Here is a 72,089-nt window from a genome sequence, read left to right as displayed (position 1 = left end):
AATTCAACGTCTAAGTGATCAATTGATCGTAACATTACAATTCTCTCCCAGAGGATATATATATTAGCACACAAACACGTAGATACATACACATACTAGTAGACCTAAGTAGAGGTTAGTAGTGCCAAAGGTCAACTGCACTTCTTTAGATATCGTCACAGTCTCAACCGTGGTAAAACCAAAGGTGCATTGTGGTAATCCATGCATGAGTGGATCAATGATCACAACGCCACGATTAGAAAATGACTATACCCAAGAGGAAGCGTCTAACCTTTGGATGCTATGCTCCCGTACTTAGTGCCTACATACATGCATAAACAGATATATATGTACACACATATATATGTTAAAGTTGTAAATGTGCCATCGTTTTGTGGTGGCTGCACCTAAATTCAACATCTAAGTGATCAATTGATCGTAACATTACAATTCTAATGTAATGCAATAAGTAATTCGATTTCTCTCACTGAGTGTCTCTCTCTCTCCATCCCAGAGTCATGTCTGCGCCTCCATGTAAAGCAAGCACTCTCAGAGATGAGAGGCCAAACATGGACGATATCTTCTGCCAAGGTATGGAGGTCTCGACTAAGGTCATGGTGGCTTTCGACTTGGGGACCACTTTTTCGGGCTTCGAGTACGTCCACAAGAGCGACCCCAGGGACAACCACCATGTCCTAGAATGGCCTCATAAACCGAGGCATCCGCTTCATCCCACTATTGCAAAACATAGATAAGTATGTTTTACAAGTGGAACCCATTGTCTTCTACCTACACTTTCCAAGCTTGGGGATGGGCTGCCCTTCGATTTCTCTCTCTTTCTTTCTCTACCTCTTTCCCTCTATCTCTCTCTTTCTCTATCTCTCTTTCCTTCTCTCCCTCTCTTTCCCTATCCCTATTTCCCTCTATCTTTCTCTTTCTCTCCCTCTTTCCCTCTCTCACTCTATCTCTCCCTCTTTCCCTCTCTCCCTCTATCTCTTTCTTTCTCTACCTCTCTTTCTCTCCCTCTTTCCCTCTCTCACTCTCTCTCTCTCTCTCTCTCTCCCTCTCCCTCTTTCCCTCTATCTCTCTCCTTTCCTCTCCCTCTCTATCTACTCTCTCTCTTTCTCTCTATCTCCCTCTTTCTCTCTCTCTTTCCCTATCCCTATTTCCCTCTATCTACTCTCTCTTTCCCTCTCTCCCTCTCTCTTTTTCCCTCTCTACCTACTCTCTCTCTTTCCCTATCCCTATCTCCCTCTTTCTATCTCTCTTTTCCTATCCCTATTTCCCTCGAGTCTCTCTCTTTCTCTCCCTCTATCTACTCTCTCTCTCTCTTTCCCTCTCTATCTACATCTCTCTTTCTCTCCCTCTTTCCCTATCACTCTCTCCCTCTATCCCTATCCCTATCTCTTTCCCTCTCTCTCTCTCTCTCTCTCTCTCTCTCTCTCTCTCTCTCTCTCTCTTTTATCCCTATTTTCCTCTATCTCCCTCTTTTTCTCTCTCTTTCCCTATCCCTATTTCCCTCTATCTACTCTCTCTCCCTCTCTATCTACCTCTCTCTTTCTCTCCCTCTTTCCCTATCACTCTCTCCCTTTGTCCCTATCCCCACCTCTTTCCCTCTCTCTCTCTCTCTCTCTCTCTCTCTCTCTCTCTCTATTTCTATCTCTCTTTTTCTCTCCCTATCTCTCTCCCTCTTTCTATGTCTCCCTCTTTCCCTAACATGGACTCCCTCTATCCCTATCCATATCTCTTTCCCTCTCTCTCTCTCTCTCTCTCTCTCTCTCTCTCTCTCTCTCTCTCTATATATATATATATATATATATATCCCTCTTTCTCTCTCACTCTCTCCCTCTCTCTCTCTCTCTCTCTCTCTCTTTATCTAATATTTCTCTCCCTCTCTTTAAATCTCTCTCTCTCTCTCTCTCATTAATTCTCTCTCTCTATTTATCTACCTCTATCCCTTTCTCTCTCTCTCTCTCTCTCTCTCTCTCTCTCTCTAACATTTACCTCTCTTTATCTAACATTTCTCTCCCTCTCTCACTCTCTTTATCTATTTCTCTCCCTCTCTTTAAGTCTCTCTCTCTCTCTCTCTCTCTCTCTCTCTCTCTCTCTCTCTCTCTTCTAACACTATCCAAACAATCATTTCCAAAACATGCGTGACAAATCAATATTTCCAAACGTGCGTAGCAAAGCAACCATTGTCAAACGTGCTTAGCAAAGCAATCATTTCAAACAAGCCGTGCGAAACAACCATTTCCTAATCAATGAGGTATGTTATAATGGATTCTCTATTTTTTTATTTTTGTGTGTGTGTGTGTAGTAGAAAACAAAAGGGGAATAGGGAGGATGTGCTTTTGTGTTTGCCTCTTCTTTGTAGCGCGGTTGAGCTTCGAATAGGTTGAGCATCCAAAGAAGATGGCGGAATACCCCCTTGCCGAAACTTGGACGAAATCCTCTTCGACGAAACTTGACAAACTTGGAGAAGGAGAGAGAGGGCAGGGAGATGGGAGGAGGGGTAGGGGAGGGGGGCGAAGCTTGGGAGCGATGGCAGAGAGCAAGAACGTAGGGTATGCTGCAAAAACACGGTATACTATGCCTTCTTTCCTTTTTAGGTGCCAGTTATTACCGCACCTATTACCGCCCATATTACCACGGCCAGTCATTTCAAACGGATACATGCGAATCTGAGGTTGCAGGGGGGGGGGTTACAAACCACCCCCCCCCCTACCCTTAGCTATACATTATTTCATTTTTTAGCCTTTTAAGTTTTTTGATGAAGATTTTTAATTTTTAATTTTGTAGTACTTTTAAATGTTTATTAAATCTCTTTAGTTAAAAAATAATTTTAACACTCATTGTCATTTATTCCCTTTGACTTAACTATATGTAATTTTTCTAATGGAATTAAGTGTGTTTCTAATTATTTATTTTTTAGGACACATGACTAAGTAAACAACCTTTCGCGTGTGCAGGACATCGATTGGGATGATCGTGGTCCTCCTGGAGGTCCAGAGCGAGATCGTTGGCTCAAAGAAAAACTACCTTGTCCTTGCGCCAAGTGCAAAAGGGCAATTCCTCGCTTGACGCGCATTTCTTTGGAGCACATGCAGAACGAAGGGTTTTGGCATCCTCAGAAAAGCGCTGGGAGAGATGATAGCACAACTCACCCGTCACTTGAGGAGGTGCCCCATTGGTCTGTGTTCGGTGGTGGTGCACCGGCGCGCAAGAGCGACTGGGCGATTTGGGTGCACCGCATGGTGATCCTGTCGTTGGCTCTACGTCAATAGCTCCTACGACGTCTTTATCACACTTTGAGGTAGAGGATGAGTACATGTTCGACATGTGTGATTACTAGCTCATGAACGCGATGTGTGCGAAGAGGATTGTCAACCCTGCACTAAACGGGCTGCCAAAACGGAGGATAGATTGATGACGAGTGTCCGAACACCTCTTTACGACGGTGCACGGTACTCGGTGCTTCGAGCATCGTTGAAAGGACTCAAATTGCAAGCAAAATTCGGTTGAAGTAATGCAGGTGTCGATGCACTACTTCTATAAGTATGGAATGTGGCTTTTATATACTCTCTCCCTCTCTTTTTACGGTGTCGTCTTCTAGGGATTATACTAATACGCATGTTTGTTGTAGTTTGATGGGAAAAATGTTGCCAGTTGATCACCATATGCCAGTTTCCCAGATCTCATTAGTGCAGAGTGGATTCATGAGAGAATGGCCGAGGCAAAAGCGCGCGGAGAAGACATCACCAACAAAGAATGGGAGTATGCCCGAGGCTGCATACCAAAGGTAGAGTACTCATATACCTAAACCATATTGTCTCGCTATTTCTTGAAATGATCTTTAATATGTATTTGATAAATTAATATTTTTCTATTTTGTAGTGCCTTTCCTTTAACTCTATATGGTCAAAGGGTCGTCACTTTCGTACGCACCACATTGACGAGAGTAGAACCACCATGGATTGTGCCATCATGGGCAACTTTGACACAGATGGTGATGAAGCTAGGTACTGCGGAACTATTGAAAGGATACTAAAGGTTAATTTTAGAACCTTTCATAGCTTCATCTTCGAGAGCAATTGGTTTGCAAATGTGTCTAGACGACATGAGAATGGACTCTACATGGTGGACTCTAGTGTGCATCACACAGGGAGGTATGACAATTTAGTTTTACCGGCATTGTGAGCAGGTGAGTTGTGCATGTGTTGCCACTACTACTAGCTTGCTCTGTTGTACTTGAATCCTCGGCTCGATTTAAGTCCGTGCTGACTTAATCTACAAAAATTGTCTCCTAGCAGATTTTTTAGTGTTGATTAGCAGAATTTCTACTGCTCATACTAGCCTAATCTGCAATCACATGTGAGTTTTGTCCTTGTTCATTCAACTGGAAGCTAATTTTCAATGCAATCACTTGCACTTGCCCGTTTTCGGTTTGCAAAATGACTTCTTGTCCCTGACGTTCTTTGCCTGAACTGTGGGAGAACTGTTCAAAATTGGGCTAAAATAGTAATGTTCTTGGTCCAAAAGATTGAGTCCAGTTCCAAGGATTTTCCCAAAATCTAGCTCAAAATTTTGAGCCTCGATGATTTTTACAATTTTGATTTGTCGATTTTCGGCTTGATTTTGACAAATTTAGAAATTTGTTTGTCGTACACGGCTTTGATTTGGTCGTTATTAGCTGTTCTTCAGCTGATTTGGTTAGCTTTTCCACGGTTTGCTCGATTTTTCCTAGCTGCTTTTTTTTACTTGCTCGCTTTTGTGTTGTTTGATCGGTGTGTGATTCTCCCGGTGGTGTGTTTTTTTTACTTTTTGCCTTTTTGTGGCTCTTTTGACAACTCCCTTTTTATTTTTATTAAATTTTTGTGAAATTTTTTATTTTTTATTTTTTATAGTATTTTTATGATTTTCTAGAAAAGTTTTGGTTTTTTTTTTGGTGAATTTTGTACTTTTTATGGTTTTTTTGAAGGTTTTATGAAATTTCTATTATTTTTATAGATTTTTTTGGGCAATTTTTGGTTTTTTATTATTTTTTGTGCTTTTGTGGATTTTCTACAATTTTTAGGGATTTATCTGTGAATCTTTTTAAAAAACTTTATGAGTTTTTTTTTTAATAAAATTTTAGTGAGTGTTTCTTTTTCTCTGTGATTTTCTAGACCCTAATTTGATTTTTTATTGGAGTTTTTGAAAAACATTTATTGTTTTTATGGTTTTTTTATTTTTAATTTTTGTGTATTTTATTTGTTTGTTTTCTTTTGTGAATTTTAAGAACCTTTTTTCAATTAAAAAATTTTTAATGGATTTTTTGATGCAAAATTATAAAAGATAATAAATATATATATATATATATATATATATATATATATATATATATTACCTGCTTACCTGTGGCGGGCATTGACGTCCGAAAATTCTTCCGCGCTGATGGTAGGGATTGACCTGCGATTTGAAGGCGCGCAGCAGGGCGAGATGAGTCACGAGAGAGACAAGAGGATACGGGTGCTGACGTAGCACCTGTCAATGTTGTTGACAGCGGCAGCGTGGGATGTTGTGGGCCAGCACGCTGTACATGCACGTGGCGGGCAGTAGAGAGACAGTACCGGGAGTACCCATTGGAGAGAAGACGAGGAGAGCATGTGGCGGTGTGGCGCGCATTGGAGAAGAGAGAGAGTGTGGATCATGGGGCGGCCGACGTGGTGGCATTGACTGCGCAGCCATGAGCGAGAAAGTCAGAGGGTTTGGCAGAGTCGGGATCCTAGCCAAGCGCGCACTAAGAGAAGAGAGAGAAGTGAGAGGGCAAGAGGGAGGTATAAGACAGTCCAGTGGGTTTGTGTGTGTGTGTGTGTGTGTGTGAGTAGGATAAAGAGAGAAGAGAGTTAGAGAAGAGTGAGGGGAAGAGAGAGAGAGAGAAAATGAGCGTTTGTGGTGGGGGGAAAAAGTGAGAGTGGGAGTGTGTGATGGGGTGGGTTCACACGAAGAGAGAAGAAGAAGAAGAGTATTTTAATGTCGACGAAAACAATCCCAACAGACCGTAAAGATCTATCCAACGAGAAAAGTTTATGCGTCGCAAGGCAAGGGTGTCGAAAACTTTTTTTAATCATTAATTATTTTCAAACGTCCAAAAATGCCAAAATTAAATCAAAAATCACCCGAGGACACCGAAAATCCCAAAAATCGCCACAAAAATTCAAACAATTCCTAAAAAATTCTAGAAATCTCTAAAAATTATCGGCAGTCACAATCAAACACTTCCAACATGCATAAGCACATCAAAAATAGAATTTTTACCGAAAAAGCCAAATTCGACAAAATCATCAATCTGACCCTCAAAAATAGCAAAACGATCAAAATTTGACAAATAAAAGCCCAAATGAGCTCAAAATCAAGCCATAACACACATTCAAAATAGCTCGTAAAGATCACATGATATGATTTTTTTACGGAATTAAGAAAAATTTAATGCAAAAATTTGTAAAACATTTACAAAAATTATCCAAAAAATACCCAAAAAAATTCTGAAATTTCTCCACACATAGGGGATTAGTAAAGCCAAATAAAATCACACAAAGCACATCAATTCAATTGCCAAATAATTTGATCAATAAAATCCAAAGTAGGCAATTAAATCGACAAAATTAGCGGCAAAATTAGACTCATTTGGAGTGTGTAAATCCATGTTTTGAGCTCAAAAATGCAGAAATTAACCATTACACACACCAAACATACAATCAAAACATTGGATTAATCATGCACATTAAGCACTTTTTAGGCGCACACACACACACACACACACACACACACACTAATAATTGACAGTTTTTACCAATTTTTAGGTGCGCACACAAAAGGCTTAACCTTGTCGAAATTGCAATGCGATTTCGCAAGTCTCTAGTTGGCCATGACCACAACACAAATCAATCATTACGCTTGGAAAATCATTAAGCACACATTGATTTTTAGGTGCACAATCAAGGGCAAAATAGTGCGCACACACTTAAAATTAGGCACACACACTTGGAATTGACCATTCAAGCATGCAATTAGATCAATTAGGCACACAATTAGCAATGCACATTCACCAATTAGTAATTGAAAATTGTCAATTTCATACGCCACCAAATCTGGAAAATTTCGACATTACGACAGCACGAAAACGAACAAGTAAAAAATTTCATAGCATCATAGCATCAGCATTGCAGTGCATCAACATGGCATTGACATTACATTGCATCATTGTGGAGTCTCTACACAATTCTACACATGTGTAGATTCTAGGGAGGTTGAGAATACCACCTTGATTACCTTACCAATGAAGATCGATTGAACGACTGAAAGCTCCGCTCCTTGGTAGCAAATTAGTGTGTAAGTTAGCAAAAACTAGTGAAATTAGCATGGGTTTAGTGTGAAACTAGAGTGTGCAAACACACAATTGGCGATACGGTGACAAATTAGGGAATAATGAACACATTGCTTTATGCACACACGTCCAAAATCCGCAAAACCATAAACACACAAGTGAAATTAATGAGGAAACACATTTGATTATGCCACATTATACTAGCGTAGGCCATCGTCCCCGACAGCGGCACCAAATGTTGGGGGTTCCATTGTTGCATAGCTCCAATGACCAACAAAATTATCAATCCGGAGGGATGAGCTACCTGGCTAGGGCATGGAACACTCACACGATTAGTGAGCTAATCATGGAAACACGAATGGTGACTCTATCAGGTGAGCTTCTCGGCCTATGGAAAAGCTAAGCTACAATGGTTGGCCATCTCCACATCCACTTCGCTTCACCTCCAATCAACCCAATCACACACACTAACGATTGCAAAACGCACACAACACTAATCCTATCATGCAATACACTAATCGCAAGCACACACACATAGATCTATCGAGCACCACACTCCAATCAAACGTGCATGAACACACAAGAAAAAGAGGACAATCACACAAGATTAGAGAGGAATTAACCACTAATTAGTTAAGATCTAGCTAATCAAAGCATCATAGGCAATCACAAGAAGCATAAGAGATGCATAGTGAAAGAGAATTAAGCATTGATTAGTGTTAATCAAGTCACATGAGCAAGGAGAAGCGCAAGGACTCCATAGCTACACACCTCAAGAGCTCTCATCAAAGAGTGCTCTTAAAAAATGAGCTTGAGAACCCTAATTTCTTTTAGACACTGCCTTATATACCTAGGATAAAAATATGCAATGTCCGAGCGTCCAAGGCGTTTAGGGCTCCACCACTTACTGAATTTGAAACCTAGGCACACTACTGACCTGTTCTTTACAGCTTGGAACTCTCATTGAGCCCGTACTACGTTAAATTATTACAATGGCTTGAAATAAATCGGGAATTTATACTACGTGACCATTTTGAAAAAAACGTCAAAAATGTGTAACTCCAATCTTTAATACTTCTTTGTATTCATATTCGATGTGCATCCGTACGTCTTCGATCTTTAGCAGCTTCTGTCAACTGACGTTGATGCAGTTGACAATACATCAGAGTTATGAAGTGTTTGCATAGGGGAGGGCATGAGTCTACATCCACAGACACCTTACGACTAGTGTTACCCTCTGAATGGGTGATATGAATGAAAGCGTACTCAAGAAAAAACAACATTGTGGAGGGTGAATATAAGTGTACACCGCATTTGGAGAAGAGAGAGAGAGAGAGAGAGAGAGAGAGAGAGAGAGAGAATAGTGAAGGGTGAAATAGAGTGCACAGAGACACATGATAATGACAAAAGAGAATCTTTAAATGCCCCATTTAAATGAAACAAACAACCATGTATTAATGCTATAACAAAATTTGGTTATACCATAACATCAAAAATATAAAAATGACTAGTAGAGCATCGAACTCTGTGAAGGGATTTATCGGTCCACCCATCCGCTTCCACTCTACTATGAACATAGAGAATTTCACTTTGCCTGGAGTGAGCCAGAACACCTCTAACCTACCTGAGCAGACATAGACTGAGGTTGCTTTGCCTCCCTCCATGAACCCGAGCTCTGAAAGGATCCCAAATATCAACAAGTGGTAGGGTATCAACACCAACCATACTAGTTTAGGCGCCATGTCTCTTTGATGCCCAACATCGGGTGTTTAGGCAAAGCCTAGGCAATATCCCCAACGCGTCAACCACGTAGGTTCTTCAACCCCCAATGCACTAACCGTGTAGACGAGCCTAACAAAAAAGAAGACCTTGGCAACACCCATAATCTAGCAAAGCCCTAGGTCAAAGACCCTTTTGTCTAAAGCTAAGCGATATAGGTGATCCTAGTCTTGTAGCGACGCTACCATGAGAAATGAGTCCGATCACAATAGCATCTTCCATATGCACAAACAATCTTTTCCAAGCAGTCAGACTGTGGAGAGTCTCTACCCCTACACGTCCACCATAAACCATCAAAATCACTTCATGATCTAATCCAACCCATAAACCATAATCCAATCACATCACATGGGTGATCACTCTACCCAACTTAGGGTGATGCACATCCAATCCTACATGACCATTTTATCACATAACATGGCTGCAAAAATTTTGACAGCATAATCATATCCAAAAAAAATTATCCAAGAGCCACAGCGGCTTCCACAATCAAAATCACAACCATAATCCATTAGGGATCTCAGCCCTTAACCATAAACCATGTTCCATAGTGAACCAACTTCCACAATTGGAGTTTGACATATCCACTGCACTCAAATTGAGCCCACATGCATGGCCCTTAAGATGTGACCCTTTTATGCATAAAATAAGTCCAACCAGCTATTAAACATGATATCAAAATCCAATTTTGACAATACTCAACCATGCATAAGTGATGCACTATGGTTGTACCTCATCCCCCTAGCACATAGAGCTAGTTTTGACCTAAAAAGGTTGGAAAGCAACATACACATGTACCTGAGGTATCCACATCCATACATGAGGTTCCATATATGACATCAACATAAACATGATGCAAAACAGCTCCGACACTTTTATCAACCATAAACCATAACTTCACATATATGCAAAAAACAATTTTTTGCCATTTTTGGCTACATGCATAACATGCAAAAGAAAGTGTTTGACCTCAACCCAATGCATCAAGCTCAGTTTTCATAATATATACTAACACCTTATCACATCCTTTGCCCATATAATACTCATGCAACAAATGGTAATACGAAAAGAATCTACTTTATTCATATCTGCACGTACTGTTCGAAGTGACTAACCATTTACCCTCATATAAGTTTATGGACATCTAACACTTGAAATCAACTTCAAATGACACCATAAATCATATATAAAAAACTCGGTCAACTCACGATGTCATATGGTACTCCCCCTTGGTAGCACCCCTACACGCGTAGGTAAACCCGGTTATGGAATATTTAATAACTGCCATTCACAAAGTGATATCAGAGACCTAAGTACATTTATCATCTAGTTTAATCAAGTTTTTTAGTAAGCTAAGTGGGTTTTCTCATCTGATGAATCTATATAGTGGTTCTCTAAGTCCTGGGATCCAAAAATTGTGGAAAGCAAGTTGTCTTTTGATCATAACTCTTAGCTAGTGCAAAATTTTCACATGATACCCAAGAGATAAAATGTTCTAAATGATGTGTTTTATCTCTGGTTCAAAGGGTTCGGCCTGATTCATAACGGTTTGTGAGTTATGACCAAAACACGGTTCCTATCGCCTACGTGACGTGAAACAAAAAGCGCTTTTTATGTACGCACATGACCATAAACACATCGTGTGCATAAATTAAGATGCTAAACAAGATGAAATAATCATGGAGAAACTTCATACAAAATCTGCAAGTCTGTACATGCACTTGTATACAAAAAAGCAACCACCGAGAGGGTAGCTCCTCAGGAAAGCTCCTCAGGAAAATGACATAGGGAGAGAGAGATGATGGCTATGGAGGATAGAGCTTCTCATCGTGCTTTAAGATTGGTTTGGGGATGTCAAAAGGCTTCTTGATTTTCCACAAGAGAGCAGTGATGAGAGCTATGTAGAGATTTTCACCACAAAAGCCGTTGGAGAGCGTATACACCGTGAAAAGAGAGAGGAGATAGCAAGCAAGTAGAGAGAGAGTATTCTTCTTCTTCTTCTTCCCACAAACTAGAGAGAAGAACTTATTGAGATGGTTATAGAACGATTGCACCACTCCATATAATAGGTATGTATTTTCGTGCAGTAGTAGACACAACTGTCGGCACTGAAAACTAAGGCTTGTAGGTGAATTTATAGGCTCCGCAAGAAGCTAGAGTGTGCCCTAAGCAGAAAACTAGCGCTACCTCTTTAGCTATGCTTAGCTACAAGCTTTTTGGGACTTTGCTAAAAATATGGCTTAGCTGTTGACAGTGACCTCTCCCAATTTTCCTTTTATTTTTATAGTAAAATTGACTAACCGACCAGTATCTCTACAACTAATGAAACCATGACTAGCCTATTTCGCACCATGATGTCTTGACATAATCATGACTTTCTCGTACTGCCCGGCGTATTTACGGTGCCCTTTTTTATAAAAATAATTTCCGTAAAAATCTTGTTTTTTCTCTGGGTGGTCATCTTTAAATCCGACAGAGACTAAAAATAATATTTTATGTTTAGGTCATCTTAAAAAGCATGTTTCATTTCAAAAAAGTCAAAAATCACAAAAAGCTAAAAATAGCGTATAAAGAAAAAAAAAATCTAAAATGTTAAGTATGGAGCCTGATTTACCCTTGTAATTTTCTGTGGTAAAAGCGCACATTTGTAAGGCCCCCATTATGAGGAGAAGCCATCGTGCGTGAAGGAAAATCACTCACCGGAAACCAAAATTTTCACGGACAAGAATCAGGGGCAACTTTAGAGGCCTCGGGGGCGGAGGCCCCCGAGACTTTTTTTCGCCGGAATATTATGGCCGAACGGCGGCCGGAAAGTGGTCGGAAAACAACCGGTCGGTTGGCCGGTGGCCGGTAGTCAATGGCCGATGGCCGGTGGTCAGAAGTCAATGGCCGGTGGCCTGTGGTCGAAAGTCAATGGCTGGTGGCCGAATTCAATGGCCGGTGGCCGAATTCAAAAGCGGACTTGTCTTCTCAAGGACGGCCACACATGGGCGGATTGGAGGGTCCGATTTGGACTTATTCGCACAAGGGCGGCTACACATGGCTGTCTCTCATTAGAGAGGGCAGCCCTTTTGGCCTATAAAAGGAGGCCATTTCTACACACATTTCATAGTGTGAAGTTGATGCAACAAGGTGAGTGTGAGGTGGTGAGAGTGAAGCAAGGCGGGAGCTCCATTAAGGGTATAATCCCTTTGTAAACTACTTCTTGTTTTGAAGTACTAAAGCCATTGAGTGGCTGCTTTCCCGTGGACGTAGCCCACATTGGGTGAACCACGTATATCGTGTGTACTCTCTCTCTCTCTCTACTCTATAATCTCGTGTATATAAATCTGTCTCTCTCCATTAAGTAATCTACTCAATTATCTATTTAGCTACGTTTTATTTCCTAACAACTGGTATCAGAGCAAGGTTTGCTCGTAGCTAAATTATCTCAAGGAAAGGATTCCTTGAATTGAGTGGGAGTTATGGCGGAGGAAGGGAAGCTCAAGATTGAGAAGTTCAACGGCAAAAACTACCAACATTGGAAGATGCAGATTGAAGACTATCTCTACCAGAAGGACCTCTATTTGCCACTAGGCGGTCTTGCGAAGAAGCCCGCAACAATGCCAGATGAAGCATGGATTGTCCTTGATCGAAAGGCACTGGGAACAATCCGGTTAAGCTTGGCGTCAACGGTGGCCTTCAATGTTTCGGAGATGAAGACCACGGAGGACTTGATGAAGTCACTTGACGACTTCTACGAGAAACCATCGGCATCCATTAAGGTATTTCTTATGAAGCGCTTGTTCAATCTAAAGATGGCAGAGAATGGTTCAGTTGCAGAACACCTAAATGACTTTAACACAAACATAAGTCAACTTCGATCAGTGAAAATCAATTTCGATGACGAAGTGCAAGCTCTCCTTATACTATCATCTCTACCGGATAGTTGGGACAGCCTTATGATGGCTGTAAGTAATTCTATCTCTGGCACAAATACTCTTAAGTTTGATGATGTTGTGGGTGTTCTCCTAAGCTAGGAAATGCGAAAGATAAGCACAGGAGAATCATCAAGTGTTGCACTATCAGTGGAAACAAGAGGAAGGCTTAAGGAGAGGTTCAAAAACCAAAAGGGTCGTGATCGCTCAAGGCGGAGCAAGTCACGCACAAAGTCAGTTCTTGAATGTTGGAACTGCGGCAAGAAGGGCCACGTCAAGAAGGATTGCTGGTCCAAGAAGAAGAAGGAGACAGAGTCTCAAGACAACAAGCCAACATCGGAGGTCAATGTGGCAGGTAAAGTAGAGCAAGATGCTCTAATTCTCTCATTAGACAATGTGTCTAATTCCTGGATAGTAGATTCCCGGGCTTCATTCCATGCGACAACACACAAGAAAAATTGCCAAGACTACACCAAAGGTAATTTTGGATATGTATACTTGGGAGATGATGAAGCTTGTGAGATTGTCGGCAAAGGTACAGTTTCTGTCAAAACTACTAACGGAAATGAATGGAAGCTTAAAGATGTTAGGCATGTTCCTTCTCTTCGCAAAAATTTGATCTCTACAGGACAATTGGACGATGAAGGTCACAACATTGCATTCGGAAACAAACAGTGGAAGATCTCAAAGGGATCTTTGGTGGTTGCCAAGGGTGAAAAAGTCGGTACACTTTACTTGTGTACTGTTAGCACGCAACCTTCAGCTTGTGTAGCAACTACAGAAGTTGACAGTGCGGTGTGGCACTACCGACTTGGGCATATGAGTGCCAAAGGAATGAAAATCCTTCAAACAAAGAAGCTTCTACCAGGTTTGAAAGAAGTGGACTTAGAGTTCTGTGAAGATTGTGTTTATGGTAAACAAAAGAGGGTAAAATTTCGAAAATCAAAAAATAAAAGAAAAATTAAAAAACTTGAGTTGGTTCATTCGGATGTTTGGGGTGCTGCAAGTACACCATCACTTGGTGGCTCATTGTACTATGTAACATTCATAGATGATGCGACTAGAAAAACATGGGTTTATGTCATGAAGAATAAATCCGATGTATTTTCCATATTTCAAAGGTGGAAAGCCTTTGTGGAGAATGAAACAGGTACCAAGGTTAAATGCCTGAGATCCGACAATGGAGGCGAATATTGCAGCCAAGCTTTTGAAAGCTTTTGTGCTAGCAATGGCATTCGGAGGCAAAGGACAACCCCAAGGACACCTCAAAAAAATGGGATTTCGGAAAGGATGAACAGGACAATCATGGAACGAGCACGAAGCATGCGGCTACATGCAGGCCTACCGCTTGAGCTTTGGGCGGAAGCTGTAAGTACGTCTGTGTACTAAATCAATCGGTCACCCTCAACGGCATTGGATGGGGGAGTTCCAGAAGAGGCATGGACAGGTAAACCGGTGAATTATGCATTTCTCAAAGTGTTTGGGTGTGAGGCTTTCATGCACATAGATAGAAGCCTAAGATCAAAGCTAGATGCAAAGTCCAAAAAGTGTTTCTTCATTGGCTATGGAGAAGGAGACTTTGGGTATCGCCTATGGAATCCTGAAGATGGTAAAATCTTAAGGAGTAGGGATGTAATTTTTAACGAACAAAATATGTACAAAGATTACTTGGAAAGAAAACAAACAAAAGAAACAGATGATGAGTACATGGAGCTTGAGGACGGTGAAGACTCAAGGACTGCAAACGGTGACAATGTGCAACAACGTCAACCAAATGAGGAGCCTCAACCTATTCCCCGAAGATCTACAAGAGCAAGTAGACCTCCAGAAAGGTTTGTTCCTTCCTTCAACCATCTCTTGATCTCAGATTCTGGAGAGCCGGAATCATATGAAGAAGCTATGCAACATGAATCCAAAGAAGAATGGACGAAGAGCATGCAAGTGGAGATGGACTCACTACATCGCAACCAAACATGGGAGTTGGTTGAGTTGCCTAAAGGTAAGCGGGCACTTCAAAACAAATGGGTGTACAAGCTAAAGGAAGAAGAAGGTGGGAAGAAAAGGTAGAAGTCTAGGCTTGTGGTAAAAGGTTTTTCTCAAAAGAAAGGTATTGACTTCAATGAAATATTTTCTCTTGTTGTAAAAATGAACTCAATTAGGCTTGTCTTAAGCCTTGTGGCTGCTCATGATCTAAATCTCGAGCAAATGGATGTAAATACGGCATTCCCTCACGGTGACTTAGAGGAGGAAATCTACATGCTTCAACCAAAGGGGTATGAAGTAAAAGGTAAGGAGAAAATGGTTTGCAGATTAAAGAAGATCTTGTATGGTTTAAAGCAAGCATCAAGACAATGGTACCTGAAGTTTGATCGATGGATGTTGGATCATGGATTCACAAGATGCAACTCGGATCACTGCGTCTACACGGAGAATTTGGGAGATGGGAAATTCATAATCCTAATGTTGTATGTTGATGACATGTTGATTGCAAGTGCTAACATGCAGGACATCAAAGACCTAAAAGAGGAGCTGTCCAAATATTTTTCAATGAAAGATTTAGGTGCTACAAAGAGGATACTTGGTATGAAAATATCAAGGGACGGGACGAAGAAGACAATAAAGCTATCTCAAGAAGATTACATCAAGAAGGTACTAGAAAGGTTTGCAATGCAAAATGCAAAACCAGTTTCTACACCTTTGGCTGGTCATTTTAAACTAACGAAGGATATGTGTCCAAAGACACAAGAGGAGATAGCCTATATGTCTAAAGTTCCATATGCTGCAGCGGTAGGTTCTCTAATGTATGCTATGGTCTGGACAAGGCCAGACATTTCACATGCAGTGGGAGTTGTGAGTAGGTTCATGGACAACCCAGGTAAAGAGCATTGGCAAGTTGTGAAGTGGATACTTAGGTATCTAAAAGGGAAAACAACAAATGCTTTGTATTTTGGAGGAACTGATATTTTTCTAGAAGGGTATGCTGATGCAGATATGGCAGGTGACAAAGATACTCGAAGGAGCACTACTTGCTATGTGTTCACGGTTGGAGGCACAGCAGTTATCTGGGCTTCAAAGCTACAGAAAGTGGTTTCACTTTCTACCACGGAAGCAGAGTATGTAGCAATGACGGAGGCAAGCAAAGAAATTATGTGGCTTCACAGATTCTTAGAAGAGCTTGGATTCAAACAAGACAATTGTGTCTTGTACAGTGATAGCCAAATCGCTATCCATCTTGCGAAGAACTCAGCCTTTCATTCAAGGACAAAGCACATTGAGGTGAGATATCACTTCATACGCACTCTTTTGGAAGAGGGACAGCTAAAGCTAGGAAAGGTGCATACAAGTGAAAATCCTGCAGACATGTTTACAAAGGTGGTCAACAAGGAGAAGTTGAGCTTTTGCTCATCTTCAATCGGCATTCAAGGATAAGAAGCCAGAATGGAAAGCAGTCACAGGTTTGGTTTGGAGATCAGTCTCCAAGTGGGAGATTGTTAAGTATGGAGCCTGATTTACCCTTGTAATTTTCTGTGATAAAAGCGCACATTTGTAAGGCCCCCATTATGAGGAGAAGCCATCGTGCACGAAGGAAAATCACTCACCGGAAACCAAAATTTTCATGGACAAGAATCAGGGGCAACTTTAGAGGCCTCGGGGGCGGAGGCCCCCGAGACTTTTTTTCGTCGGAATATTATGGCCGGACGGCGGCCGAAAAGTGGTCGGAAAACAACCAGTCGGTTGGCCGGTGGCCGGTAGTCAATGGCCGATGGCCGGTGGTCGGAAGTCAATGGCCAGTGGCCTGTGGTCGGAAGTCAATGGCCGGTGGCCGAATTCAAAAGCGGACTTGTCTTCTCAAGGGCGGCCACACATGGGCGGATTGGAGGGTCCGATTTGGACTTATTCGCACAAGGGCGGCTACACATGGCTGTCTCTCATTAGAGAGGGCAGCCCTTTTGGCCTATAAAAGGAGGCCATTTCTACACACATTTCATAGTGTGAAGTTGATGCAACAAGGTGAGTGTGAGGTGGTGAGAGTGAAGCAAGGCGGGAGCTCCATTAAGGGTATAATCCCTTTGTAAACTACTTCTTGTTTTGAAGTACTAAAGCCATTGAGTGGCTGCTTTCCCGTGGACGTAGCCCACATTGGGTGAACCACGTATATCGTGTGTACTCTCTCTCTCTCTCTCTCTCTACTCTATAATCTCGTGTATATAAATCTGTCTCTCTCCATTAAGTAATCTACTCAATTATCTATTTAGCTACGTCTTATTTCCTAACATAAAAATGAACACGGGTTTCCCTTGTCCACTGGAATAAGAAAGCGGACTTGCTTTTCACTAAAAAGCACTAAAAATCATGAAAAGCTAAAAATACTGTGAAAAGCATTTGAAAATTAGAACTTTACAAAACTAAACCATAGCTTCCTCGGGACTCGTAGATTAATGATCTGGCCCTGCTTTTTGCAAAAAAAACACCAAAAAGCATGAAAATGCTAAAAAGGCGGATTTTTTCAAATAAAAATCAGACGTCTGATTGACCTGCTAGAACATGGAAACGACCTTGCTTTTCAATTTAGAACCTTACAACACTACCAAATAAGCATTCTAAACCAAAATTCTACGGAACACGCATCAGAATCTGTTTTTCTTATTTTCAAAAGAGACCCAATTTTTGGGGATCTTACAATCTGAGGAAAATATTCTCCCCATTCATCTTCATCAATATCCTTGAGTTCCATGTATTGCTCAAATGCTTGAATGTGGACATCTCCATCCTTCTTGTCTCCTTAGAAAATTGGAAAGGAAATTTTCAGATTAGTGGAATGCTCAGTGTCATTGGCTTTGGTTTTATGAACTGGTTGATGAAATTCAGAGGGACAATGAAGCACTTAACCCTGATCCCCTCAAAACCACGAGTTACCAATAAAACCCTTGTACCTCTAGTCAGCCCTGCAAAAAAGATAGGGGATTGTCTTCTAACTTTGATGACTCACAAGAAGGGAAACACTATGACATTGCAACTCAAATTAATTCCCCACCTTCAAATCTAGAGGGACACATACACATAGTTTTGCAGGTGATGACTTCATTAAGGAGCTACAAGAGCATGACAAAGAGGAAGTAAATAAATTTTCTCAGTCACCTCTAGACTCAATGGACATCCTTATGACACAAGAAGAAGAAGAAACTCTCCTCCTTCAAGTTATCAAAGCAAAGAGGAACAAGGAGAAGTCTACTAATCCTAACAGAGCTTCAATTTCATTAGTGAAGCCCTCCAAAAATTCTAAAAAATGAATAATTCAATTTTAGGTCTTTCTCTTAATTCAAAGGTCTTACATAACGAATAAGGGATATACCCATTAAAAATTGGCTGACTAATCTACAAGCACATCTTGACTTTATCTACCTGTAGGGAGTTAAAGTCAAAGGGTTGATTCTTGAATTCAGCCTCAAAAGGATTAGTATAACTCATAAGTGGTCTTTCTCTAGCCATACTACTAGAAAGGGGGGAGCTATCTTGGGAATTTTCCTCAAACATGAACAATTGACCACTAAGATTTAGTACGATCAAAAGGGTCACTAGGTTGTTGCAACTTTTAAAGAGCCTTTCAACTATACATTGGTTTGCATTTATGCATTTAACTCTATTTCCAAAAGAACTACCACTTGTTCAAAAATGTGTGATCTTCCTAACCCTCTTATGATCATAGGGGCTTTTAACATGGTCGCCTCTATAAATGACAGATGGAAGGCTCTAGGTCAAGTCATTCAAGGGAAGGAAAAAGACAATTAAGACGAGATAGTTTTGGGATCAAAAATTTGATAAGCCTAATTCACATATGTTCTCTCTATTAAAGAAGAAAAAAATGTAGAGACTTCATACCTTTTTTGCTCAATAAGGATGGATGTCGAGCTAAAACCCGTAAGGAAAATGTTGACACTACCATGATATTTTTTTCCAATATTTTCTCTTCTCTCCCCTTGAGAATTAGGGAAATAAAAAATTCCAAAGCAAAGATTGATGCTTTCGAAAAGAAAACAATGCCTCATCATGCGGCTAAGCTGTTAGATCTACCCCTAATAGAAGGGGAGATAAGAGAAACTACTAGAAAACTAAAACCTAGCAAAAACCCTGGTCTAGATGGTGTCCCTAATGAATTCTTCTATCTTTAACAAGACTTTCAAACACCTTTCTTTATGTTGATCTAGCAAGAAGCCCTCGTTCTTGGAGCTCTCTCCCCTTAAATTAATGCTTAGCTCGAGGGAGCTACTTAATAATTATGAGACTATCACGAGAGTGTGGCAGAAGGGATTATTAAATTTCTTTTCTTCTCACATTTTCACATATAGAAGGGTACCCTAAAATGGAAATGGTGGAACAATTTACAGATTGAATGTGTGTTTTATTTGTTGAAAATTCACATATAAGGAGTTTTGAAAATAGTCCTTGAGTGCATGTGATATACACAATTTATATATGGTGACCCCTTCGAGATGCTTAGGTGGTCAAATTAATACACAAGAAAGAATCAAGGGAGGATTTGTCCAAGTGGAGGCATATAACATGCCTGCCTTTTGTATATAAGATCTTTCACCTATCCTTGGCTAGAAGGCTCATGGATCAGTTCATACTCAAAGAGAGAAAAAGGGTTCATTAAGGATAGATTCATTTTAGATGCTATCTTTCACCTATCCTTGGCTAGAAGGCTCATGGATCAGTTCATACTCAAAGAGAGAAAAAGGGTTCATTAAGGATAGATTCATTTTAGATGCTATCATCTCCCCTTGGGAAGAAATGAGGTATATGGAAGAAACAGATCAAGACTATGTTTTCTTTAGAATTGATTTTGACAAAGCATATGATACAATAGAATGGGATTTCATTCTTCATAATCTACACGACATGGTTTTGGGCCTGGGGGATTCACCATGGAAAACTCACCGCACCACGTAAGAAGTGCAAGGGGGGTTTTTCTACAAGATACATAAGCGTATAAGTTAGGGGAAATCCCCAAATAATTTATCTCCCAAGATTAAAAATAAGGGAGGGAGGGGGGGACCTGACCAGGGTTGATTACTTCTACGACTGGGCACCGGTGTGCACTAGAACTTAGATGAATTTAGGGGAAGTTTTTTATCAGGTCAGACATCAAATTTTGCATCAAGCCGGTCATAGATAAGGGTTGATTTGGAGCAGGTCAAGGGTTGATTTACACCAGATTTGGATGGGTCAGAATTGGACGAGTAGCCAGAGTGGAGGCTGATCGGGCACATACTTTAAAAATCAAACTAATACACATTGAGGGTACATCTGGCTATCAACATAAGTGGTTCCTTAGTACATTGCCAATCACTTTGCTACACACTCTTTGACTAGTTTTACTTAGTTAGATCATGTGAGACCTAAATTTTATATGTAAGATAGGGGTATGATAGTTTTCTTCATTGATTTTCGTATAAGCGTAGAAAGGGGTGTCACAATCCCTAATAATAGGTGTATATAGGGGTTTTATCAAAGTTGTCTGCTCGCAGGTGGCGTCCCATTTTGTATATATAGTGAATCCCCCGAGGTTTTGGGTAGAAGCTCATAAGATTTGTGCAGTTGTTTGGGAATGCTTCTACTAGGATATATATTCATGGCACTTTGACTAGTGCAATTCCCCTACACAAGTCCATAAACAAGTGTGTCATTTTCCTTATTTTCTTTATGCCATATCATCTGATTCCATATGCTGACTGGTCAAGGATTTACTCCATCAAGGAAAAATGGAGGCTTTTAGTTTTAAAGGATCTATAGATTAGCTTTGTCTTCAATAGTTTTCCGATGACACTAATGCTTTGGTTATAAATGATGCTTAAATATTTCATGTTTGGCAAGCAAAGCTTGTGATCGATCATACAAAAAAAAGCTTCAAAGTGTCTAAAGGTAACTGCCCAACATTGTCTGTCATTAAATGTTTGGCAAGCAAAGTTTGTGATCGATCATACAAAAACAAGCTTCAAAGTGTCTAAAGGTAACTGCCCAACATTGTCTGTCATTAAATATCTAATACCTAACCAACCCAAATGATTTTCTCATATTAAATTGATCATTTAATATGGGATAATAAACGGGAACAAGGGTTAGAATATAGACATGTGCTTACGGATCTATCTCAACACGGGGCCAATGGTAAAGGGGTCCAAATGAGAGACGGTCTGTCAAAGAGCAAGGTTAACTAATGAAGCTTAAAAGACCTTAGGGTTAGCTTCATTAAAGACCTCCAATGGTTACTGTTAAAAGTCCTTTGACTTTAAGCAAGCTAGGGTTGTGCTTGAGGTGGGAACCTTAAGCAAGCTAAGGTTGTGCTTGAGGTGGGAACCCGACCTAAACTTAAGCAAGCTAGGGTTATGCTTGAGGTGGGAACCCGACCTAAACTTAAGCAAGTTATGGCTGTGCTTGAGGTTGGAACTCCACCTAAGGTGCTTGTCATGCTTGATGACTAAGGTACTTGAGGTACTTGTCACATTTAATGAGGAAGTTGCTTGAGAAGCTTCCTATGCATAGGGGGTAAGATGCTTGAGTCAAAAAGAGAACCTACACACTTAATGAGGAAGTTGCTTGAGAAACTTCGTATGCATAAAAATCTCAAAGTTAGGGGAATTCTAAAAGAGCACATGGGACACATGTCAAACTCTCAATAAGCTTAACCACATGGTGTGCTTGAATGCTATTGGTTGGGCTAAAGAGGGGTCCAATGAGATTCTACTTCCATGTAACAAATATCTAGATATTTTCAAGCTCTCTCTCTCTAAGGGGTAAGGAGGAAACTTGTCAAAAGACTACCCATGTACTTGACTGCATGCTGCATGTGATTCGCTAGGGAGAGAGGGGTCCAATGAGCTTGCAACATGCAGAAAGGTCACCACTCACCCAAAGCAAGGAGGGGGGGTGCTAGGGGGATATACTCCACACACACACACACACTCATTTGCAAAGCCATTCTCACTTGGTGAAAGTTGAGGAACACCACCTCCTTCTCCAAGCTTGTGAGAGTGAAAGCCTACACCAACACTCGTGGCTATGGAATGCAAATCCAATCAAGAGTCATGCTTCAACACTTAAGCTTGCCATCTTCTCCATCTTCATTACTATGCTATTTATTATGTATGCTAGCAAGAAGAGTAATGATAAGTGAGGAACTATTTCTTTTTCCTATGGAATGTTTCATCTTCCTCTTCCCTATCCTCATTCCCCACTAGCTCTCTCCACCTTCGAAGGTGTTTGAGGCCTTGGGACTGAGGCTTGGGATAGTTAATGATTTCTTCAGTTTATGTTATGCTTGTGATGCATGAAGCTTTCCATATTCATTGCATCACCTAGGTTACAAGGAACACAGAGATTGTATTGTACCAAGTCTCTCTTGATGCGAGAAACTATAATACAAATGCCTATTGGAGGGGGGACCGGCTCCATGTGAATCCAATCTATCAACTATTGTCATGTTCTCTAAACTCTCTCTCTTGCAAAAGTATTGTTCATGACAAGTTAACTAAGTACCATGTTTCTATTACTACCATCAATTAAGTTCAACCGCTATGCTCACAAAGAATCTCTCAGAAGTTCTTCACCTAATTTCCTAATTCCGCTACTCTCAAAGTTCATAGGCAATTTCCATTACATTGGTATCAGAGCATTTCATTTCTCTTTTCTTGCTTAAGAAGAGAGGTCCTTAAGTAGCCTATTGATGGTTGTTTTTGTTAATTATATTAGGGTAAGTGGGTCTGGGATCTATTATTGGTTTTGTTGAGCCCACTATGTGGGATATGGTGCACACCTCGGGAGCTTTGGTCTTAATAATGGAGTCTTTTTACACTTGCCTACGACTTTAGCATTATTGAGCCATAAAATTCTGAAAGGAGCTATCCATCGACAACTTCACTATGTTAAACTCACTCCACTTGTCATAATAATCAATATCTAATTCTCCTAAATGATTTTCTCATGTTAAACTGATCATTTAATATGGGGAAGTGCCAGGGGAGAAAAGGCTAGAATATTGGTTAAGCTAGCAGACCGACCACAGTAGGGATCCAAAGGAGGGAAAATAGGCTTAAAAGACCCTAAGGTTCAGCCCATTAAGACTTCCAAAATGCTAAGGTTCCAAAATTCAAAGGTTGTGTCCAAAGGTCAAACATTGGGGGACTTGGATGCTTTGTGTGTGTCACAAAAGTCTTTGTCAATCCCTACCTAGGAGGGGGCGAGCCTAAGAAGTAGGGGATGAGAGAGAAACTCATACACACACACACACACACACACACACACACACAAGCTCCCTTTGTACACAAGGGGAAAGAGGGACACATGTCAGCTCCCTAGCCCAGATGCCCACAAGGTGTACTCAAATCCTATTGGATGGCCTTGGAGGTGGGCCAATGAGAATTAGGCTAGAGTAAATCTAGTTTAATTAATTTAAAAAACCCTTAATAAAAGAACCAATAAGAATTAAGCTCTCTAGAAGACTATTTGACAGTCTCCCACGGGGACCAATGAGCATTTAGGAGCCCAATGGCTTGCGTGATTCCTATTGGCCAGAAGGCAAAGGGGTCCAATGAGAGTTTAGTTGAATTATTAAATTACCTAAAGCTTTCACAAAAGGGGAAAGGGGGACACATGTCAGAAGGCTATTACTTATGCTACTTAATTGTCATTGGCTAAGCCTGGTGAGGTCCAATAGGATGCTAGCATGAGTAATTAGCAAGGGGGGTCGACCAAGAGAGAGAGGGGATGATTTTTACAAGGCATTATTGACACACACACTCACACTATCTCATGTGTGAAGTAAAGAGGACTCTCTCTCCTTCTTAAGCTTTAATGGAAAGCTTATCACCTACTCCAAGCTTGTGAGAAGGAAGGCCTACACAAACAACTCTTGGCTTTGTGATGCAAATCCAACCAAGAGCCAAGCTTCAATGCATGCTCATCTCCTTTACCATGCTAACTATTAAGCTAAGCTATGCTAACATGAGTGATTATGTGAGGAGATGTACATCTTTCTCGTAAGAATACTTCTTCCTCTCAATCTACTCTCATACCCCGCTAGCTCTCACCATCTTCGAAGGTGTGTGAGGTCTTGGGTCTGAGACCGTGAGGGAATTGATGTTGTGTTTGATAAGTGTTTTGCTTAGTGCATGAAGTTTCCATCTTCATTGCACTAGCTAGTATTGAAGGAACACAAGAAATTGTGTTGTAAAATGTCTCTCTTGATGGGAGAAACCATTATACAAAGCCTTTTGGAGGGGGGACCGGCTCCATGAAAATCCGGTCCTCAATTATTGTCAATTGCTTAATTTCTCTCTCTTTTGAAGTATTATTCATGCTATCTAACTAGGTGTTATGCTTTTTGTTGCTTTCTCCACCCAAGCACTCTTGTTAATCTCATTAGGAATCTATTCTAATGAAATGCTCACTATGTTCATACTATTTTCCGCTACACACAAGTTACTAGGCCATTAAATGTTACATTGGTATCAGAGCACAAGGTTTCTCTTTTCTTGCTCAAGAAGGGAGGTCCTCAAGCTAGCTATAAATGGTTGGTACTATTAATTGCATGTGAGTAAGTAGAATAGGGATTTTTCAGCCTTGCAGTGCGCCTGCCTTTGTGCAGTTAACGGGGCATCACCGTCGAGAGCTATGGTCTTAATAGTGGAGTCCTATGGGGCTTGCCTACCGCTTAACCACTATTGAGCTATTAGAAGCTTGACAGGAGCCAGTGTTGTTTTGTTGTTGAATAACCCTCTCTTCTATTTCTTGCAATTAATGGTATTCGGGCCACGGGTACAGTAGCTTGAGTGCTTTTTCTAAAGGGGTAAAGAGGAGTAACAACTAGGGCTTGAAGTGCCAAAGTACACCTAAAAGTTGTTAGAATGGCTGACAATAGTAAAGAGAGTGAAATTAATGTTGATAACTTTGATTTTGATAATGAGCAAGCTACTAATGATGCCGCGATGCTTGTTAACTATCTTGTTTCTAGGCTTCAACAAGCCATGGGCAATCCATCCCTCCAAAGTGAAGTGCAACGGCAGCTTCGTGCTCATGGGATTCTCCAAGCTCACCACCATGATGAGAGAACACCTAGGAAGCCTCCTTGCGAGACTTCCAAAAGAGGTCTCTCTTCGATTCGGAAAGAAGAAGAGGATCCCTATGAAGGGCTCAAAAATTTGCTCCTTGATGATGCATCTCCTTCTCAAAGGACAATTCAAGAGCCTCCACCGAAGGAACAAGAAAGAAGTGAGTCTCCGCCACCTCGGCGGAGATGGATCCACGAAGACGGTGGGCTAAACTCTCTCCATCACCTCCAAAATGGAGAAGACCATCGCATACTTCTCCACACCATACTTCAAAGAGGGATGACAAAAAGAAAGAGAAGAAAAAGGCAAGAAAGAGGACACCCTCTTCTCCATCTTCTTCATCCTCCTCCTCTTATGAAAGTGATGGTCGAGACAACAAAGATCAAGGCAAGAAAAAGGCGAGAAAGAGGTCACCCTCTTCTCCATCTTCCTCAAATTCTTCATCTTCTAAAGAAAGTGTGATGGTACAACCTTTGAACCATAAAAAATAAGAGGCCATAGGAAATCCTATGCCATGTGGAAGAGGTCATCCAAGCTCAAGAAATTCAAAGAGGGAGGGAATAGCATCGCTTTTCTTACCTATGATGGCACTTTTGGTGCTAGGGACAAAGTCTTGGCCTTTATCCAACAATTTGATGCGGCGTTCGGAGATGAGGGCTTCACGGAGTCCTCTAAGCTACGCCATGTAGCTATGCACTTTCAAAAGTCCACTAGACAATGGTGGTCTAGCCTATGGGCCAATGATGAAGCTCCACGAACATGGAAAGCTTTAAGAGCTTCAATTATGAAGCAATTGTTTTGGCCACCGATGCCAAAGACAAAGTACTCAATGAATGGTGAAGCTTGAAGCTCTCTCCCTATAAATCCATCCACAAATATGTAGACAAGTTTTGGGACCTACAACTCAAAGCCACTATCTTCAAAAGTTGGATTTTGGAGAGCAAAAGCAGCAATTTTGTGCTGGCTTAAGTGAAGAAATGGAGGAGTATGTCAACTCCCAAAGGCCACGCACCATATCGGCGGTAATACATCTTACTATGGTGGCCTCTCGAATCAATTTCCAAACGGGGGCTAAAAGAAATTCCAAGCCCATGGAAACCAAGGGTTCTAATAAGCCTAAGGGGAACGACAATGTCCAAAAGTCTCCTAAGGGCAACTCCAACAAAGCTAAGGAGAAGGGAGTTTACAAAGGCAAAAATAATCCCGAAGAGCTTGAGCGTTATCGCAAGGATAACCGGTGTTTCAAGTGCGGCGAACAAGGGCATGCGTACCGTGCTTGTCCCCAAAAGAACAACCGCCATGATCCTCCTAGAGCTACCTTGTTCGAAATCCAAGAGGAGGACACTCACCACAAAGGATCTCCTCTATGCCATGCTTGGGGAAACATAAGAGAACATGATGCTTTTATTCTCTTTGACCCCGGTTCTACTCATAGTTTTATATCTATAGAGTTGGCCATCAAGCTAGGCATACAAACCTACGAGATGGGAGATGTCCTACCCCCGCAGACGGTGCTTTCAAGGGGAAAGAAGCTTCAATCACTCCCCTAATCGGGAAATTGAGGCTCCATGTCCAAAGCTATGTGGACAAAGAGGACATGCTCCTCCTTATGCAGGGCATAGAGGGATTCAGTCTACCCTAAAGGGGATTGAAACATATTTCTATTAGCCTACCATGAAAGCAAACATACAAGAGTATGTTTCTAAATGTGTGGTATGCCAAAAGACGAAGTTTGATAGAGGGAAGCAACTTGGATTGTTTCAACCTTTGCCAATCCCTAATTCACCATGGGAGAGCATATCCATGGATTTTATCTTTGGATTGCCTAAGTCTATCCATGGGAATACGGGAATATGGACGATAGTAGACAGGTTCAGTAAACAAGCTCATTTTATACCTATCAAAAAGACTATCAAAGCCCATCAAATGGCAACCCTCTTCATTTCACAAATCTTCAAGTACCATGGCTTGCTAATGTCCGTAGTGTCGGATAGAGATTCTAGAATGACCAGTCACTTCTAGAAGGGTCTCTTTGAGAATTTAGGAACAAGGCTAAACTTCGCTTCGGCCTATCACCTACAAACGGATGGCCAAAATGAAATAGTTAACCTAACAATTCTTGATCTACTAAAAGCCTATGTAACGGAAGTAGATCAAAGATCCCAATGGGAGAAGTACTTACCTTAGTGGAGTACGCCTACAATAACACTGTACATACTTCCACGGGAAAGCACCTTTTGAGGTAATTGAGGGAAGATAAAAATGTCCCTTGCTACTTAAGGTACATGGGAAGATCTTTGCTGCAGATGAGTATAGCTGAGACCTACAAGAATATTTTCAAAAGATTAAGGATGCTATCTCTATCTCATAGAAAAGGCAAAAGGCTGCTGCTGACAAGCACAGAAGAGCCCAAGCCTTTAAAGAAAATGATTGGGTCTTACTCAAATTTTCCAAGGCTCGATTAAGGCACGCGATGGGCAAGAATCCTACGGGACACCAAAAGTACTATGCTAAGTTAGCAAAAAGGTACTATGGTCCCTTCCAGATTCTTAGGCCAATCAATGATATGGCCTATCAACTCAAGTTGCCCAACCATTGGCTCATACACAATGCTTTGCATGTGAGCCTACTAAAGCCTTACAAAGGAGAGCCACAGAACCAACTATTGAAGACCCACCGGAGATTGAGAACCAAGAAGAGGTGTTGTAGCCCGAGTCCATTGTCCGACATGAAGACAAGGTACTAAGAGGCGGTAAGACTATTCGACGATATCTTATTAAGTTTAAGAATTATTCTTTTGAAGATGCTAGATGGATGCAAGGCATACAATTAAAGGATAACCTAAACCTTGTCAATGCTTACAATGCTTCCCTAGAGTAAGCAAATGTACAAATGTTAAAAATGAACAAAGTTTTTGTCTTATAAGACTCTCTTTTTCTTTATTGTGCACAAAAATGAAGTAGTATGCATGCTTAGATCAAGTTTGCAGAGACGAAGTCTCCCGCACCAAGTAGAGCTTGTCACTCTACTATGGAAGATGATAGGACTAATGTGCAAACATGCTTGCGGAATTCTCAGGCTCTCAAGCGCCAAATGGACTAGTCATCCATTGTGGAATGATGTTGTAGGGTAACATAGGGATCCTCTACCCGCTAAGAAAATGACTAATGAGTATGCTTTATCTTCTCTACCCCATAGTCGAGGACGACTATGATTTCAAGAGAGAGGTAATGCCATAATAATCAATATCTAATTCTGCTAAATGGTTTTCTCATGTTAAACTAATCATTTAATATGGGGAAGTGCCAGGGGAGAAAAAGCTAGAATATTGGTTAAGCTAGCAGACCGACCACAATAGGTATCCAAAGGAGGGAAAATAGGGATCCAAAGGGGGGGCTATCTGTAAAAGAGCCATGTGCAACAATGGGCTTAAAAGGCCCTAAGGTTCAGCCCATTAAGACTTCCAAAATGCTAAGGTTCCAAAATTCAAAGGTTGTGTCCAAAGGTCAAACATTGAGGGAATTGGATGCTTTGTGTGTGTCCCAAAAGTCTTTGTCAAGCCCTACATACGAGGGGGCAAGCCCAGGAAGTAGGGGATGAGAGAGAAACTCATACACACACACACACACACACACACACAAGCTCCCTTTCTACACAAGGGGAAAGATGGACACATGTCAGCTCGCTAGCCTAGATGCCCACAAGGTGTACTCAAATCCTATTGGATGGCCTTGGAGGTGGACCAATGAGAATTAGACTAGAGTATAATTAATTAGAAAAAACTTAATAAAAGAACCAATAAGAATTAAGCTCTCTAGAAGACTATTGGACAGTCTCCCAATGGGACCAATGAGCATTCAGTAGCCCAATGGCTTGCCTGATTCCTATTGGCCAGGAGGCAAAGGGGTCGAATGAGAGTTTAGTTGAATTATTAAATTACCTAAAGCTCTCACAAAAGGGGAAAGGGGGACACATGTCAGAAGGCTATTACTTATGCTGCTTAATTGTCATTGGCTAAGCTTGGTGAGGTCCAATAGGATGCTAGTATGAGTAATTAGCAAGGGGGGTCGACCAAGAGAGAGAGGGGGCTGATTTTGGCAAGGCATTATTGACACACACACTCACACTATCTTATGTGTGAAGTAAATAAGACTCTCTCTCCTTCTCAAGCTTTAATGGAAAGCTTATCACCTACTCCAAGCTTGTGAGAAGGAAGGCCTACACCAACAACTCTTGGCTTTGTGATGAAAATACAACCAAGAGCCAAGCTTCAATGCATGCTCATCTCCTCTACCATGCTAATTACTAAGCTAATCTATGCTAATATGAGTGATTATGTGAGGAGATTTACATCTTTCTCGTAAGAATACTCCTTCTTACTCTCAATCTACTCTCATACCCCGCTAGCTCTCACCATCTTCAAAGGTGTGTGAGGTCTTGGGTCTGAGACTGTGAGGGAATTGATGTTGTGTTTGATAAGTGTTTTGCTTAGTGCATGAAGTTTCCATCTTCATTGCACTAGCTAGTATTGAAGGAACACAAGAAATTGTATTGTAAAATGCATCTCTTGATGGGAGAAACCATAATACAAAGCCTTTTGGAGGGGGGACCGGCTCCATGCAAATCCGGTCCTCAATGGTTGTCAATTTCTTAATTTCTCTCTCTTTTGAAGTATTATTCATGCTATCTAACTAGGTGTTATGCTTTTTGTTGCTTTCTCCACCCAAGCACTCTTGTTAATCTCATTAGGAATCTATTCTAATGAAATGCTCACTATGTTCATGCTATTCTCCGCTACACACAAGTTACTAGGCCATTAAATACCACTACTCTCTATAATTAACCAATTTGAGATGTGGGTGTAGATACTTAAGTGCCTATTTTCAAAGGCTAAGAGGAGTAGCAACTAAGGTTTTGAATTGCCAAAGCATACACTAAGTAAACACATAAGTTTAATTAGCATGGCTAACAATAACCAAGAGAGGAGAATGAACATTGATAACTTTGATTTTGCACATGAAGATGCCAATGATGAAGCCCCCATGTTTGTTAATTATCTTGTCACTACGTTGCAACAAGCTATGGGCAACCCCACTTTGCAAGCCGAAGTTACTCAACAAATTCATGCTTATGGAATTTCCTTTCCTCTCCTTATGGGAAACCAAGGAAGAAAAGGGCAAGAAAGAGGTCACACTCTTCTCCTTCTTCTCCACCTTCTTCCTCTACCGATGAAAGCTATGGCTATTCTCCTAGAGAATATAAGAGGGGAGGACATCACAAATCTTACACTGCATGGCGAAGGTCACAAAATCTCAAGAAGGTCAAAGAGGGAGGAAAGAGTATCTCTTTTCTCACCTATGATGGCACCTTTGGTGCTACCGACAAAGTATTGGCCTTCATCCAACAATTTGATGCGGCCTTTGGAGACGAGGGCTTCACGGAGTCCTCCAAGCTACGCCATGTAGCTAGGCACTTCCAAAAATTGGCTCGTCAATGGTGGGCTAGTCTTCGAGGCAATGGCGAAGCCCCAAAGACATGGAAAACTCTACGAGTTTCCATCCTGAAGCAATTCCTTGCAAGTGATGGAAAGGACAAAGTGATCACCGAATGGTGGAGTTTAAGGCTTCTCTCTCTTGAGTCTATCCAAAAATATGTATACAAGTTTTGGGATTTACATCTCAAGGCTACTGTCTTTTAAAAGATAGACTTTGTTGAGCAAAAACAACAATCCTGTGCGAGTATGTCAACTCTGAACGGCCTGATTCTATTAGCGAAGTAATCCACCATACCATGGTTGCTTCACGCATCAATTTCCAACAAGGGGTTAGACGGAATGTCAAACCCATGGAAAATAAAGACAAAAGTGATGCAAAGGAAAAAATTAATGCCCAAAATTTTTCCCATGGCCGTTCCAACAAAAACAACAACAATCGGTCCAAGGAGAAATGAGTTTACAAAGGTAAAAATAAACTCTCTCTTGAAGAGCTTGAAACTTTTCGCAAGGATCACAAATGTTTTAAGTGTGGGGAGCAGGACATGGCTATCGTTCTTGCCCCAAAAGAAATGCTCGCAATGAGACTCCTAGAGCTTCCACTATCGAAGCTCCAAAAGAGGATACTTATCACCTCTCTCCTATGCTTGGGGAAAGGTAAGGGAGCATGTTTCCTTCATCTTGTTTGACCCTGGTTCTACTCTCAACTTCATATCAATGGAGTTGGCCACCAAGTTGGGCATTCAAGCTTTTGAGATGGGAGATGCTGTAGCTCTTGATGTCGCTTTCAAGGGACAACAAGCCTCCATTACTCCCTTGATTGGGAAGTTGAGGCTTCAAGTCCAAATCTATGTTGACAAAGAATACTTCTTTATCTCTCCTCTCCAACATGAGGATGTTATCCTAGGGGTACCATGGTTCAACCGTATGGCTGCCAACATGAAGTTCCCTGAAAGGAGAATCTACTTCTCCTACAGGGAAAATAATATGTATATAGATGTTAATGAGTCTGGTTGTACTATACCACTTGTAAATCCTCTCACCCTTGATAAATCAATGAAAAGCTCAATTTCTACGTACATGACTTTTGTCAAAGAATCCCTAAAATGTCCTAATGTTTCATCAAAGGTGAATGATAGGAATCAAGAAGAGTTAAACTTGTCTAACTTTCTAAAAGGATTCCAAGATGTGTTTATTGATAATATCCCTATGAACTTACCTCCAAAACGAGGGGATGATGACCATCGAATTGAACTTCTATCAGGAAGCTCACCGCCTAACAAACCTCCCTATTGAGTTTCACAAGCTCAACAAGAGGAGATCATGAGGCAAGTACAAGAATTGTTAGACAAAGGAATGGTGAGGCCTAGCTCCTCTCCCATTTGCTCTCCAGTCCTTTTAGTGCAAAAGAAAGATGGTACATACCGCATGTGTGTGGACTATCGTGCACTAAACCATATCACTATCAAAAAACAGATTTTCCGTACCTCAAGTAGAAGATTTGTTTGATAAGCTACAAGGATCTACCTACTTCAGTAGGATTGACCTTAAAAGTGGCTACCATCAAATAAGGATAGTGAATGAAGATATCCTAAAGATCGTGTTTCGTACAACGTTTAGCCTTTATGAATATATAGTCATGCCTTTTGGCTTGACTAATGCACCAGCTACATTCGATCGATTAATGGAGAAAATTTTAGACCCTACCGCAAATTCATTGGAGTGTTCTTTGATGATATCATCATATACTCCAATTCCTTGGAGGAACACAAGCAACATCTCCAAGTGATTTTTCAAGCATTAAGGGAGAATAAACTTTTTCTCAATCAAAAGAAAAGCAAATTTTCCTTCAAGAGATTCAATACTTAGGTCATATTATCTCTCGAGATGGTATCCATATGGATCCATCAAAGTTGGAGGTAATAAAAGCATGGCCTAATCCAAAGAATCTACATGAGCTAAGAAGCTTTATTGGTATGTGTGCATACTATAGACGCATCATAGCAAAATTCTCTCAAATAGCAAGACCATTACATAACTTAAAAAAGAAAAACTTTAAGTATTCATGGACTACTAAGGAGAAAAGTGCTTTTGACAAGCTCAAAGAGAAGCTTACCTTCCAACCAGTTCTTATGCTTCCAGATCTCTCAAAGCCATTTGAGGTCCAATGTGATGCTTGTGGTGATTGCCTTGGAGCAGTCTTGCTTCAAGAAGAGCATGCCATAGAATATGAGAGCCGAAGCCTCAACACGGATGAACGGGTCTTAGGCATTTATGAGAAAGTCTTGTTAGCTGTTCTACATGCCCTAGACACATGAAGCACTATCTATTGCGGACTCCATTCATTTTACAAACAGATCATCAAAGTCTCAAGTACTTCATGACGCAAATAAAGATTTCCGACAAACAAATGAGGTGGGAAAATTTTCTTTCACAATTTAATCTCCAGATTGCTCACATTGCTGGTAATCACAATCAAGTGGCTAATGCACTTTCACGACGACCAAAAGTTAATGTTGTGTCAATAGCAACTCACAATGATCTATCTTCCATGATAGATGAGTATGCTACTGACCCTGACTTTAAAGACATAATGTCAGCCCTTGCTTTGGGTAAGAAAGAGGAACCATTCACCTTGCAAGATGGTTATCTTCTCCATGGCAATAGACTATGTGTTACCCCTCCCTCGTGAGAAAGTCATGTATGAATCCTATGCTCCTCACTATACGGGGCATAGAGGCATTCAGCCTACTCTTCGAGGAGTAGAGACGTACTTTTATTGGCCTGCCATGAAAGTGGACATACAAGAGTATGTTTCAAAATTTGTAGTATGCCAAACGACCAAGTATGATAGAGGGAAGCAACCTGGATTACTCCAGCCATTGCCAATTCCTAAATCACCATGGGAGAGTATATCCATGGATTTCATCTTTGGATTACCAAAATCTATCCATGGGAATACGAGAATATGGACAATAGTCGACAAGTTTAGCAAGCAAGCACACTTTATCCCTGTCAAGAAGACTATTAAGGCACACCAAATGGCAACTCTCTTCATATCACAGATTTTCAAACACCATGGATTGCCAGCATCCATTGTGTCAAATAGAGATCCTAGAATGACCAATAATTTTTGGAAAGGTCTCTTCAAAAATCTAAGTACAAGATTGGATTTCTCTTCGACCTATCACCCACAAACGGATGGCTAAAGTGAGATAGCCAATCTTACAATCCTTGATCTACTAAAGACCTATGTTACAGAAGTAGATCAACGCTCACAATGGGAAAAGTACTTACCTCTTGTAGAGTATGCGTATAATAATACTATCCATAATTCTACGGGAAAAGCACCTTTTGAAATCACAGAGGGAAGACCTAGAAGTCCCTTGCTACTTAAAGTACATGGAAAGATCTTCGTTGCCGATGAGTATAGCCGTGACCTGCAAACATCTTCTCAAAAGATTAAGGAGGCTATATACATCTCCCAACTAAGGCAAAAAGCTGTTGTTGACAAGCATAGAAGGGCCTTAACGTTCAAAGAAAATGATTGGGTCTTACTTAAGTTTCCCAAGGCTCGATTGAGACAAACGACGGGCAAAAATCCTACGGATCATCAAAAGTATTATGCTAAACACCAAAAAGATACTATGGTCCTTTTCAAATTTGAATCCAATCAATGAGGTGGCCTATCAACTCAAGCTACCTAAACATTGGCTCATACACAATGCTTTTCATGTGAGCCTACTCAAGCCCTACAAAGGAGAGCCTCCAAATGAACCAATTATTGAAGACCCTCCCAAAATCGAAGATCAAGAAGAGGTACTACAACCCGAAGCTATCCTTTGGCATGAAGAAAAGGTACTACGACATGGTAAGATTATCCGATGGTATCTTATTAAGTTCAAAAATTATCCTTTTGAAGATGCTATATGGATGCAAGGAATCCAGCTTAAGGATAGTATGGACCTTGTCAACGCTTACAATGCTACATTAGAGTAACCAAATCTACATGTTTCTTTTAAAATGATCAATGTTTTTGTCTTATAATACTAATTCTCTCTTTATTGTGCACAAATTTAAGTAGTATGCATACTAAGAATCATGTTTGGGATGACGACAACCATATAGAATTTGTCACTCTACTTGGGAGGATGAAATGGACTAAAGAGCAAACATGCTTGCGGCAGCTATGTCTCCCAAGCACCAAATGGATTAGTCATCCATCTTGGAATGATGTCGTAGGGTAAAAACGGATCCTCTACCTGCTGAGACAAATTGACTAATGACTATGAATTTATCTCTTTTACCTCATAGTCGAGGACGACTATGATTTCAAGAGAGAGGTAATGTCATTAACATCTAATATCTAACCAACCTAAATGATTTTACCATATTAAACTGATCATTTAATATGGGATAATAAATGGGAACAAGGGTTAGAACATAGCATGTGCTTACGGATCTATCTCAACACGGGGCCAATGGTAAAGGGGTCCAAATGAGAGATGGTCTGTCAAAGAGCAAGGTTAACTAATGAAGCTTAAAAGACCTTAGTGTTAGCTTCATTAAAGACCTCCAATGGTTAGTGTTAAATGCCTTTGACCTTAAGCAAGCTAGGGTTGTGCTTGAGGTGGGAAGCCGACCTAAACTTAAGCAAGCTAGGGTTGTGCTTAAGGTGGGAACTCCACCTAAGGTGCTTGTCATGCTTGATGACTAAGGTACTTGAGATACTTGTCACATTTAATGAGCAAGTTTCTTGAGAAGCTTCCTATGCATGGGGGGTAAGATGCTTGAGTCAAAAAGAGAACCTACACACTTAATGAGGAAGTTGCTTGAGAAACTTCCTATGCATAAAAATCTCAAAGTTAGGGGAATTCTAAAAGAGCACATGGGACACATGTCAGACTCTCACTAAGCTTAACCACATGGTGTGCTTGAATGCTATTGGTTGGGCTAAAGAGGGGTCCAATGAGCTTCTACTTCCAACATCTAGATATTTTCAAGCTCTCTCTCTAAGGGGTAAGGAGGACACTTGTAAAAGACTACCCATGCACTTGACTGCATCCTGCATGTGATTGGTTAGGGGGAGAGGGGTCCAATGAGCTTGCAACATGCAAAAAGGTCACCACTCGCCCAAAGCAAGGAGGGGGGGTGCTAGGGGGATATACTCCACATAGACACTCATTTGCAAAGCCATTCTCACTTGGTGAAAGTTGAGGAACACCACCTCCTTCTCCAAGATTGTGAGAGTGAAAGCCTACAGCAACACTCTTGGCTATGGAATCCAAATCCAACCAAGAGTCATGCTTCAATGCTTAAGCTTTCCATCTTCTCCATCTTCATTACTATGCTATTATGTATGCTAGCAAGAAGAGTAATGATAAGTGAGGAACTATTTCTTTCTCCTATGGAATGTTTCTTCTTTCTCTTCCCTATCCTCATTCCCCGCTAGCTCTCTCCACCTTCGAAGGTGTTTGAGGCCTTGGGACCGAGGCTTGGGATAGTTAATGCTTTCTCAAGTTTATGTTATGCTTGTGATGCATTAAGCTTTCCATCTTCATTGCATCACCTAGGTTACAAGGAACACAAATATTGTATTGTACCAAGTCTCTCTTGATGGGAGAAACTAAAATACAAATGCCTATTGGAGGGGGGACCGGCTCGATATGAATCCGGTCCTCATCTATTGTCACGTTCTCTAAACTCTTTCTCTTGCAAAAGTATTATTCATGCCAAGTTAACTAAGTACCATGTTTATGTTGCTACCATCAATTAAGTTCAACCGCTATGCTCACAAAGAATCTCTCAAAAGTGCTTCACCTAATTTCCTAATTCCGCTACTCTCAAAGTTCGTAGGCAATTTCCATTACATTGTCACACAATCTGTACGTAAGCTTATTGAGGATGGATAGATTTTCAGATTGTTGGGCAATATACCCATGGGTTTCAAGGTTTCCTTTAATCAGAGATGGAATTGGGTACTTGAAAATTTTACGATGAAGTTATTTACCTAGCAAAATCATCAAACTAATCTCTCTGCTAAGGTTGTTGTCTTAAATCATTATCTGCTTTCCTCACAAGATGCCCAAGACCGCTTCTTTTGCTACTTTTGCTTAATTCTCCAAGCTCCTCAAGCACAACCAGGCTCTGATATGATGATACCATGTGAAGATATAGAGAAGCACTATGAAAATCTCCAAGTGTTTACCGCGCGATTCTATCGCGTTTTGTAGAGAGAAGGTGTAAATTCAATGAGAGAAACAAGAGAGAGCAGGGCAGGGTTTTTTTTTGTGTTTAAAGTATTACCGCAACTTTATCCACTGTTATTAATGTTGTTATTACCGTGTTATTACCGCGCTCATTATTGTCGTTACCAAATTTAGCGCCTAAACTTTCAAATTCTGGATTAACCTCCCCCCCCCCCCATTCAAATTTTGGTGTTTCCCTCCTCTCAATAAAAATTAAAATATTGTATATAATTTTCAAATATAAAAAAGAAGAGAAAGAAAGAGAGAGAGAGAAATAGAAAGAGGGGGCAGAAGGAGGCGGGGGATATAAGGCCCGGTTCAGACGCTACGGCGGAAATGCTTCCCACAAGGGCGTCTAAGCTGGGTGGCAAAAGCCTATTTTCTACAGCAGGTATCATCTTCCTCCGGGCCCGCCATTTTTCTTCCGCCCCCTCCCACCCTCGGAAGAGCTGCTGGCCTCTCTCCACCTCTCTCTGTTTTTTGCTCTTCTTCCTCCAACACCATTCAGACGAGGCGGCGGTAGACCTGCAAAAAGCCTTTCTTCCTCCAGCCTCGTCTGAACCCAGCCTAAGATTAGTACCCTTGGTTACAACTAAAATAATCATTGTCAATTGATTAACATAATTGAGCATATTTTCAAATCTAAAGAGAGGAAGAGGAGGGAGAGAGAGAGGTGAATGGATTACACAATCAAAAAACTTCATAACTGCAAAATGTTTATGAATCATCTTCTAAAAGATCTCTACATGAAGCATCATCCAATTCTAAGCCCACGGCTCCTAAATCAATAAAGAGAGAAATAGAATTGTCATTTGTGGATGCATTGCCAACTTCATCATCTTCGAGTTCATCATCCTCCATCTCATCATTTTTGTCATCATGACAATCATCCTCGCTAAGACTTGCTGCCACCGGACTTGATTCATCGACCTCCCTCTCCTGTGTTTCCACCTCATCCAAAGTCGAAAGTGGAAGAGGGTCGAAGATAGTCTCCACTTCATTAGTGGGAAAAATGGTTCTCCCCCGAGGTTTTACGCACGGGAATTACGAACCAAAGTTTTGGTTGGTGGATTGCTGGGATATAGATGACCTATAAAATAGAAGCTCAAAGTGAGTAACATTGGTATAACTAACGCTACAACAAGTAAATAAGAATAAAAAAGGTACATGTCACTGCAACATAGAAAATTTTATAGCTATATGGCTACAATGGAGATAAAGTCTTATATGTAGATTCAAAAGGCCATAGATACTTGATGAGCAGTAAAAGCAGCACAGGAGCCAAGATCCTATTGATCAGAGTAAAGTAAGATGCAGAACACTCCCAGATGTTCAGAGATTTTAGTGAAGCCAGGTATTGCAAGCTCAAAAATGAAGTGCAGATAGAAGTTCAAAAAATCAACCCAAATGTTTATCCAAAAATTTTCACAAGCCAGCAAAACATATAGTTGATGCATATGCAATCAGGGTCATTGTACATGGATTACAGTGGCCAGATCTATAGTCGAGAGCCAGAATTGCAAGATCCAACATATCAACCAATAGAAGCCAGTCTAATTGGAGAACCAAGCCAAAGACGGTTCAAAGGTCAAGATAAAGCATTCTACAACTTGATGCTTAGTGTTTTAAAAGAAGATGCCAACAATCTGGCCAGCATAGAAGCAGAAGCTTCTCAGTAAGAGCTTGACATGTCAGAACCAAATGAAATACCACCAATCATGGCATATTGCTCAGAGTGTGGACGAAAAGGTGGACTTTTTTTGAAGATTGTCCAAGAAATCCAAACAACAATGACACATCAACTGCCAAGCAACGCACAAAGCAAATTGGAAATGCAAATCTCAATGTAAGTGCATTCAACTTGTCACTTTTAATGCAATCGGATGATTCTGCATTACCATTAGAAGCACCAGTAAAAGCACTGCAAGTTCCAAATCAGTATAAAGATGCACAGACACCTGAAAAGCTTAAAAATGATTTTTTGAACAACAAATTCCTCATGAATTTGGTCAAGGTATCCAGACATCACCGAAGGTTGAAAAGACTGTTAGGTTTGCAAATCATTATGCATCCACTGCCACAAGTGTGAAATCATTCACGAGTCTAAGGGACACATCAAACAGAATGTTGTTAGCATTGTATAGTATAGATAATTCATATGCACACTATGTAGATAAAAAGGGAAACTACACAAAAAGGATCAATCAGTGTTTGAATGGCCCACATACCAACTCATAGAAGTGCGTCCAGTGATAGAACAAAAAGGATGGTTCATTTTAAAGGAAAGAATCTATCATAGCCCATCCTCTCTAGAATTGAAGGATATTAATTGAGTGAACCCAGAAATCTGTTTAGAGCCAAACTCTCCTCCATCGGAAATCAAACTTCGAGTTATTACCAAACGAGCATATACTTTGACCAAAACAGTCGTAGATATAGACGAGAGTCTAGCATCTATGATGCCTTGGGTCGTGAAACCACAGAAGCTCATATCATAGGATACCCATGGGATAGACAATATCAGGAAAAAGATAATGCTATCTACAACTTGACTTGGGGATTAATTTGTCATCTTTCAAGGAGATACAAAGGAAAATATGCAGAAGGTTTACATATGCCAAACATCAACAATGCTACCCAAAGTGTACCTTCACAGTCCCAAAAGGTGAGACTAAACTAGAGCCAAACAATTTTGAACTCTTATAATGAAGCAAGCTATAGTGATCACCCTAGGAAGGGGGGAGCTGTAAATTCATCAAGCTCAGCTTATGTACTAGGAAATGCTACACCATTTAGAAGCCTAGAGCCTTTAACCAACAAACCCCTTCAAGGCAGAAACCATTGGTTGTTGGAAGTTTCCAATTGACCCAGGTTCCCTCAGAGTATATAGATAAATTCCTATGTGAAGATCATCGTGGATAGAAGTTTCAGTTGATCTGCATAAGTCAAAGTCAAAAACCGACAAATCCAATAGCGTTCAAACAGTTACATGTGATCAAGCTCACATATGAATATCAAGATCACATGGTAATGAATATCAGCAAGTTCAAGACCTTGTACAAACAAACCCATACGGATGGCCCGATTCAAGTGAAGGACTATCTGAAGATGATGCAAAGCCTCAAGCTACCAGAACAGGTAACAAAAAAGTCAAAATCAATGAAAGCTAAAGTCCAGAAGGATACACAAAGGTCACCACCAAAATCTCCTCCGAAGAGACAGATTTTGCCAGAACATACAGTGGATCTATTAAGATCAAGAGTTACTCAGATGCAGGTGGATAATGCTCAACAATTGCAACCAAAAAGTGCAATACTATAGTCATACAAGTCAACATCAATGGAAGCAGGTGGTCAAAGCAAAAAAAATGCAGATAAAGTTCAACCAAAGGACACTGCCACAACAAAATCACTCAATACAGAAAAAGATCCCGAGATAATCAAGTCTAACATTGTTGGTGAGAATGAAGAAAAACTCTCAAGAGAAGTAAAGCTAGATTTTCAGTTAGACAAGAACCTCATGTCTTTTTGCACTTGGAAAATATGTGGCCAACCACAACTTGAAGATGCTCCTGAATTTGTGAGCATATCAGGAAACAAACAAGTAGAATGTTGGGGAATCATCTCCACCACCATTGAAGTAAGTTCATAAATCATCATAGCTCAAGTTCACGTGATCACAACAAAGGATATGCCAGATGACATCATAATGGGAATGCCAATGGCCCAGAAGATGTTAGAGATACAAAACGTAAACAGGATGCAGTCTTCAGAGACAAAAAAGAATCAAGACCAAGACTGGTCACAGAGGGACGACAGCACAAGGTCCTCAAGCAGAATTAAATGGGAGACCGATAACAAAGTAGATCTTATTGAAGATGATTCATCTCCATCAAACAGAACTTTAGAAGAGCTTAAAGCAAATCAGGCAATAGCTAGTGCAGATCAAATAGAACAAAAAGCAACCATGATAGCTATTGAGTAGAGAATGCCACCAAAGCCATAAGTTAAGAAGAATGAGGTTGCAAAAAGTCAGGAAGCAATAAAAAGTCCAAAGATCCAGACATTGCTAGCTGAATCAGCTGATGTAAGTCAGATTGGAAAACAGAGCCTCAAAGCCACCCTCCATAGAGACACAGTTAGATCAAGATGAGACCATGGAAAATGCACGCCATAGATCTTATAAATAGAACCATCAATGTGAATAGCTATAGTTCTCACTAGTGTAAATGGAGCAAGTGTCAGATGCAATGCTCTACTAGATAACGAAGCAAAGAACAATAGGGTTGCAAAAAACATTCAAAGCATTCTAGAGATTACTCGGGGCAAGCCAGAGAGACATCATGGGTAAGGCTACAAGTCAAGAAGAAATGGTTGCTACCCTTAGCATCGAGCAACATGAAGAGCAGATAAATTTTTAGGTGAAGTCTTCACATGCATTCAGATGTCATCCTTGGACATCAGTGGTTAGATCAGCACAAGGCCTACAAAGAAGATACAATGCTAATACTCTCTTCTCCAAGTGGTAGCCAACAACATTTACAGGTACCATTAATGCCAGATATAGAGTTGCAAAAGTCACAAGAATCAAAGACAAATCTTACTGACAAAGGCAAGGCCAAAGTGAAACTTCCACAGACTAGCAAAGAAGGTATGATAGCATATGTACATCAAAGAATCCTCATGGATTAGCTTCTTCAAGCAATTCAGGCATTCAAAACTTCAAGTCAATTGCTAACCCAATTGAACCCTCTAAGGAGACACCTAGAAAAGCAAAGATATATCAGCCAAAGTACTTAAGAAAGCAAAAGATAGTCAAGCAAATGTTTGTTTCGAGCAATTTAGTCAACGTCAATGATCCGATTTGGATTAAAGATAGGAAATCAACACAAAAAAACAAACACATGGGATGGATAGCATCACAATGGGGCTTAAAAGAACAGGAGTACTATAGAGGTAACAGATAGATATGGGTGCCAAAACCGCAGGTTAGAGCATATGAGTAACATCAAGTCCCTCCCAGGAAAGAAGGCCCACAAGGTATATCCTAGGATAACTAAGCAGCAGGTATACAACAAAACCACATTGAATGATGCTAAATTCTACCACAACTCTCAAGAGGATACAAAACAAAGATGGATCTCAAAGAATCTTCCTCTTGGACAAGGATTCTACACATGCTATATAAAGATTTGGCTACCAGTCAACTGCAAGCCAACTGCAACTACACCAGACCTACATGAAGATCTCAAGAGTTCAACAAGACCTAGAGCAAAGCAAAGTCAACAAAGGAGATACAAAGATTATCAAGAGATTTGGATTCCTGAGTCTTCCAATGAACCAAGTCAAAAGCCAAATGCCAACAGCCAACAAAGGCCTACAACAACATCATAGACTTCTTACAACATGTCCAGTTAAATGTTAGCAGCAAGCTAACTCGGATACCATTTTTCGGAGCTTTTACTGTAAAAGAACTTATCATTTTGATGAATCGAGAATATTGTAACTTCTACTCTCTAGATAAACATTGTAATTGATGAGCCGGGGCTACAAGCTTCCAGATTCTATCAGCCTGTCTTCAGATAGAGCTCCCAGATTATTAGTTTTGACCACAAAAACCTTGGCTAAGGTATAAAAGACAATGTTTGTAAGTTTTTCATAAGTTTCAGATAATGAAACACAACGTGAGCTAACGGCGCTCACTTCTCTCCTTCTCATGCTTCCTACTCCCTCCCCGGTTGTCACATGATAGTTGCGTTTGTTGCCTTGTAACCGCAGTTAAGAGCTCTATGCATTGACGTAAGCATTTCATGGTAATCCGTAGCTTTTGGCGTCGCCGACCCGTGGTCTAATTTCATCATAAGTAGGAATTTAAGATTCAAAATCAAAAACTAAGTAGAGGTGGGGTATTGGGGCATCATTGCTAAGCCTTTAGATGCATTCTGGGTCGAAAAAAACTAGGTCAAAACTCACTGTTGTTAATAATCGTGATTTTTGCACTTGACCTGAAGTGAGATTTGAGACCATAAGCATGTGTGCTTAGGTCTCATAAACATGTCCTAGAGTTTCGTAACGTTTGATGTCGTTTGATGCTGTAACGGTTGTGATTTGTTCTGATGAGAGACTAGCTTTTGGTGATTTCTGTCATTTGAGTGTAGCTTGAGTTAGATGCAAGTTGTTTGTTGTTTTCCACGAGATTGACAACCTCTTGTAGCCTCTATATGCACTAGTTGAATCCGCTTTGTCCCATGGATTGACAATTATATTTGTGGTTGTCGCTACGTTTGCAATAAGATAGGAGTGAGGTTAGACACCCGTCCCACATTTGGCGCCGCTGCCGGGGATCAAAGAGACCTAAACTTGGGAAAAATACAAGCGTCTTGTGAAGTTATCCTTTAACTTCCTCTAGGATCACCTAGAGTCAAAACTTTCTTTTTAATACCGCATAGCTTAAGATTGTCGTCTTTTGCTATGTAGAGGTAGCTTGGAAGTAGATGTACTTGCTAAGTACCTTTTAGGATTGTAGGATTAGATTAGAATTTTGAGAATGATTGATGGATGAGACAAGTCTTAAGATCAAGGCTCAAAAAACCATAAAAAACAAGAAAATGTGTTTGTGGTCACTTTCCACAATCCCATTGCAGTAGAACCTAGGAGTAGGGTAAGTAGAATCCGAGGTGGAATATCAGAACATTGCTCTATCCAAAAGAATCAATTGTGAGTTGTTTAATATAAAGTTGCAGAATTTCAGGTCTAAGGCTAGAGATAGCACTAGAAGACTGTCCACCATTGATCCGACTGGAGATTATGCTTTAAGCATTGTATGAACCAGTGGGTAAGCTTAAGGACAAAACTCATATTATTTACTTTTTCTTGACATTCTATGCTAAATTAAGTTTTGACTTGACTCAAAGGCTTAAAATAGCTCATAAAAAGACTGTCCACTGAAAAAGTTGAAAAAAGTGCTCATTTTAGGCCAAAAGTAAATAATTGCAATTATTTACTTTCAGCTCAAAAGTGACCAAGGTTGATACTAGAGACTCTATGCATGTGCACAAACATCTTTTGTAAAGGCCCATAGAATTTGGATCACCAAACTGACCAAAAACTTTGTAAAAATTGAAATCTATACTGACTGACGAGAACTTGAGTGTAAATTGGGAAAATTTTGTTCAAACTCAGTGAAACTCTTGACTTATAGGCTTATATTGATGTGTTAAACAAGTGTACATGTTCAGACGACCAAAAAGATGTAAAAATTTGCCAAAAGTAAATAGTCACGATTATTTACTTTTGTCCCATTTCTCAACCTTTTTTACCAAACCAGCATACCACTAGTTTTACCATGTTATATTAAGCCCACAAATCAAATTTTGTAAGATTTGGATCATTGGATTGAAAATTGTACCCAAATTTGCAAAGTCAGTCTACAGACACAAAATTGTTGACCATTTGAACAAAAAATTATCCAAACTTGATGAAACTTGGCTAGGGAGCTTAAGTTGAGCTGCTTAACAGATCTGTGTCAAGATTGTGGCAAAAACTTGCATACAATTAGCAGGAGTAAATCATCACGATTATTTACATCTGCTACAAAATTGGACATTTTTTCACATTTGAGTATACCACAAGGTCAAGCATATCAAGTAGACCACACAAATCAATTTTGGTGAAATTTGGATCACAAAGGGAGACTTAAGCTAGATTCTTGAAAACTGAGTCTGTGAACACGAAACAGTTGATAACTTGAACAAATTTTGTTCAAACTTAGTGAAACCTATCCAGAGACCTTAACAAGTTGCATACTTAGAAAATCAAGCCAAAAAGTGTAAAAATTTGAGAAAAATAAATAATCGTGATTATTTACTACTGATACACAGAGACAAACTTTTTGACTTTTGAGCTTGTATAGTGTTAGACCAACATAATACAAGTCCACCGGGCAATTTTGGGTTCAATTTGACCCAAATTAGTAAATGTTCACTCAGTTTCCAGGTTGCAGATTAGTCTTTGGCTTTTTGCAAAAGTAGAATCTGAAAGTCTCAAGTACTGATTCACTTAGCTACACATGGACCATTCAGAAAAGTTATCAAAACTTGTACATTCTTTATGAAAGAATAGCTAGCTTGATCAAAATTGATACATGAATCAGGTTGTAGGCAAGAAATTCAAAGCTTGATAGAAGTTGCAATCAAGTCAAGTGAAAGAAGCTGATAACAAGTCAATTCGACGGTAAGTACTCTATCCAAGTCTTCACGAGTCTATATGAACCTTAGATCTAGTCGTATACTAGCAAATCAAGTCATATTTGGCGAGACCACTAGTAGAGTATCCACCGAAGAGAGTGTGAACCAAGGAGATCACTTGGAAACTATCTTTGAAGAGGTCTCTTGAACACCTTTTCAAAATCAACATCTGAAATGTCTTCCTATTCAACTCATTCAGAAACCGGAACGACAGTGCGCTATAAGCACATACTCTCTTATTATAAGACTAATCGCCATGGAGCTCAGGTTTACCTGAATTCTATTGAAGAGTATGCTATTCTCATTGATGACCATGACATAGAGTTTCAAGAGGAAATCAGGGCAAACAAACAAGAAAAAATGTATATGGATAAAAAGGGAACTTAGTATTTACAAGTTGAAAACCCTGACGATAAACAAATGGGGGCTAGAAGTAAATAAGTGCTAAGTGCAGAATGCATATTCGATTCCATACTCAGTTCGAGGGCTTTGGAATGACATTAGAAGGAAAAGCACTGACATGGTTCCAAAACATCCCACCAAGGTCAATCATGGACTTAAATACATTAGCTCTAGGATTTGTAGCTACATGTTCCAAAACAGGAATCAAACATAATATGATAGCTCAAATCTATAGCTTCAAAAAGAAACAAGGTGACTTTGTTAGGGATTGTGCAACTAGAATAAAGCAATACATTGCCAGATGCTCAAAACTAGAGATACTTGCAGAAGAAAGACTAGTATCATTGTTTCTAGAGGAACTGCTAAACAAGAAACTTTATGCTATACTGTATAGCAAGAAACATATGACCCTAGAAGAGTGTGTGTCAGATGCTATTGACTTAGGAGACAATTGTGATATTTTCAATGAAGAAGATGTCCCTAAGGATAACCAAAGAAAGAAAACAACATCCACCAAACCAGTACAAGTGGGAACTGTCGTTGCAGCACCGCTCACAACCATAAAAGACATGCTCAAAAGGATGAATGACATGATGAATAACATGCAAAAAGCACCTATGAGGGGACCAGGGCAAAGGATACCTCAACAAGGACCACCAATTAGGCCAAAAAATTGGTGTGCAATCAAGGGTAAATGGACCAACCATGAGACCAATGATTTCTATTACCGACCAAAGTATGATGGAAATGTTCAATACGTGCCTATGAGGACACAAGGACAACCCATGTACAGATATCAGCCTAATATTGCCCCAGCTCAAAGACCACCGATGGGTATGGAAAGACCTCAATCCGTGTTGGGTCAACAACCTCCATATCCTGGACATAATGCAGTGCCTGTAAAGTACATGCATTCAGAGGGAGTCATAGATAAACAAGCACTAGTACCTGTTACACCCTATGTTGAGCCTAGTCCATCTACAATAATGGTAGAAGGAGACTGGTATGATTCACATCCACCACCGATGGAAGAACCTGTGACTTATACTACATCAAAGCTTGCACCACTGTACTATGTAGCTAATCAAGGTGTTAGACCTCCGATGGTAAGACCCATGATTAAGCCAAGAACTGGGAATTGTCATATTTGTGGTGCAGATGATCATTGGAAAAATGAATGCCCCGAGCCTGACAAGAACATTAAGCCAATTGAAGCTTTTTGTATACAATGTTGCAAAAAGGGAGGAAATTTCCCTGAACATTGTCCAAAAAATCCTTCAAACAAAGGTTAAATAGTAGTGAACGTAGTCCAAGTGATACCTAGTAGCTCATTGGAGAGTGAACCATTGTTCCAATCAAGGTAATCACCAGAGCCCAGGCTAAGAAAAAGAAACATAACTCCTCTGATGATTTAGAGAATACTAAAATATCCTCTCAAAAGACAAAGAGAAGCAGAAGCAAAAGGTATTAGATGAGAAAATAGAAACAAAGGACTGAAATCGAGGAGAAAGAAAAGAAAAACTATCCCAGGAAAAAGTGGAAGAAACTGGAAGCAAAATAAAAAAACCACAGTGAAATCTGGTGGATTAATTTTGGTAGACAAAATTTTTGAGCCAATTAATGCAGCCTTGGAAGCTTACCAAAGCGCGACTTAAAGCATGCCAAAACATGAAAAACAAATGGAAAAACTATTCTTCTCCAGATATGGAGCAGCTAAGCTTGAAGTTTATCAAAATTTGGTAAGAATTACTCAAGAGATGCTGGAAAAACAAAAACCCAAGCTCAAGAATATGGAAAAACCTGAGGAGCTTGTGGTAGGAACCAGTAAAGAGAAATCAAAAGTGGTGGTAGAGCACCACCTTGAAACAAAAGAGCCAGAACTCATAGTTCCTGACAGTGAAGATGCCTTAGATGGAATTCCGTTCGTAGAAGAAGACTAGCCTGGACACTTATGGAAAAAAGTTAGAGAGATTAATGATGGGAGCTTAACTCTAAAGTCAGCTCCTATAAAGGAAGTTTGGTTAGACAATCTACCCCCTGATATGGACATGGATGTACAGTCCTTATAAGGGGCTTGCGGCTCGGAAGCTTCATGAATGTCTAAATCCATGACTCTGAAAACATTACCCTCTTACTTGGGAGATAATGAAGATGAAACTATAGTGTGTAAAGCCACTCAGGTAAAGAGAGCAAATAAGACCCTAGAGGTAGACAACATTCATTCAATCATGTCTACACTTATTCAATGCACTCTTACTTTAGGAGAACTGTTAAAAATCAGACCATATTTATGGAATGATCTACAAAAAACTCTAGAGAAGGTGGGGATAACAAGGCTAATCGCAAAAAAATTGGGAAAATTGAAACACAAATTAAATAACAAAGAGATTCGATCTATTTCAATGAACAAAGTTGGAGAATACTACGAAGGGGAAGAAGGAAACACAACCCTTCCAGTCAGATATAATGATATCAAAACCATGGCAATACTGGATAGTGGGGCAGTCATAGCCATAGCCACAAAAGTAGTATGAGAATCATGGGGACAACCGGCCATTAGACAAACTCAAATGAAATTGCAATTGGCTGATGGACACATTGAAAGACCCTTAAGACTGCTTGAAAAAGTGATAGTTAATTCCTGTGGAATTGATTATCAACGCACTTTTGCAATAGTGGACTTTGAAAATAAATTCAATTACAAAATCAACTTGGGAAGAATTTTCATGCGACAAGTACAACTTATCCAGGATTGGGGAAACAATGATCTGTACTTGAAGCGAGTGGGATCAATAACAAGGGTTAATCTAAAAGATCACACTTATAGAGATTTCATGAAAACACCCATACAAGAATTTGACTCGGTCTCTTCGCGGCTGAAACTAAGTTTCCATCTTGGTTGAACAAAGACACACCTATTTGGATGTGTAGAGCCTCAGAAAATGAGAGCTTAAAACAAGAAGAATGTATCTTAGAAAGGGATTGCACAGATGAAGCCTATGTACCTCAACCCTTTCCAAAGCATTTGTTTGAGCCATTTGAGTGGACTCAAATCTTAGCAACAATGGATGTATGTGTAAGTACGTCTATGCCTACTCAATTTTGCAATGAGGATGGCTATGACATAATTCCCATACAAATGATCCCAACCCTTCACATTGAAGAAAAAATTCAAGAATCCAAGGACTTGATGAAAGCTCAACAAGTCTTTTAGACCTCTATTATGATGCAACAGATCAGTTAGAAGAACATTCAGCTACCTCAGATGATTTGGGGTCAGGAAAAGAACATATGTGAGCTAAACTACTCATGAAAGGAGGGGAGGAAAGTTTTCTGACTTTCCAAACCAGAAACCTAGAAGACAAAAATGGTATAGAAGAAAATGAAACACGAGAAATCTAAAAGCTAGACCTACACTATCAGTATCTAGCAAAACGTAGTTTTTGATGCAGATAGATACACACGATTGTGTCAAAGACAAAATCACTGGTCGATATCCTTTAAATAAAAAGCAAGAAATATCAAAAACATTGAGAAAAACAAGAAAGGAAACTCAAGAAAAACCTAAGTACCTTACTTATACTACGTCAAAGCTTGACACGCGTTAAATGAAGAAAGAAATATCAAGAGTTGAAAAAGGCTATAAAGGAGATATATACAACTGAAATAGAAACCACTGAGGAGGATGGTAAATATGTAATGAGTGTTCCATCCCATTACAAAAAATATACTCTTCCGGATCAAAAAATCATAGTCGAACAACTTGTCAGGGAACTACAAAAACAGGGCGAGTCCTATGAAGGACCTAAAAACGCAAAAAGATAGATCTGGCCGAATCAGGGGAAGAGCCTAAACCTACCTACATTGCAAATGACCTTACAAAAGAAGAAGAAGAGCTTTTCTAAGCTTACTGAAAGAATATTGAGATATCTTTGCTTGATCTTATAAGGATCTCAAGGGTGTTGATCCAAAAATCTGTCAACATACCATACCTATGAGAGATGCTGCAAAACCAAGCAGACAAAGGCCATACACTTATAACGAGACAGTTGTCAGAAAGATCAAAGAAGAGATTGAAAAGCTAAAGGAAGCCAAATTCATTTATGAAATTGAACACACAGATTGGGTGTTTCCAATTGTGGTCTTACCCAAGAAAAATAGAAAATTACGGGTGTGTGTCAATCTCAAGAAAGTGAATGTAGATACCATTAGAGACAACTTTCCTCTTCCAATCACTGAGCATGTTTTAGAACGAGTTGCAGAAAAAGAAGCTTATAGCTTTTTAGATGGCTTTTCAGGATACATTCAACTTTTGGTTGACACCAAAGATCAGCAAAAGACTGCCTTTGCAACTGAATGGGGTATTTTTGCTTATCAGGTAATGCCTTTTGGATTAACAAATGCTCCTGCTACCTTTCAAAGATTGATGAGCCATGCTTTTAAAGAATATCTTTGAAATTTTAAGGAAGTATATATGGATGATCTATGTAACATTCATCAATCCGAGCTAATCATTTTGAGCACCTCAAAAAGGTATTCAAAAAATGTAGACTTTATAGGATTTTCTTAAATCCTGAAAAGTGCACATTCATGGTAGACAAGGAAAATTTCTTGGACATATAGTTTCTAAAAATGGCATAGCTAATGATATGGATAAAATTCATGTTATTGCTGATTTGCCTAGACCAACAACAATCAAGGGGGTTCAAGCCTTCCTGGGACATTGTGGATATTACAGACGATTCATTTACATGTGCACTATAATTGAAAAACCTAGGTACAACTTGATCACACACTTTGAATGTACTAATGAGTGTGAAGAGTCCTTCATGAAGCTTAAGCAAGCTCTCACTTTAGCTCCAATATTGAAATCACCAGATTGGAATAAGATATTCCACATACATGTAGATGCTTCCAATTTTGCGATTGGGTGTATAGCTCAACCAGGAGATAAAAAATTGATTTTCCTATTTCTTATGCTAGGAGACAGTTGAATATGGTAGAGAAAAACTATACAACCACCAAAAGGGAAGGATGAAAAATGATCTATGCCATCAAAAAGTATAGACATTACCTATTAGCTAACAAATTTGTGCTCTTTGTGGACCACCAAGCCTTATTGTACTTGGAAGAATAGTGAAATGGTTCATTATTCTTTTGAATTTGATTTCACTATAGTTGTGAAAAAGGGCATCACTCATCAAAGAGCAAATCATTTATCAAGGATTGTTTGAGGAGAACCACCTAAGGAAGTAGATGATGATCTACGAGATGCATATCTGTTCTTCGTGGAAATGATACCTCAATGGTCGGAAAACATGGTATCATTGATGACCATAGCTCAAGTGAATTTGCAAACACCACTTCCTATTACAATTGGATTAATTGAGCAATCGGCTATGTATCAATTACTAGCTGGAAGGTTGTACAAAAGAAATCAAGATGGAATATTGCTGTTGTGCATTAATCCTGAGGAGAAAACAATACCTAAGTCAAGCACATATTATCGTAGTAGGACTTCACTTTGCGGAAGACCAAAATATGTGACGGATCTTGAGAATTGGAAAGCAATGCCCTCAATGCCAAAAACAATGCCCATACCTCACGTGACATTGTTCCAAATATCACTTGTTCCTAAGTGGAGTAACTATCTAGTTGCTTACTTATCAAACTGAACATTTCCTGAGGATATGAGTAAACACCGTCAAAGAGAAATTGAAACAGAAGCAAGAGACTATGCTCTTATTGGAAACCAATTGTATCGGAGATGTAGAGATCAACATTTGCATCTTTGTGCAAATGAAGACGAATATATTCCCATTATAGAACAAGCACATGATAGATTAGCTGGAGGCCAATTTTCTAGTGAAACCACCACAAGAGCAATCTTAATGGTAGGCATATGGTAGCCAACACTTTTTGCAGGTGCCAAGGAATATGTTCCAAGTGTGATGCATGTCAACGAGCAAAAATGCCAACCCGTGTAGCTAGCATTCTCTTAAGACCAATGATGGGGGCTAGAGCTTTTGCAAAATGGGGTATAGACTTTGTTGGGCCAATACAACCACATGCTTATAGAACCCAAGCTCAATATATCATTGTACTACAGACTATTTGACCAAGTGGGTAGAGGCTAAAGAAACTCAAAGGAATGATTGAGTAACATTGAGTCCATATTCTCAATGAGGTAATTGAGTATCTGCTTAATGAATTTATGGTCATCCATAAAAATTGGCTCCCTATCACCCAAAGCAAATGGACAAGTTGAGCATACGAATAAAATTCTTAGCTCAGTATTGACTAAGGTGGTTAGTTCAGGACGGACTAATTGGGAAATGAATCTCCATGCCACTCCATGGGCTTATAGAGTTTCATTCAAAACAGCTTTAAATGCTACACCCTTTAACCTTGTTTATGGTCTTGATGCCATACTATCGATAGAATTTCTATTCCCGACACTAAGGGTAGCTAAGGATCTTGAGTGTACTGGACACAAATTGTCAGAGAGACTTGAAGATTTAGAAAATCTTGATGAGCAAAGGCTAATAGCTGTAGCTCACATCTATGCACAAAAGTGGAAACAAAAATAGTTTTTTGATTCCCATCTAGTTACAAAAATCTTCAAAAAAGGGGACTTAGTTTTAGTCTATTCCCTGAAGCAACACATTTCCAAGTTTAAGAAAAAGGGAAACGGACAGTTTATCATTGAAGATGTGTCCACCTTAGATGGCGAACCAATGGCTAATTGGATTAGTGGATGCCATTTAAAGAAGTACAATTTACCACTAACCAATGAATTGCTATAAAGATGCATGCAACAAAGCAAAGAAAGATAAAACGGCAACAGGTTATTGATGAAGCTCAAGAGGAAGCTCGGCTTCGAATACTCAAAAGAAAAGTTTCTCTCAAATATCAACAAATACCTATCCCATCAACACTCTGGAACTAGATGATCGAGTATGAAAATTACAGAAAGATGCAATATCAACAGATGATGAATGGTTAGATGGAATGGACCTTTGCATCAAAGTACAACTAAACAATCATAGCACAAATGCATTGGTCGATACAGGTGCTCAAGTAAATGCAGTCAGTTATTCCACATACAAGAAATCAACAAGTCAATCTTTGACAGCAGGAAAATCGACTATTAAAGGATGCAACAAGAACCCAACACCGAAATTGAGAGTAGTCAACTTAAATGTGATAGTGCACGGATGTTCATGCCCACATCAATTTGTATGCTTACCAAATGAACACATGAATGAAACAATGATTCTTGGAATCTCATGGACGGGAATGTACAAGGCAGTACCCGATTGGGAGACCAATCAACTCAGGCTATCATCTAAAGGCGGACAACTCATTGTTCCAATTGCACCAATAGGAGTGGAAAGGAGGTTACCAATAGAGAAAACCATAGAGCAATCAATCTTCTCCATCCTATCAACAAGCAAATGCTACAAGTAGCATGCAAGGAGTCACACAAATTTGGGTACCAAAAGAACAACTTAAAGGCAAGCCGATTCTAATTTGGGTGCCCAAAACATCACCAACTGTATCAAAGATGGTTCCAAGGTTCAAAACACAAGGAGGAGCATCTTCAAGCAGGGAACCTACAAGAAAATGGATTTGAAAGAAAAAGGAGCACTTATCTTCTCCGCCAACTGTAAAACCAATGAAGCAATGGAGAGTTAAGTCTCAAAAGACTCAACCACAACATTCTAACCAAAACAAACCAAAATATCAATGGCGGGTAAGAGCTCGACAACCATCGTTATTGATATTGACATCTCAAGAAATTAGTGTGCCAAAGCATCTTAATGGTACAATAAAGCAGAGAGCACACAAGCTACAAGATTTGCTCTTTGGAAGACAGCAAAAGAAAACCTCGACATCAGAAACCCTTGAGTTAATTACTCAAGATCCAACTCTTGCACAGCATAATGGTTTTAATTGCATTCATCTTCAAAGCATGGTAAAGCCAACCAAGGCTATGCATAGACACGATTGTTCAACCCATGCACACAGTTGTCCCGGAGTACGCCATCTAGGAGGGGTGGAAGGAAACTAAGTAATTAAGGGCAATGTTTGAAGAGGGAGGAAAAAGTTTGATGTTAACGTGTGATTTTTTGCAAAATTATCTAATAATTCCCTTACCAAGTCATCAACAGGGGAATTTAACTGATAACATCTCCCCGATGAGTGCAAATAGTGTATATACTACCAGAAAATCATCAAAAACTGATCTTTTTTTGTTATTTTTCATCATTTTCTTAATATTGGAACTTAAAAATGGAGAAATCCACCAAATACAATAAAGATATATTTTTCAATGGACTTTCTTAATTATCGGATTCTCACTTTGCTTTTTTAGGGCATTTTGTTATTTTCTTTGATTTTTCCAATAAACAGGTCAAAAATTAATAATAAATAGCAAACGAGCTCAGATGGAAAAGTGAAGATACGTTGATGATCAAAAGGACAAGGCGGACAGACACAAAATTTTTATTCAAATCAACAGATGGAAGCGGGAAGCCTAAATTAGGCGGCCAAGGCCTACTTTCGCAAATTCTTGCAGAATGAGCAACCGAAATCCGATTGAGAAATTTTTTGAGTCTAACACAGATTTCACGGCCTAGTAGGACTAATAGTGGAATTTGGGGAAAAGTGGTTTGGGAAGCCCGAGTATAAATATCCAAGGTAGTCTAAAATCACCTCATTTCCACTAGTCGCCCTTGGAGAAGAGAGCTCTTGACCTTCTTCGCGCGCGATTTCCAGAGTCCACAATTGCCCGTTTACAACGCTGTCTCACATGAGACATGAGGGATAAGTTCTATGCTTATCAATGATCACTTTTATATGGCCAGTAGAAAGTCTAAGCTCAAGAAAAAAACCCTAACTATCGAGCAATGCACGAAGTCCTACGACCAAAAATTGACCATAGCGGCCTGCCAGCTCAACCAAATCGGACGAGACTTGAACTATAGTATGCCCCTATATAATTGAACACTTCTAGAAATTCACAAGATGACCATTCAACAGGGGTCGAGGGGTCCCAAGGAGAAAAGCTAGGTTTTTGCCAGATGACAGAAGTGGATTCTGCCTCCACAGATAGCTTGTAGGCTGGGTCTATATACAATGTACATGGATGGTTTCATGAAAACAACCAAGGAAAGCTCTTGAAAAACTGAAAACAGCTCGAAGGCTACAAAGCGTCAAATTTGACATATGAAGTCAAACTGACTCCAAATGGGCCAAAATTGGATGGGTAGCCTCAGGACTATGTAGCGGACAAGTCTATAGCTTCAAAAGTGACTAATCAACTCCATAGGCCATGTAGTCACAAAAATTGGTGATTTCAGAGTCGACAAAGCACGAAGTGATGCCGACACGATAAAACTTTACCAAATTCAATTTAGGACTTGTTTTAGGTGTATTGAATATGTCAAGGTAAAAAATTGTCAAGTTTAGCAAAAAAATTTGATTGCTGTAAATAATCATGATTATTACTTTTGTACTTTTTTGGCTTGAAAATGGTACCTTTACTTCACCTATCACGTGTACACACCTATTACATGCCACATTTCAAGTATGAGCCAAAATGATCAAGAAAAACTTGAAAATTATCAAAAAAACGCAAAGAACTCTTTCCAATTCAATTTTTGAGTTATCTATCACATTTGTTTTATCCAAATCACCCCATATCTCATACACAGAGTCTACATCATGCCTAGAACCATGTTGCAATAAAAAATGTGCATTTTGATGAAAAAGTTAATAATCGCAATTATTTACTTTCTTGCCAAAATGGGAGCAAATTGCAACTTTGACCTTATGGGACCAAAGCACATCATGTCCCAAGCCCATTGACCAAGTTTGAGCAAATTTGGATCTCAAAATCTCAAAATCCCTTTACATCTACTATTTCAGAGACTGAAAGCCTAAATCTGGCACCACTTCCACCATGTGCACTCAAATGAGCCGACACTTCACTCAAAGCACCCAAATGCTATATATTTCAAGCCTATGATATCAAAAATGCAAAAAGTTGGAAAAAATCTTCAGATGTAAATAATCGCGATTATTTACTTTTGTTGTAAAATTTTACCTGAACTTTATGATTTTGATCTTTACATGTTTTTATGCATCTATGCATGCTCCAAAATTGATTTGAAGCAAATTGGACTCAATTTGTCAGCAATCCAGACTTAAGAACATTTCAAAGAAGAATTGTAGAATTTTCTAACTTTGGCATTGTATTCACTTAACAAGAGCAATGCAAGCTACCGAGAAGGCCAAGAAAAGGGTGTCCCAAAAAGAGAAGCTGCAAGAGCTGCCACCCTACCAACTGGACCCAAGTTGAGTAAAGACGGCCAAGGTAACATACTTGTCAAGAGAATAGCGTGAGACAAACAATACAACAATTTTCATAGGCAGGTTTAAGAGTGAAGAAGGACACCAAGTAGAGCTGCAAACTGCTACCAAAAGAGATATATGATGTAGCGGCCAAGCCAGACACAAAGGAAGCTAACAGAAGGCTAGGCCTCAGGGACTTCTACGACCAGAAACCATGCAGTGCAGATTTCCAGAAAGCCTATGAGTTATTGTCTACTATTAAAGAGGATGGATCAACCCAAATCACTGACCAACAAGGGCAGAAAGTAGAAGTGGTAATCACAAAGGAAGTTGTGGCCAAGGCACTGAAGTTGCCAACTGAAGGAATGATAATGCCGGCCTGGGACAAAAAGACATTAGGCACATTCACCAAGGAGACTGCTGCTACAACTTTTTCCGACCTCATCCAAAGGCAAGTGGAAGAACTAGCACGTTTGTACCATCAGCACTTCCACTTCTTAGCAAAGAGACCGCCACGATACACCACACCAAATCATGCAGTTGCGACTACCTTCACCCAAGTGGAAGAACTAGCACGTCTGTACCATCAACACTTCCACTTCTTAGCAAAGAGACCACCACGGTACACCACACCAAATCATGCAGTTGTGACTACCTTCACCCAAGTGTTGAAGTCGATAACCAGGAAACCGATTGATCATGCATAGTATGTGCTAACAACACTAAAGGGCACCAAGAAAGAAGGTAAAATCACCTATCTGGGTGCGCCTAAAGTACTGACAAGAATAGCATACCATGCTATTGGCATGGCCGACAATTTGCCGCCAGCCCCAGATCAGAACACATGGATTGTGTCTGCACACCCTTTCCAAGAACTACACGTTCATCAAAGCGAGTTTATAAATCTGATGAAGAATCTACCGTGAAGAATCTGTAGAAAGCTCCCACAAGCTCATAGCAGTGAGAGTTCAGACAATGAGGAGAGACGGGCCAGAATTGAAAATATGAAGAAGAAAACTATAGTTGCACACCAAGAGGAGCCTCGCCAAAAGAAGCGAGGTTTGAAAGAGAAAAACAAACTTACGAAAGAAGTCGCCAAGCTGCTGGTGAGGACCCGAAAAGGTGGGTTCCAAGAGAGATAAGGGGACCCAGAACCAAAAACCCTGAAAGGAAAGAAGCAGAGGACCCCACAGACTTTCTTGAATGCATGTATGTATAGGCAAAAGCCCTCAAGTTAAAAGAAGCTCAAGAAGCTGAGAGAAAAGCAAGAGAAGATGCAACCGAGCAACAAAGACAAGAAAAGGCTAGATAACAGGGAGAGACACAACACTATCAGGAGGAGATGTCTTTGAAGCTAACCTCACCCATTACGGAACAGGTAGACCATCCAATGCCAAGCCCTCCCCCTTCACCAACAATTAGACCCAATGAAGGTGAAGAATCCTCAAGAAGCAAAAGCAACCAAGGCAACCGCAATGCCTCAAGGAGAGGTAGAACTCCCACCACAACCACAAGCAGCCACCACAGAACCACCCAAGGAGCCACAAATCAAAACGGCTAAAACATCCAGACAGCCTACACGGTCTGAAGAATGGGAGACAAATGACGAAGTCATCCTGCAAGTAAATAAATATGCCAAGAAAATGCAACAGATGACAAAAAAAATGCGAACAATAGCACTTAGCCGCAGTGCTAAGGCTAGAGAGATGGAGCTTGTCATCGATTCTCTACAAGGAGAGTTAGATGACATTATCATTTCAAATTTACATAGGCAAGTCAAAGAGCTGAAAGATAAAGCAGAACAGCACCAGCTAGCCAAAGAGAAATAGCCGAAAGAAATGGAGGAGCTAGGAGAACTTCTAACAAAGTTATCGGGATGCATGCAAGACTACAGATCAACAGCTGTCCTTTGTGGCATCTACGCCCCATGTATGTTTTTTCCATCTAGCAACATGCTGGAGTTTGAGGAAGCATTTTATACAGGTTTCTTCACTTGGCGAACGAAGATATTTGGGCCAGTGATAAGCAACCTCACATCCAGATTTGTTGGCTACTCAGTATTGAGCTTAAAAACCGAGTCACCATGCAGTTCTTGCAGGTTCCTGACAAAGATAGAAGACTCAGATATAAAGAAGCTTTACACATGAAAGACCGCCTTGCCAGCCGTCAACCCAAAGACTACTTCAGCCCATGAAGCTGTGTCAAGGGATGACACAATTGAGGAGGGGGGAAATGTTAGCAACAAGCTAATTTGGATACAATTTTTTGGAGCTTTTATTGTATAAAAACACTTATTATTTTGATGAATCGAGAATATTGTAACTCCTACTTTCTAGATAAACATTGTAATTGATGAGCCGGGGCTATAAGCTTCTAGATTGTATCAACCTGTCTTTAGATAGAGCTCCCAGATTAATAGTTTTGACCACAAAAACCTTGGCTAAGGTATAAAAGCCAATTTATAAGTTTTTCAAAAGTTTTGGTGGATAATGAAACACAGCATGTGAGCTAACGGCGCTCACTTCTCTCTTTCTTGTGCTTCCTACTCCCTCCCCAGTTGTCACATTGTAGTCATGTCTGCTGCGTTGCAACCGTAGGTAAGAGCTCTACGCCATTGACGTAAGCCTTTCATGGTAATCCGTAGCTTTTGGCATCACCGAACTGTGGCCTAATTTCATCATAAGTAGGTATTTAAGCTTCAAAATCAAAAACTAAGTATAGGCGGGTATTGGGGCATCATTGCTAAGCTTTTAGATGCATTCTGGGTCAAAAACGACTAGGTCAACAACTCACTGCTATTAATAATCATGATTTTTGTACTTGACTTAAAGTGAGATTTGAGACCATAAGCATGTGTGCTTAGGTCTCATAAACATATCCTACAAGTTTTGTAACGTTTGGATGTCGTTTGATGCTGTAACGGTTGTGATTTGTTTGCCAATGAGCGACTAGCTTTTTGTGATTTGTGTCATTTGAGTGTAGCTTGAGTTAGATGCGAGTTGTTTGTTGTTTTCCAAGAGATTGACAACCTCTTGTATCCTCTATGCACTAGTCGAGTCAGCTTCGTCTCATGGATTGACAATTATATTCATGGTTCTCGCTACGTCTGCAATAAGATAGGAGTGAGGTTAGACATCCGTCCCAAAATAAAACAGTTATGGAAAAAGAAACCTTCAATGCCAACTTGGTACTTCACTAATCCTCTTTTTGAGGATTCAAGCTTACTTTTACCTGAAGAAATGTTTGTAGTAAGCACAAGAATGTAAAAAGTCAAGTCGCCAGGGTGCAAAAAACACTCTTTGGCATAGTTAGAGTCGGCTGCTGAGCCATAAAATGACCAAATCATTAGTCCCAAAGCTTCAATTCATATTAAACTCTATGCTAAGAGTCATAGTTATTAGGCTTACGCTCAAGTTGGAAGAGTTGAGCATATCTAAGTCATGTTGCTCATGTTGGATGAGATGAGCATAAGAGTCAAAGTCTATTAACTTACAATTGAGTCATCGATTGGCGAGTCAGAATCCAGTACTAGCTCTAGTTCATTTGAGAGTGATTCACATGACAAAGACAAGACCTTCAATTAAGAAGATCCGATTTGGTGCTCAAAGTGTAGGTTGAAAAATCATAGGTCTGATGAATATACACAATGTACCTACTACAATGCCTATGGACATGTCTGGAACAACTTTGGTATCAAAAATCATCACTTCAAAAAGGGAAAGGATATGTCAATGATTGTGCTGACAAACCCTGAGGTAGCAAAAAAAAATGGAGCCAATGGTTTCAAGGATAATGAGACCAGCACAGGCGCTGGTACTAGTACTAGCAGGGACAAGGACAAGGGCAGATGTGATCTTGCAAAACAAATCCTGAATTGCTACACATGGCCCAGATACTGCCAAACAAGAGGTATTGAATAAAAGGCACCAGAGCCATTTTCAGTCATGGTTGTGACCAGAAGCAAGGGTTTTATCACTGAAGATATATTCTAGATGAAAATGAGAAAAAGAAAACTGCTAAAACCAAGAAGTGGGAGCAGTAGGGATGGGTGTGGAAGGTGAAGGAAAAGGAGAAGGTAGTCGATGAAGGGCAAGAACATTGTGAGCTTACAACCAACATTATTAGAAATTTGGCAAAGAAAATTCCAGAAGACCCAGAATGTTCTGAGGCTCAGATGATTCAAAAACTACCACCCCAGCCTTCAGAAGTGCAAGAGCACAAGAGTGAGAAGATAGCATCTAGACCAAATGAGTCCATGATTATTGTAGTACATAGTCTGGTAAATGAAGTACAACAAGTCAAATCAGACTTGACCAAGGCTGAAGCCATTGAATTGATGAAGGACCAATCAGGGGATCCATCATAGGTTCAACCAACAACCTGACAAGGGAAGACAATTGAGTGGAGTTGTGAAGATAGTCATGAAGAGAAGTATTTCAGTTCAAACTGCAGCTCTTGGAATGAACAAGATGAAATTTATGTGAAGGTCTGTGAATGCATCCAAAATTTGATGGTGGAGCTGGATGACATCAGATGCACATTACCAGTGGCTGCATAATTTATCAGACAAAAGAGAAAAGCAGACATTGATGCAAGAGCAGTAGACCTGGTGGCCATTAAAGATGATGAGGTTCTAGTAATTCAAGTTGACTATAAGTTGAGAAAGCAATGGGAACCACTATCATGTGTGATACTGTATGGGGGGAGCTGGTGTCAATATTATTGCTGAACATTTAAGACAAAAATTAGGAATCAATGATTTGAAACCAACACCATCTAGAGTCAGAATGGTTGACCATAGGGTGGTTCAAGCTACTGTCTTAATTGAAAATATGCAGATTGGAGTGGGCAAAGACAAGTTCAAAACTAGATTCTTAGTCTAATAGTACATAAAGCATATGGAATGCTTTTGGGCAGACCATGGCTTTTAAAGTACTAGAGCCATACATGACTATGCCAATCGCACATTGATAATTCAAGGGACCAGAAGAAGAATTCAGATAAAGACTCATAACATAAGAATCTAGAAGAAAGCCTTACGACCAGAAGAGTTGTGCAAGAAATATGGAATGAAGAAGATCAAGAGAATGGTTGCTTCAATCAACATCTTTCCATTAAGAGAAATAGATTTGAGTGTTGTGCTAATGGACAAGGAACAAACTAAAAGACACAAGAAACAATATCTAGAGAACTCACTAAGCTGAATGTTGGGGAAAGATCAGTTCAGTTAGATGGGCAACCACCAGAGCAGCAAGAGAGAGATAAGCTTGACTTCAGACCAACAAAGGAATTAGGTCAGGCAAGTTTCAATCACGATAATCCAATAATCAATGAGCAACCCATTTAATGATTACATTGCTGGTGTTAGAGATGAGAAAGAAGCTAAATCATTGGCTAAACAAAAGGGAGGCCCAAACTAGCTATATCCAGATGAATAAGAAGTGGAAGAGTAGAATCTTGGCTCATAGGAAAACCCTCAAATGATCAAAATCAATTAGCATCTAAAGCCAGAGATCAAGGAGAGAGTAAAGACAATGTTCTAGAAATACAAGGAAGTATTTCCATGGAAACATACTAATTTGAAAGGAGTAGATCCAGAGGTGTGCCGACATCAAATACCACTAAAACCAGAAGAAAGTTAAGGAGGAGATAGACAATCTTCTCAAGGTATCCTAGTTCATAACAAAAGTGGCAACAAGCAGTGACTAGCTATTTCCAATAGTGGTAGTTCCCAAGAAGAATGGAAAGCTAAGGGTCAAGCTAAATTCTCAGACCATCAAGGACCCTTTTCCACTACCTTGTACAAACATGTTACTAGACAAGATTGCAGGCCACAAAATGTATAGTTTTCTGAATAGACACAATGGCTACAATCAATTTAAGATTGCAATTGAAGATCGGGCCAAAACCACATTCATCATTGAATGGGGAGCATTTACGTATCTAGTAATGCCATTTGGGCTCTGTAATGCTCCAACAACCTTCCAGAGATGCAGGATGGAGATATTTAATGAATTTCTACCTAAAATTTTGGCCATATTTGTTGATGGTTTTACCATCTTCTCCATAGAGTAAATTTGCATTTATTATTCTTGGTGATGGTATTCTAGAGGTGCAAAGAGAAAATAATATGCCTGAATCCTTTTAAACCACTATACATGGTATGGCAAGGAAAACTTCTGGGACACATTGTTTCCAGAAATGGAATTGAAATGGCCAGTGGAAAGGTACTTAAAGTGTGTTCAGCAAGCCACAACACCAATAACAGTGTCTAAATTGAACTCTTTTCTAGGGTATATCAATCTCTATAGACAATTTATTCTTATGTTTGTAGCCAAAGCACTTCCTTTGTAAGAATTACGCAAGAAAGGCAGTAAGTTCATTTGGACCCAAGATATGAGAAAAGTTTCCAATGCTTAAAGGATGCGATTAGTAGGAAGCGAGTTCTTTGTCAAGCGAATTTTGATGTGATCTTTCATGTGCATGTTGATGCGTTTGGAATGGCGATGGGGGCTATACTGACCCAGCCTAATGGGAAGACAAACTATCTAGAGTGTACTATGCCAATCAGAGGTTTAGCTTGGCTGGATAGGGTTATTCTACCACTAAAAGAGAAGCATTGAGAATGGTGTTCAATGCTACAAAGTTCAAGCATTATCTTCTAGGAAATTTTTTTCACTTTTATGTGGATCATCAGGCTTTTTTTTTTCTGATCAACAGGTCATAATTCAGGGAAGATTGATCAGACGGATGATGTTTTTAATGGAATTTGAATACAAGATCTTCCATAAGCCAAGGAAAACCCATTGTGGTGTTGAATTTCTTTCCAAAAGCACAAAAGTGTGTTCAAAAGAATCATTATGAGACAAACCATTAGATGTTGAATTATTCTAGAGCACAACTAAAGATGGACTAGATCTAGAATGGCAAGAGGTCAATGATTTCTTTTCGAGGGGAGAATTTCTAGAAGATTGATCTTAAGCAAAGAAAAAGGCACTAATTATAAAGAGTTTGAAGTTTACCATCATTAGAGGAGAACTTTACAGATTGGGTATTGATGGTGTGCTTCAAAGGTGTGTGCAAATGCAATTACGGATGCAAGTCATCACTGAGGCTCATAGTGGAGATGCAAGTGGACATTTTTTCATTGACATCGCTTATAAGAAAACTTTACAAGCAAGTCTCTAGTGGAAAACTAAGATGGCAGATGTAAGAGCATTTTGGATGACTTGTGCCATTTGTTAGAGGATGGGAAGGCCAACAATAGATGACATGACACCTTTGAATCCAATTCAACCTCTTGGAGTATTTTATGAATGGGGTGATTGGAATTTATGGGGCTATTCAAGAAGATTACTCCCAAAAAGAATAGGTACATCATTATGGTTGCATGTTATGCTAGCAAGTGGGTGGAAGCTAAAGCCTTACCAAATAACACTACCAGATCAACAACTAATTTCTTGTATGAGAATATCCTTTGCAGATATGGTTGTCCCATTGAGATTGTTTCAAATCAGGGAGCAAATTTCATAAATAAAATAATTCAAATACTGACCAAGATCTTCTCAGTTAAGCATAAGAAATCAACACCATATTATCCAAGGTGCAATGGTCAGGCATAAAGTAGCAACAAGACCATTAAAATCATCCTCACAGAGATCGTTTAGAAAGAGTCACATTTGTGGGATGCCAAACTCTAGATAGTATTATGGGCCTATAGTTTATTACTGGTATGACACCCTTCAAAATGTTTTATGGAACAAAGACTATAGCTCCAATGGATTTTGCAATTGCAAGTCTGAAACTTGCAGTAGAACATGGCATGGATTCTAATTAGAATTTTAAACAAATGTTGGATGAGTTTTTACAATTGGATGAACTTAGACAACGATCCATGGTGGAACAAGAGGTCGTTCAGCAAAGAAGGAGACACTGGCATGACAATAAAATCAAGGTCAAGAGTTTGAGAAAGGTGATCTAGTCCTATTATATCAATCAAAACTAGGACCAAAGAAACCTAATTTGAAGATAGCTTAGTATGGATCCTATAAGGCTGACTTGGTAATCTCTAATGGAATAATAGGATTAAAAGACTTATCTGGATTACTATTTCGTAAAGTTTACAATGGGTCCAAGATCAAAATGAAGTATGCCAGATCAAAGGAAATCCTAATAGCACTAGAACCAAAAAGCCATTATGAATCAGAAGGCAAGCCATTGGACTTTTTCCACATCAAGAAAGGTGTCAAGAGCTAACCAAACTAATTGAGAAGTCTAGTTTAGTTTTGCATCAGACACAACCAAAATCAGTGCAATCTAGCATCCTTAACTATCATAAGCAATCAACAATCAAGGCCAGAATCTTCCAAGTAATGAGTAGGTGGCTCGACCAATGCATGGCTTTCACATGGCTAACGATGGCCCTAAAACCAAGAGAGTTAGAGTGTGGAGCATTCATGGCACGTATAAAGATAACTATGCAAAAGGTGGGTGACCTTGCACTTCTCTCTCAAGCTATCGCATGACTCACCTCTTCTATAGAACCTTCTACAACTTCATTGCCTAGCATATAGCAAGCTCCACACCTTCACCATATTCACCCTCCACTGCAACACCTTTTCACTCCAAATCCGACACTCCAAAGCTTTCTTTCTTCTCTTTCTCCACCACTATAGGTCCATTATCATCTTCACAGTACTCATAAGGCATAGCTATGGGAAAGACAAATTAACTATCAGAGCATATGCAAGAAAATGTGGATGAGGTCACACAGCTCATTGAAGAACAAATAGAGCAGACACAATAGGTTTTCTCATCACTCCATACCAATATTGGGAAATATGTGCTCCATCAGAGTGAACATGCGTTACTAAAGCTCTGAGATCTAAAGGTGGTTCTTGAGTCCATCAGAATGGACTTTGATGCAGAGCTCATTCAGAAAGTGGTGGGCACTTTTTATCCTGAGCATGGATATGTAGAAACCAATGGTTGAGAAGTCCAGGCCCATAGAAGAAGCCCTGGGACATGTTCTTAAAATGCCTTACAATGTCAAGGCCAAGCCATGTTCACCTTCAAGATGATGTTGAAGACACCAAGAAACAGAAATGGGGAGCTCAAGGAGTCCTAGTGGAAGCTCTGGAATTTGGGCTTAGTATACAAGTTTATTGTTGAAGCCATGATTCTTAAAAAAAACCCACTTACATTGCTGAGAAATTGTGCACACCTTAAAGAATTCCAAAGCAATTTGGCTACAATGTTACATAGCAGCCTAACTCAAAAAATTGCTAAAGTCAAGACAATCTAATGGGAAAGGGGCATCATCATCACACACTCCTAGTGATTTGGCCTAGATTCCACCACTTACATAGACCTCAGACCACTAAAACGCTATAGGCCCCACAAGTGGACGCAAGGGGAAAAGCTACCTTTAAGTTCAAGTTAGCCATATTGGCGCCTCCAGTTCACTAGAAGTAGTTGGATCAACTCCAACACCTTTAGAAAGAAGCCACTGCACGGGAGGACGATGGTGAAACAAGCATACAAGGCACTGTTGCCCTACCCAACACTTCTCATTGCATATGCGACTTCTCAAACGGACATTGATGCCATAACCAATGGATATGTTGCCACCATGATGTCGGGGTGGAACACAATGGTCATTCCATGGGACAATTGACTGAAGCCCATCAAAAGACTCCCAACTCGGCAGTGATTTATATTTAGATAGAACTTGAAGAGACCAAGACCGAACTGGAGAAAGCCAAGCAGTAGATGGTTGAGCTTAGGACCAAGATGCTGAAATTATCCATTGGCCACAACAAAGATTCTAGAATCATAGCATCTCAATAGAAGGATATAGAAACCCTAAAGAATGAAAACCGAAGGTTATCTGAAGAAAAACGGGTTGTTAAGGAAGAGAAAGTGGAGATTCAGGGTCGGTTGGAAGAGAAGAAAGCTACTCTAAAATCATTGATGGTGGCAAATCATCACACCCTCAAGCAAGAAGTGATTGAAAGATATATCTATCAATCTTTGGTAGATATGAGGGAAACTTAACATTAAACATGGAGGATCTACATATTTTTCTTGAATCCATGAAATTTAATCTAGAGGAAGAGTCTAAGCAATACACGGGATCCATGGTCAATCAAGTGGTGGTGGAATATATCAAAATTTAGTATGTTAAGGATGATGATAAGAAGAGGACCAAAACCAAGGGGAGGACATTGGTGCTAATCAAGATGATGATGATGACAATCAACCCCATCCTGAATCAACCATTGGTGAGAACCAAACTAGTGAGGCACTTGTTCCACCAACCACACTAACCAGCCTAATCACCAGACTCAACATTAGGCTGATCACGATCAACAACAAAGGCAATCCTAGACACACTCAAAAGAGCAGGTTACATGTAATGGAATTGGCCTATTAACTTGAGAGTAGCGGAAATTAATGAGAATACTTTTGAGAAATTACTTTTGTGAGCATAGCGTGTGAACATAATTGAAGATAACAACATAGACATAGCAATTAGTCAACTTGGCATGAACAATACTTTTGCAAGAGAGAGAATTTAGAGAACATGACAACAGTTGAGGACCGGATTTATGTGGAGCCGGTCCGCCCTCCAATAGGCATTTGTATTATGATTTCTCCCATTAAGAGAGACTTGTTACAATACAATCTTTGTGTTCCTTGTGACCTAGGTGATGCAATGAAGATGGAAAGCTTCATGCATCACAAGCATAACATAAACTTTGTGGAAAGCTATAACTATCCCAAGCTTCAGTCCCAAGACCTCAAACACCTTCGAAGGTGGAAATAGCTAGCAGGGAATGACGGTAGGGAAGAGGAAGAAGAAACATTTCATAGGAGAAAGAATTAGTTCCTCACTTATCATCACTCTTCTTGCTAGCACGTATCAAAGAGACCTTTCCAAAAATTACTAGTCATTCTAGGATCTCTATCTGACACAATGGATATTGGTAATCCATGTTGTTTGAAAATTTGAGATATGAAGAGAGTTGCCATTTGGTGTGCCTTAATATTTTTTTTGACAGGAATAAAGTGTGCTTGCTTGCTAAACATGTCGACTATTGTCCATATTCCCGTATTCCCATGGATAGACTTGGGCAATCCAAAGATGAAATCCATGGATATACTCTCCCATGGTGAATTTGGGATAGGCAATGGCTGGAGTAATCCAGGTTGCTTCCCTCTATCATATTTGGTCTTTTGGCATATTAAACATTTTGAAACATACTCTTGTATGTCCACTTTCATAGTAGGCCAATAGAAATATGTCTCTACTCTTCGAAGAGTAGGTTGAATACCTCTATGCCCCGCATAGGGAGGAGCATGGGATTTATACATAACTTTCTTATGAAGGGAATGGGTAACACATGGCCTATTACCATGGAGAAGATAATCATCCTGCAAGGTGAATGGTTCCTCTTTCTTCCCCAACGCAAGGGCTGACATTATGTCTCTAAAGTCAGGGTCAATAGCATACTCATCTATCATAGAGGATAGATCATTGTGAGTAGCTATAGGCACTGCATTAACTTTTGGTCGTCGTGAAAGTGCATCATCCACTTGATTGTGCTTACCAGCAATGTGAGCAATATGGAAATTAAATTGCGAAAGAAAATTTTCCCACCTCATTTGTTTGTCGGAAAGCTTGATTTGCATCATGAAATACTTGAGAATTTGGTGGTCGGTGCGTAGAATGAATGGAGTCCCCAATAGGTAGTGCTTCCATGTGTCTAGGGCATGTAGAATAGCTAAAATATCTTTCTCATAAATGCCCAAGACTCGTTCATCCGTATTGAGCCTTTGGCTCTCATATGCTATGGCATGCCCTTCTTGAAGCAAAACTGCTCCAATGCAATCACCACAAGCATCACATTGGACCTCAAATGGCTTTGAGAGATCCGGAAGCATGAGGACTGTCTGGGAGGTAAGCTTCTCCTTGAGCTTATCAAAAGCATTTTGCTCCTTAGCAGTCTATACATACTTAACATTCTTCTTAGCTAAGTCATGTAGTGGTCCTACTATTTGAGACAATTTTGCTATGAAGCGTCTATAGTATGCGCACATACCAAGAAAGCTTCTTAGCTCATGTAGATTCCTTATCTTAGGCCATGCTTAAGGTGCTTGAGGTGCTTGTCATGCTTGATGACCCGGCCCAAGCTTGAGGTGCTTGTCATGCTTGATGACTAAGGTGCTTGAGGTGCTTGAGATGCTTGAGGTGCTTTATGATTGAGATGCTTGAGGTGCTTGTCATGCTTAAGATGCTTAGGTTGCACTTGAGGTGAGAACCCATCCCAAACTTGAAGTGCTTAAGGACCAAGTGTTGGGAGTCCCATCGTTGCATAGCTTCAATGACAAAAAAAATTATCAATCTGGAGGGATGAGCTACCCAGTTAGGGCATGGAAACACTCACACAATTAGTGAGCTAATCATGGCAACATGAATGGTTGACTCTATGTCAGCTTCTCAACCTATGGAGGAGCAAAGCCACAATGATGGGCAATCTCCACATCCACTTCCCTTCACCTCCAATCAACCCAATCACACACACAAATGATTGCAAGACGCACACACTAATCCTATCATGCAACACACTAATTGCAAGCACACACACATAGATCTATTGAGCACCACACTCCAATCAACCTTACATACACACACAAGAAAAAGAGGGAAATCACACAAGATTAGAGAGGGATTAACCACTAATTAGTTATGATCTAGCTAATCAAAGCATCATTAGCAATCATAAGAAGCATGAGAGAGGCATAGTGAAAGAAAATTAAGCATTGGCTAGTGTTAATCAGGTCACATGAGCAAGGTGAATCTCAAGGACTCCATAGCCACACACCTCAAGAGCTCTCACCAAAGAGTCCTCTCAACAAATGAGCTTGAGAACCCTAATTTCTTTTACATGCTGCCTTATATACCTAGGATAAAAATATGCAATGTCCAGGTGCCCAAGGCCTTTAGGGCTCCACCACTTACTGAATCTGCTACCTAGGCACACTAACCGACTTGTTCTTTACAGCTTGGAAATCCCATTGGGCCCGTAACACATTAAAATATTACAATGGCTTGAAATAAATCAGGAATTTACAATATGTGACCATTTTGGGAAAATGTGGAAAATGTGTAACTCCAATCTTCACTGCTTCTTTCTCTTGATCTTCAATGTGCATCCGTACGTCTTCCATCTTTAGCAGCTTTTGTTAACTGACATTGACTCAATTAACATTCCCCCCTTCTGATTTTAGTGCCTGTCCTCGGGAACTGTTGAAAAGTGTCCGTGGAGGCTGTGGAAGGTTTTTGATGTGTTGTTGATGGGATGATTGTCTTCATTTGTCGTTGAATTTGTTGATGAGGTTCAATTTGCTGCAAAATCTTGATTGGTCCAAATATGTCTATTGTGAGAGATGATGTTGCATTTGTCAATTGTAATAGCATAATGATGAGGCTGCTGTTTATTTATGAAAAGTATATACAAGGGAATTAGAATCATGAGGTTCTAAATTAGGGTGTAATACTTGGATGACCAAAGGGAAAAAACCCAGTGGGAAAAAAGTGTCTTTGGGATACGCGCATTATTGGAGTACTTATTAGCATGGGAAATATTAATAAAGTACTCAAGGGAGTATTTGCTGATAGATATGGAAATATGAGAGGGTAACATGATGGAACATTGGTTTTCCTGCTGTCATCCACTCAAGGTGCATAGGTGGAAGCAATAAAGAGTGTCTAATGCATATGTCCAATAATGGGACATCCTATTTATGCATACACAGACATGCATGGAAAACAATATGTTGCGCAAGAAGGATTTTGAGGGGTTCTTCAGAAAGATGGTGTAACTATAAAATCATATGACATGGCTTTGCAAGCTGGAACCCCTTTAAGAATGGTTTTCTTGACGAGTATATGTGCTTTCATCTTACCGTGCACTGTGCATGAGTGTTGGACTCTACGATACTCCACCATTTATAAGTTAATAGACTTTGACTCTTATGCTCATCTCATTCAGCATGAGCGACATGACTTTAGATATGCTCAACTCTTCCAGCTTGAGCGTAAGCCTTATAACTACAACTCTTAGCACAGAGTTTAATATGACTTGAAGCTTTGGGACTAATGCCTTGCTCATTTTATGAATCAGCAGCCTGACTCTGACTATGCCAACGAGTGTTTTTTGCACCCTAGCGACTTGACCTTTCACATTCTTGTGCTTACTACAAACATTTCTTCAGGTAAAAGTAAACTTGAATCCCCAAAAAGAGGATTAGTGAAGGACCAAGTTGGCATTGAAGGTTTCTTTTGCCATACCTGATTTATCATCTTGGAATCTGCATTCATGTTGGTTGAGTCTTCCTTCTTTGACTTTGAAGACTCCATTATCTGTTTGATTCTCCAATTAGGCCTGTTGTAAGAAGTCTTTGGTGTTGTTATAGTCTTCTATTCACTATCGACATTTGGATTTTGACTAGGAGCATTGGAAGACTTAGGAATCCAAATCTTTTGAAGACCTTTGTATTTCCTTTGTTGACTTTGTTGAGCTCTAGGTCTTGTTGAGCTCTTGAGATCTTCATGCAAGTCTGGTGTAGTTGCAATTGGCTTGTGGTTGACTGGTAGCCAAATCTTTATATACTCTGTGTGAAATCCTTGTTGAAGAGGAACATTCTTTGAGATCCGTCTTTGTTTTGTATCCTCTTGAGAGTTGTGGTAGACTTTAGCATCTTTCGATGTTTTTCTGTTGTATACCTGCTTCTTAGGTATCTTAGAATACCTAGTGGGCTCTTACCTAAGGTTTTGGTATCTATATCTGTCTGTTACCTAGTTACTTCATATGCTCTTACTTGAGGTTTTGGTATCTATATCTGTCTGTTACCTCCATAGTACTCATGTTCCTTTAAGATCCATTGTGATGCTATCCATCCCATGTGTTTGTCTTTCTATGTCGATTTCTTGTCTTCAATCCAAATCGGATCATTGAATTTGACTAAACTTCTCGGAACAAACACTTGCTTGACTTTCCTTTGCTTTCTTGAGTACTTTGGCTGATATACCTTTGATCTTTTGGGTGTCTCCTTAGAGGTTTCAATTGGGTCAGCAATTGACTTGAAATTTTGAAAGCCTGATTTGCTTCAAGAAGCTAATCCATGAGGGTTCTTTGATGTAGAGGCATACAATGTCATATCTTCCTTGCTAGTCGGTGGAAGTTCCACTTTGGCTTTACCTTTTTATGCAAGATCTGTCTTTGATTCTTGTGACTTCTGCAGCTTTGAATCTAGCATTAATGGTACCTGTAAATGTTGTTGGCTACCTCTTGGAAAAGAGAGTACTAGCAATATATCTTCTTTGTAGGCCTTGTGTTGGTCTAACCACTGATGCCCAATGATTACATCTGCAAGAATTTCCTTTGAAGGCTTCACCTGAGATTTTACTTGCTCTTCACGTTGTTGGATGCTAAGGGTAGCAACCATTTCTTTTTGACTTGTAGCCATGATTTCTCTATTATCTGGCTTGCCTTGAGTAATCTCTAGAATGCTCTGGATGTTGTCTCTAACCATATTGCAATTTGCTTCTTTATCTAGTAGAGCATTGCATCTGACACTTGCTCCTTTTGTACTACTGAGAACTACAGCTATTCTCATTGCTGGTTTTATTGAAGATCTCTGTCCTTCTTTTGTCGTGGTCTCATCTTGATCTAACTGTGTCTCTATGGAGGGTAGCTTGAGATTGTTTTTTTATTTGACTTACATCGATTGATTCAGCTGGAAGTGAGTGATTGATCTTTGGACTTCCTATTGCTTACTGGTTGTCTGTAACCTTGTTTTTATGTACTTTTGGATTTGGTGGCATTCTCTGCTCAATAGCTATTGTGGTTTCCCATTTTCTCTGTTTGATCTACACTTATTAGTGCCTGATTTTCCTTAAGCTCTTTTGAAGTTCTATTCAATGGAAATGAATCATCTCCAATAAGATTTGCTTTGATATCAGTCTCCGTTTTAACTGTGCTTGAGGACTTTGTGTTGTCGTCCGTGGGTGACCGGTCTTGACCTCCATTCTTTGTTGTCTCTAAAGACTGCATCTTGTTTGCATTTTGTATCTCTAACATCTTCTTGGACATTGGCATTCCCATTATGATGTCATCTGGCATATCTTT

This window comes from Adiantum capillus-veneris, chromosome 7 (genome assembly GCF_014529385.1).
Source record: "Adiantum capillus-veneris isolate H3 chromosome 7, ASM1452938v2, whole genome shotgun sequence".
Lineage (NCBI taxonomy): Eukaryota > Viridiplantae > Streptophyta > Polypodiopsida > Polypodiales > Pteridaceae > Adiantum > Adiantum capillus-veneris.
This window is presented reverse-complemented; position numbering follows the sequence as displayed.